Here is a 72,089-nt window from a genome sequence, read left to right on the forward strand (position 1 = left end):
CAGTCGGTCATGATGCAGATATTCACAACCTAGTCGGTGGCTGACGCCCTGAAGCAAGGCCACGAGTACCTGCCCGACCGGGCGGTGAGTGACACGGACGACCCCGACTTGGGGGCGGCCGTCCTGGAAGAAGACGACGCCACGGGTGGCGGTGGTGGAGCAGGGGGCTCTAGAGGTGGAGGTGGCCTTGACAACTGGCCTGTCGACGATGAGGAGGAGAACGAGCCACGCTGTCCATCGGGCGCCAAAAAGGCGGCCCCGAGCTCATCAGCCGCACCAACTACCCCAGGCGGCGCACCAAAGCGCCGAGCCGGCTTGTTGCTATACGGCAGCTGGCCGAACAAACCCAAGAGCTCGGCAGTAGAGACCAGAAGGGAGGAGGCCACCGTGAAGGTGTCCCGGTTTCAGAAGACCGTGAAGCAGCCCCTGATGGTGTCTGCGTAAGTGTTGGATTCCTCTCGCGTCCAGTCTCGCTTTTTCTTGGGACTTCTTTCTAAATTCCTTTTTATTTTGCTTAAGCAGGGCCCCGCTCTCTCTTGAACGGTCCAACGCCGCCTCCGTGATCGGGACGGCGGAGAGCTCCGCCAACACCCGCCGTGTGGACCCACGCGCCGAGCTCCAGGCGGTGATGGAGAAGAACGCGCAGGAGGCGCGCGAAGAGCGGGAGGAGGCGGAGCGGCAGAGGGCGGAGGCATCCAAGGCAACACAGGAGGAGGCGGATGCGACCGCTAAGGCCCAGGCCGACAACGCGACCAAGGCTCAAGCGGACGCCGTGGCCGAAATCCAGGTGGACGCGGCCGCCAAGGCGCAAGCGGAAGAGGCCGCACACGGCCGGACTCCGCGACTTGGCATACCCTTGCGCGCCGTGCCACCCGCACCCCAGATCCTGGCACCGACTGGAGGAGCCGGCAACGACTAGCCGGTCATGGAGAGGGGAGGGGGTGACGTAACCGTACTGTGGGGCAGAGATGCCCCCACCAACGCCGACTGCCGAGGCCCAGAGCAACCGGCCTAACGCACCACCGGTGCCGTCAGTTGGTGGCGAGCTGGTGGTGGGGGCGACCCCCGTGGTCTGCACTCCGGCACACCGGCGTGTGGCGAAGGCGGCTTTGGCGCCACGGCAGCTGGAGGTCGGGGCCGCAAGCTCATCGACCCCAGATGTGGAGGCCACCAGTGCTGCTCCGCCGGAGTGGACGCCTAGGGGCGGGACGGCTGTTCTGAATGCGGCCACGCAGGACGTTTGGGTCTAGCTCCAGGCTCAGGACGCCGCTCTCCAGCATTATACGCAGGAGTTCCTGGCATCGCGAGCGGCCATCCGGGTATGTTTCTTCTTTTTGATTCTTGTAATCTTCCGTGGGTGCGCGTCAGCGCACCCACAGGGTGTAGTCCCCAAGTTCCGGGACGACTGCTGAGCAGGCGGCCTGGAACTTTCAAGTAAGCTCGAGTGCTGACTTGTTTTTTATTCTGTTGTCTTTGTTGTAGGATTATCGCAACATCCGCGCATCCGCCTTCAACTCCTAGGTCCAGGAGCTGGCCCAGTGGACCACTGATTTGAGCGAGAGCCGGAGTAAGCACTCCACCTTCTCTTTCTCACGGGGGCGCGTCAGCACACCCGCTGGGCGTAGTCTCTGAGATTCGGGCCGACTGCTGAGCAGTCGGGCTGGATCTCCCCGGCATCTTCTTGCCTCCTTTGTTGATTGTTGACCATATTTTCTTTCTTGTCTTTCCAGGAGCCAACGCCACCTTGCAACAACAGCTGGGTGAAGCTCAAACCGCGCTGCACGCCAAGGAGGAGGAGTGCAGCAAGGTGGCCCAGGAGCGTGACCGTCTGGTCAAGGAGCTGGCTGACCAGGCGGACCGTCACAAGGTGGCCCTCCAGAAGGCGAAGGACAGCGAGGCCAGTCGCCAGGCTGAGTTCGAGACTCAGTCCTCGAACTAGGCCGATACGGAGATGGCGATGAACGACGGCTATGGGCGGATCGAGGACATGGTCGATGGTGAGTTGTCTTCTTCTTTCTTTCATCTGTCAATTTTTATATGATCCGACTTCATGCTTCTTTCTCCTTCTTGCGCAAAGTACTTCCCTGGTTACGCCGTTGCCACCAGCCAAGCCGTCGAAGCTCGCTACGAAGAGAGAAGGCAGCTTGGTACGGAGATCGCGCCCAACGCCCGTCGGTCGCTTGACGGGCAGCTTCTTGCCATCCAAGCTCGTCTCCAGCTGGCTCATCGGATGCCCCACCGGCTGCAACCAAGGAGCTGGCCGGCTGGTACTCCAAAGATAGATTTCTCGGGGTTGAGCTTGATTTGAAAATGGCACAGATTGTCAAATGTTTTCTTAAGATCTTCCAAAAGGGTACCGCGCTTCTCTGTCTTCACCACAATATCATCTATGTAGATGTGGGCATTTCTGCCGAGCTGTTTGAGGAGGCACTTCTGCATGCAACGCTGAAATGTGGCACTGGCATTTCTCAAGCCGAATGTCATGGTCACGTAGCAGAAGGCTCCGAATGGTGTGATGAAGGCGGCCTTCAGGCGGTCGGCCGGGTTCAACTTGATCTGGTGGTACCCTGAGTAGGCATCCAAGAAACTCAGCAACTCGCATCCGGATGTGGAGTCTATTACTTGATCAATCTGGGGCAAAGCAAACAGATCTTTGGGGCAAGCTTTGTTGAGGCTGGTATAATCGATGCACATGCGCCACTTGTTGTTCTTCTTCAGTACAAGGATTGGATTGGCTAACCATTCTGGAAAGAACACTTCCATAATGAAGCCGGGGGCTAGGAGCCAGGCTATCTCTTCACCAACAATTCTTCTCTTCTCTTCTGATAGTCGACGGAGGGGTTGCTTGACTGATTTTGCATCTCCTCTAACATGTAGCTTGTGCTCGGCAAAATCCATCGGAACACCCGGCATGTCCTTGGGGGACCATGCAAAGATATCTCGATTCTCATGGAGGAAATCGACGAGCTCGCTTTCCTATTTGCTGTCAAGGGTGGTCCATACAAGAGCGAACCTCTCCGGGTGGTTCGGGTCCAAGGGTATCTTCTTGGTTTCCTTGGCCGGCTGGAAGGAGCCTTGGGTCTCCGACTCCTTGGGGTCTGGTGATAGGTCCAGCTGCTTGCTGGCCATGGCCACAACCCGGTCAAGGAGCTTCTTCTCTACAACAATCACGAGACTACTAGCTGCAGCATAGTGGCCGACTTCTTGTAGTCTCCATCTATGGTGATGATGCCCTTGTTCCCGGCATCTTGATCTTGAGGTAGGCGTAGTGAGGTACTGCCATGAACTTGGCCAGAGCAGGTCGGCCAAGCAGTGCATGATAAGGGCTCTCCAGGTCCACCACCTCAAACCAAATTGCTTCGCAGCGGAAGTGATCTTTGTCTCCGTAGAGGACATCTATCTTGATCTTGCCAATTGGTGAGAAGGAAAGGCCGGGCACAATGCCATGGAAAACAGTCTGGCTGGGCTGGAGCTGCTTCGCTTTGATGCGCAACATTTCCATGGTATCATGGTAAAGGATGTTGATGCTGCTACCGCCGCCTATCAAAACTTGGGAGAAACGAGCAGCTCGCCTCTCTGTTGCAAAGGTGGCATCTAACACCAGGGCATAAGAACCCGACGAAGGCATCACTTCCGGGTGGTCGGCTCGGCTCCAACTGATGGGCTTCTCGGACCAATGCATGAACTCTGGGACCTCAGAGGCGACATCATTGACCGCTTGGTGCTGCTGGCGCCGGCTGCGCCTATCGTCAGCCTGGCTGGTGAAGACAATGTAGGCTCTGTGTTCTTCAGGGAATTCATCTTGGATGGCACCAACTGCTAGACGGGCCGCCGGTTGCTGAGGAGGCGGAGGCGGCTGTCCAGCAGGTGGAGGGGGCAGCATCCCTTCGCCCTTGGAGATTCGGGTGAGCCAGTGGCACTTTCGAGTGATGTGATTGGATGGCTTCGCGCCATTGTGGAACTGGCAGGGTGCACCAAGGGTCTGCTCATAAGAGAAGGCGGGCTACCAAGCCGGCTTGCCGCCTCTCTGACACTTGGGCAAGGGTTGCCCCTCTAGCTGCTGATCTTCCACTGTTGCCACCTGCCGGCTGGTGGAAAACAGCATCGCGGCCTTGCGCTTGTTGTCGTTTTGCTGCGGGCGTCGACTGGTGTCACTAACCGGTGTTCTTGGAGCCGGAGAGAGCACCTTCCCAGACGCGTCCATCTGAAGCTCCGACTTCATAGAGAAGTCGGTAGTGGCGTACTTGTCTGCTGTGATCAGCAGCTTGTCGAGTGTAGCCGGCTTGTCGTAGAGGATTCGGTGCCTGAGTAGGGTGCCTTCTCTGCACCCAGTGGTGAAGTACTCTATGGCTTGCATCTCGTGCACCCCTTCGCAGTAGTTCCGTAGTTTGGCCCACCGTTTCAGGTAGTCGTTAGTGGACTCAGTAGGGCCTTGGACGCACAGAGAGAGCTGGCGAGGCTTGGGCGGCCGCTTGTAAGTGCTGGTGAAGTTGTGGGTGAAGACTTTGGTGAAATCTACCCAGCTGTTGATGCTGTAGGGCTTGAGGCTGTTCAGCGAAGTGTGTGTCGTTCCCTGAAGCATGAGGGGGACGTAATTCATGGCAACACACTTGTTGCTGTTTGCTATGTTGACTGCGGTGGAGTAGTCGACCAGCCAATCATCCGGCTTCACGGAGCCGTTGTACTTGGGCATATCTATTGGGAGCGAGAACCCTTTGGGGAAAGGCTCGTCGCAAATGCGGGGGCTAAAACAAGGCGGGCCAATCACACCTTCTTCTTAGTGCCTAGGATCGAGCCAGGCGGTCGATCCGATGGTGGGCATCGTTTTCTCCAATTCCTTCGCGGCGGCCCAGCCGACCGCTGAGCGTCGGGTGCTCAACAGGCGGCAGGGAGGCATACCTCTCCCTGCGAGGAGGAGGAGGAGGCGGATGGTCATCCCGCTGCTCCACAGCTCGAGGGCGGCCATCTTGGTCGCGCTCAATGGTGAGGCGCGTTCGACTACGGCTAGCAGCCAACTATTTGTTTCTTCGGTCGCAGGCGTCGCTGGCTATCAGTGTCCGGGAGGTCGCGCCATGCTCTTGGCAGGGGGAAGGATTCTTGGCATGCGTGCTGACTTTTTTCTGCCCGGCAGCCGCATCGATGAGCTGCTAAACGCGCTCTGTCATGCAGCGTCGCTCGTCACCCCCCTGGTGGTCTAGCTCATCTGCTGCCGCCTGGGCAGCACGTATGTTCTCGATGGGCATGGTGTAGATCGGGCGGTCGGCCCCTAGCATGCTGGCGATGGCTGCACCACACTGTTGGACGGTGCCCATGCGGCTAGGCTCGCCAGAAGCCGGCGTGCCACAGACAGCACGATCGACCTCGCGTTGATAGGCCTCGGTGAGGCGTTTCATAACGGCCAGCTTCTTGCCGCTCTCGAGGAGTGCAATGCGGTAGGCTTCCAGCGTCTCGGTGTTAGCGTCGCTTACGATGGGTACAGAAAGGTCCCGCATTGCCGCTTGCAGCGGGTCTTGGGCGTCGCCACCGGAGGCTCCATTGTGGGTGATGAAGAACACCTCAGTGACGGTGCTGCCGCCGCTGTCTGCATGGGGGAGCAGATCGTCGATGACCACCATGTTGGTGGGGAAGGCGTCGAGGGATGCCATGTCGGAGTCGACAAGCATCGGGTCAGTGGAGCCAATCGACTCTAGGTCAGAGGCGGGCTCATTGGCGATGTCGAGCTTGCCGAGGAGGTCGATGAGGCAGCTCTTGGAGTTGGCTGCCCCCGTGCCTGGCACGGGCTCATCAGAGAGGCGAATCTCGCTGATGAGATCAGCGAGGTATCTCGCCGTGCAGGCCACTTCCGTGCCATGGAGCGCGTCGGTGCAAACGCCATCGGGTGTGCTGGGCTGGCTGCGCTCGCTAGGGAGGAATAAGGTTCCCGTCCAGAAAAGATCTCTGGACGATGGTGCACCTAGCCCCACGGTGGGCGCCAAATGTTGGAGGTTAGGTGCGACATATGCCAAGGGATTGCTTATCATGGTGGGAGCTAGTAAGACATTGCCGGTGCCTGGAAACGGGATAAGGCGTAAACATGTACGCCGACGCATCTTACCCAGGTTCGGGACTCTCCTAGGAGATAACACCCATAGTCCTGCTCTGCAGGGTCTCCGCATGATCACTAGATCAAAAAGAAGCTACAAACTTGCTCCTCGAGCTGTTTGGCTAGAGGAGGAAGAAGGGCTAGGCTAGCTCTACTCCTCTCTCTCTATGTGTGTGTTCTCTAAGAGGCTGAACCCTTTGCATGGGTGCCCTGGGGGGTTTATATAGGCCTACCCCCCAGGGGTACAATGGTAATCTTGCAGGGTGTAGGCCCGGGCCGTCAATGTCTCTGGTTGCCAGCTTCTCCGCCGGCTGCTAGGGCCCGCCGTCTGGTGGGTCCTGCCGGCTGTCGGGCTCTCGACCGATAGGTAGGGCCCGCCGCTTGTGGGTCATGTCGGCTGCTCATCATTGTAGCCCTGCCTCTGATGACAAGGGCTTGGTCGAGGAGAGTGTGGCTACAGTACCGCCGTCTGGTGGGCGCTCACTGTAGCCACACCCCGTCTTATCTGGTTAATGGCGCACAAACTTCCAGGGAAGGGGAGGGCTGGCTGGTGGGAGTCGGCCTTCCCCTACACCGACTGGTCAAGGCTCGCCGCCTTCTAGCATCTCACGGACAGGTAGGGCCCGCCACCTGCGGGCCGTACTGACAACCCGTCGTGGGGGCATGGCTTCCTCTACCATGGAGGATGTCATGGGCAGTGTGGCAACAGTGATGCGCCGGGCTAGGGATGGCCGCCCGGTACGCTACACTGTGGCCACGTTAGTTCCTGAATTCAGGGGTGACAGACTGCACTGTAGCCACGCCCCGTCTCGTCATTGTTATGTGGGTGCACACTAAGGGCGCGAGGGTGGGCTGCTTGCTAGGAGTTGGGCGCTCTGGAGGCCGCCTGCTAGGAGTTAGCCTGTGCCAGGGTCGCTCTTTGGGCCTCACCGCCTTCCAATAGCCGACCGTTCGGACCAGATGGCCACAAGAAGGTGGTCCCTTCTCTTCGATGCTTGAGGGGCACAGCCGGCCCTGATGTCTTGAAATACCACGGAGAGCTGATAGGGCTACCCGTGGTCATTTACTCCGACACTTGCTCATGAAGAACTAGGGCAATTTGAGGAAGCCTATCATTGGAATATACAAGCCAAGTTCTATAATGAAAAATTCCCACTAGTATATGAAAGTGACAACATAGGATACTCTCTATAATGAAAAATTCCCACTAGATTAATGAAGGGGACACTGCTCTCTTTTGGTCAGATAATTGGAACCTTGACAGTGAAGTTTCTTGTTTGCAGACAAGATTTCCAAGGTTATTTTCTTTTGCAAAGGATCTCTGGGCTTCAGTTAAGGAAATTTTTAATACTCAGGATATGCACCAACTTTTCCACCTTCCTTTATCTGCTCAAGCTTTTGATGAGTTCAACTTGATTAAGGATTTGATGGACTCCCACAGTAGTGTACCCAGTTCTAAGGACTTATGGTTCTGGCAGGGCTCGTCCAAGGTCTTCAAGCCTAAGATGTTCTACTCTCACACCTTTATGTCTAAGTCCTTCAACCCTCTGCTTTGTTGGATGTGGAAATCCTCCTGTACCCTAAAGATCAAGGTTTTTGCTTGGATGCTTATTATGGACAGGCTGAACACCAAGGATATGGTGGAAATAAGACATTGGCACATGGAGGATGGAGTTCATTGTAGGCTTTGTCCCTTGCTGACTAGAGAAACCAGGGATCATTTGTTCTTCAACTGCAATTTCAGTATTAGGATCTGGAATTATCTGCAGATTGATTGGACGGCTGGCACATCCATGCTTGATTTGGTTACTCAGGCAAGGAGAAGTTTTGATAAGCCTTTCTTCACTGAAGTGGTTTTCATTGCCTGCTGGAATATTTGGATCATCAGGAATGCCAAAGTGTTCAGAAGTGAGAGGGCAAGTTTCAATAAATGGAGATGTGCTTTCAAGCATGATATTAGCCTAATGCAGCACAGAGTTAAATCTGCTTACAAGGATGACTTACTAAAATGGATCTCTTTTCTCCCCCCTTAAGTTAGTTTTTGTAAGTTACTCCTTGTAATCAACCTGTTGTAATTGTTCTTTATCTTAATAAAGTTTTGATCTGCTGTGGGGGTTTTGCTCCACAGTTCCCAGTCAAGAAAAAAGATCATGATGCTACTTTGAAGCACAAGTGTCGAAAAAGGATAGTAACATTGCCCCTTCTCTCTTTTCTCTCCCTTTTTTGTGGGCTTCTTTGGCCTCTTTTTTTTCGTCCGGAGTCTCATCCCGACTTGTGGGGGAATCATAGTCTCCATCATCCTTTCCTCACATGGGACAATGCTCTAATAATGAAGATCATCATACTTTTATTTACTTACAACTCGATACTTATAACAAAATATGACTCTAATGAATGCCTCTAGCAGTGTACTGGGATTGTGCAATGACTCAAGATTGACATGTATGAAATAATTATGAAAGGTTGCTTTGCCACAAATACGATGTCAACTACATGATCATGCAAAGCAATATGACAATGATGGAACATGTCATAATAAAATGGAGCGGTGGAAAGTTACATGGCAATATATCTAGGAATGAATGCCATAATAAGTAGGTATGGTGGCTGTTTTGAGGAAGGTATATGGTGGGTGTATAGTACCGGCGAAAGTTGGGCGGTACTGGAGAGGCTAGCAATGGTGGAAGGATGAGAGTGGGTATAATCCATGGACTCAACATTAGTCATAAAGAACTCACATACTTATTGCAAAAATCTATTAGTCATCGAAACAAAGTACTACACACATACTCCTAGGGGGATAGATTGGTAGGAAAAGACTATCGCTCGTCCCCGACCGCCACTCATAAGGAAGACAATAAAAAAATATCGCATGCTCCAACTTTGTTACATAACGGTTCACCATACGTGCATGCTATGGGAATCACAAACCTTAACACAAGTATTTCTCCAATTCACAATTACTCACTACCATGACTCTAATATCACCATCTTTATATCTCAAAACAATCATAAGGAATCAAACTTCTCATAGTATTCAATGCACTTTATATGAAAGTTTTTATTATATCCCTCTTGGATACCTATCATATTAGGACAAAATTCATAACCAAAGCAAATTACCATGCTGTTTAAAAACACTCTCAAAATAATATAAATGAATCATGTGAGTTCAACAATTTCTATAAAATAAAACCACCATCGTGCTCTACAAAGATATAAGTGAAGCACTAGAGCAATATTTCATAGCTCAAAAGATATAAGTGAAGCACATAGAGTATTCTAATAAATCACGATTCATGTGTGTCCCTCTCAAAAGGTTTGTACAGCAAGGATGATTGTGACAAACTAAAAAGTAAAGACTCATATCATACAAGATGCTCCAAGCAAAACACATATCATGTGGTGAATAAAAATATAGCCTCAAGTGAAGTTATCGATAGACGAAGACGAAAGAGGGGATGCCTTCTGGGGCATCCCCAAGGTTAGGCTCTTGGTTGTCCTTGAATATTACCTTGGGGTGCCTTGGGCATCCCCAAGCTTAGGTTCTTGCCACTCCTTATTCCATAGTCCATCAAATTCTTACCCAAAACTTGAAAACTTCACAACACAAAACTCAATAGAAAATCTCATAAGCTCTGTTAGTATAAGAAAATAAATCACCACTTTTGGTACTATTGTGAACTCATTCTTTATTTTTATTGGTGTAATATATACTGTATTCCAAGTTTTCCATGGTTCATACCCCCCGATACTACCCATAGATTCATCAAAATAAGCAAACAACACATAGAAAACAGAATCTGTCAAAAATAGAACAGTTTGTAGCAACCTGAGAACTTCAAATACTTCTGTAACTCTAAAAATTCTGAAAAATTAGGACAACCTGGGAAATTTGTGTGCCAATCTTTTTCAAAAAGAATCAGATCAAAGTTACGCTTCTGTAAAAAATGAAAATTATTTTCCTGGGAGCAAACGTTTATGTTTTTCAGCAAGATCAAAACAACTATCACCGTAAGCCATCCCAAAGGTCTTACTTTGGCACATGCACTAATTTAAACACGAAAAAACATCTAACCAGATGCTAGATGAATTATTTATTGAAAAATAGAACCAAAGAGCAAAGAACAAAAATAAAATTGGTTTGCCTCCCAACAAGCGCTATTGTTTAACACCCTTAGCTAGGCATAAAAATACATAAATAGATTTATGTATTGTCATCTTTGGTATGCAATTCTTTTCTCATCAAATCCTTCAAAACTCGTCTTAAGAAATCTATCCTTTCATTTATTTCCTTTCTAGTAGATGAACTTAAATCATGAAAAGGACGTTGACTCATGATTTTGACATTCATAAACCCGTGATCAGGATCATCACCATATATATCATCATACAAAACATGTACCTCATTTCTAACAGGTTCTTTCATCATATTATTCAACCAATCCCTATTAAATCCTACATAAACTCCCCTTGTGATCCAATCAAATTCCTCGTAGGCCTCAAGATACAAAGTTTGAGAAATTTCAGAATAGGGAACTCTCCTCCTAAGATTCTCGCTATAAGATTGATAATCCCTATATTCCAAACTACGCATAGTTTCTTTATCATGGAGGATGTCTTCAATCGGAGGGTGTGCAACATCTTTATAACAGAAAGCAAAAATATCCCTAGCTTCTTGTATTATAAAATCAAATTCTCGCATAAGGATAACGGTAGCAATGTTTTTAGCTATAGGATGATTAATGTTGGGAAGTTCGTAAAACACCTTTTGCAAAGCAGGATGGATGTGCACAAATTTTCTTTCTAATTTCTCAACGAGCATAACAATGTCATCCGCATAACAATTTGTATCAAGAAGAATAGATTTTTTTAATCATAGGCATAAATCCCGTACAATCAAAGAATTCTTGAATAACACCTTTTCCAATAATATTACCACCCCCTACACAAAAAGTTTTTGCTTTGTAATTAGGAGGAGTTTCCGTTTCATGATCCAAAGAACAAGACCCAAGTTTTTCCTCAAGATTTTCAATGATAACCTCCCCAGGTTCAGACATGGTAGCAACAAACCAATCTAACAAACGGGCAAACAAAAAGCAAACGAAAAGATGAATGAAGAAGGGTGAAGAAAAGGGCGAAGAAAAGAGCGAATCTTTTCAAAAATCATTTTAGAAGTGGGGGAGAGGAAAATGAGAGGCAGATGGCGAATAATGTAATGCAAGAGATGAGAGTTTTATGGTGGGTACTTGGTATGTCTTGACGTGGCGTAGATCTCCCCGGCAACGGCGCCAGAAATTCTTCCTGCTACTTCTTGAGCTTGCATTAGTTTTTCCCTTGAATAGGAAAGGGTGATGCAACAAAGTAGAGTTAAGTATTTCCCTCAGTTAGAGAACCAAGGTATCAATCCAGTAGGAGACAACACACAAATCACCAATACTAGCACAAACAATCAAATAACTTACACCCAACGCGATAAAGGGGTTGTCAATTCCTTCATGGTTACTTGCAAAAGTGAGATCTGATAGATATAGATAAAACTAAACAAAAGATAAAGTAAATATTTTTGGGGTTTTTAGTTTATAGATCTGAAAGTAAGAGACTGCAAAATAGTAGATCGGAAACTTATATGATGGAAAATAGACCCGAGGGCCATAGGTTTCACTAGAGGCTTCTCTCATGAAGGAAAATAATACGGTGGATGAACAAATTACTGTTGAGAAATTGATACAAAAGCGCAAAGTTATGAAGATATCTAAGCTAATGATTATGAAATATAGGCATCACGTCCATGTCAAGTAGACCGACTCCTGCGTACATCTACTACTATTACTCCACACATCGACCGACTCCTGCCTGCATCTAGAGTATTAAGTTCATGAAGAACAGAGTAACGCATTAAGTAAGATGACATGATGTAGAGGAATAAACTCAAGCAATATGATGTAAACCCCATCTTTTTATCCTTGATGGCAACAATACAATACGTGCCTTGCTGCCCCTACTATCGCTAGGAAAGGACACCGCAAGATTGAACCCAAAGCTAAGCACTTCTCTCATTGCAAGAAAAACCAATCTAGTTGGCTAAACTAAACCGATAGTCCAAAGACATTTACAAAGATATCAAATCATGCATATAAAAATTTATGGACGATTCAAATAATATTCACAGATAAGGTGATCATAAATCCATAATTCAACGGATCTCGATAAACACACCGCAAAAGAAGATTACATCGGATAGATTACCAAGAACATCGAGGAGAACATGGTATTGAGAATCAAAGAGAGAGAGAACAAGCCATCTAGCTACTAGCTATGGACCCGTAGGTCTGTGGTAAACTACTCACGCTTCATGGAAGGGCAATAGAGTTGATGTAGAAGCACTCCATGATCGAATCCCCCTTCGATAGGATGCCGAAAAGGCCCCTAGATGGGATCTCACGGGAATAGAAGGTTGCGGCAGTGGAAAAGTTTTTTCGTGGATGCTTCTGGAGGTTTGGGAATATATGTGAATACATAGGATGAAGAATTAAGCCAGGGGGTGTTGGAGTAGGCCACAAGGTAGGGGGCGCGCCCACCCTCCAAGGGCGTGCCCCTGTGGCTCGTCATCTACTCCAAGATCTTATGACTTGGAGTGCAAGTCCAACATGTGTCTTATGGTCCAATAAAAATCATCGCGAAGGTTTTATTCCGTTTGGACTCCATTTGGTATTCCTTTCCTGTGAAGCTCAAAAACAAAGAAAAAGCAGAAACTGGCACGGGGCTCTAGGTTAATAAGTTAGTCCCAAAAATAATATAAAATAGCATATTAGTGCCTATAAAACATCCAAAATAGATAATATAATAGCATGGAACAATCAAAAATTACAGACAGGTTGGAGACGTATCAGTAGCCGCTCGCCAAGAAGAATTGGGGCCACATGCCCCAGAACCTGCCATAGGGGTTGCAGAATGTGTGCGACCAGATCCAGGTGATGATAGCGTGGGAGGGGCTCAAGGGGACGGGTCTTGTCACCGCATTCATCGCGCACCAGGTGCTGTCGCTGTAACACCGGGCGCACATCATCGGCAAAATGGGCGACGATCCCACCTGGATGTTGTCTGGGAAGGTGCCGCCGGAGTAGGTGGCCGGCCGGGTGAATGCCATCTCCATGGACGGATTGGCCCCTGATTGGCGCTTCGGCAACGCGCCCTACAACGCTGAGCACCCGGCACCCACGGTGAGTCCTTGGTCTTCATTTTTTGCAATGTCTCAACTTCTCCTTCGCCATGATACGACGTGGGAGGTGTTGCTGAAAACATTCCGGCAAACGCGTGACGGGACGAGGACGCATGTACTAACTTTTGAGCTAGCCCTCTTGGAGGGGGCGGAGTTCTTTGCCGAGAACCCGGATACGGCCGATGCCAAAGCCGGGGAGATGCGCCACACGGGTTGTGGCACCTCGGCTCAGAGAAACTGGAACGCCCCGTATTCCAGCCCAGACATCAAGGTGAAGTCTTATGGAATACAACACTACTTAGCATAGAACAAACCAGCCCTCTATTGCAACACAAATACGAATACAAGGTCTCTGGTATTACAATGAATAACACTGGCACGACAACACTATGCCAACCACAGTTGCTCTATGCAAGCAGCATAACAACTCGAGGCAGCGGAACCTCTACTAGCAGCGGAACAATGAACGATGATGATGGACTCCAATCCACATGGGACTCTGGCTAGAACGCTTATCCTAGCTCGCGAACACAGGAACCACAACAAACAAGCAAGCAATCCAAGCACGACCTGCAAACTAGCATGACATGCCATGTCAGTACATTGAGTGTACTTGCAGCTCACAATAACCAAAAGCAGTCAAGACAAACAACAACATGCCATTAGCAGGTTAAATCAATCATGAACATGATACTGACAGAACAACATGGCATGCACAACTAAATATGATACAACTTTAGCATGACATGAGCATATGAACATGATGATACTACATGCAACAAGTTAACATTCGCATGCACCAACTTACTCTTGCTCGGCGGTTACCTCCTAACCATGTCATGCATCAACTTACCAACATCGGTATCCATGATACCTCCATGATCATCCCGCGATCACATAAATATCAACCAACTTAGGTATTCATGATACCTCCGTGATCCTCTCTCAATCACAACCAATATCTTTCTCATCATCGAATCGGGGTTATTATTAATCAAGTTATTAATATTGTTGGCTCATAGTGTGACCGACAATGAACTGGGCACATATCCATGGGTGCGACTATCGATAGATTTAAACACACACTCTGCAGAGGTTAGTACACTATACCCACACCACGGAACCCATGGCCTCGCACTCCCATTCGGGTGGACCAACGGCATTCCGACAAAACCGATCTATTGACCATGACACTCTCCCGGCCACTCCGACCAACTCCCTGCTAGGCTAGGTCCTGGGTGGCCCCGTGTCTACGGAAGACAACAACGGCAACCGTCGTGGCAAAACATAAACGGTCCCAAACAGGGACAAACGCGCGCAAACAACTCGGGCACACAAGGCTTATGTCTGCCTACCTGATCAGGGTAGCGCGCGCCCATAACCTTCCCTTGTTGGAGGCACCGGTGAGAGGCATGACAATAGAACCAGTTAGGACCTTCACATAAAAGGCAAATGTGGTTGCACTGGTCAGCTTGACTTGGTGGCACCATGACTCACCCAATAGTTGTTCAAGTTCATTATTATCCAGTTAAACTTGAATGCAATAAGCTGAGTCATATGAAAATAACATGATACAACTACAATGCATGAGCATGATATCAACATAGGCATGAGGTGCAATGTAACTATTAACCAAATTAACAACCATGAATAATATCCCACTAAGCATGGCACCATGACAAGCATGAATATCGCAAGTATAACACCACTCATAGCATAACCTGACCACTAGCATCATGAATAGATACCATGCAAGAACATAGCAAGAAAAATACCAAGTAAGCAATTAACCAACTAACAGCAAAGTACCAATGCATATCAACGGTACTCGGTAACCGAAAATAGTCATGCACTGAAGAACATGTGTTGGGGATATTACCACCAGGTATAAACCGGCTTACTTGGGCCGGGTTAACTTCATTAGTTGGTGTAGACAGATGAAGGCCCAAGGCCTGTAGACGGTTAGAACATATAGCCGTAAACCGGCCGCATGTATGGCTTGTATTGTAAGTAAGGAATAGAAAGATAGCAACCGGAGTACGAGTATGATCCGGTTAGGATTCTATGAACCGACGGGCGCCACCCGTGTATATAAGGGGGCGACCCAGTGGTGGTTCAAGGAAGACAACGACAACTCGAGCCTAGGCAAAGCTTGTTTGCTCCCTAGCCATCGAGATCATATCAATTCCACCACAACTAGACGTAGGCTGTTACCTTCATCGAAGGGGCCGAACTAGTATAAAACCCTCGTGTCTTTGTGTCCGCTTTAATCCCTTCAAGTAAACGCGTAGCGATGGCTCCACGACTAAGTCCTTTTGCTAGGACACCTGCCGTGACAAATCCACGACAGTTGGCGCCCACCGTGGGGCGATCGCACGATAGTTTGACGATCTTGGAGGGCAAGCTCAAGGGACTCGAAGGCTATGTTGTGGGCCGGATGACCAAGAGTCGTCGGGGCAGGATCTACATCGATGATGCAGGATGGGGTCCCGAGGCCGATCCGATCGAGTATGGGTACCGGGTCCCCTTTGGCAGCATACACGTCTTCATCGGCAAGATCGGTGAGCCTGGGCCTGAGCCGGACATCTACACCGACCCCGTCGAGACGGCTCAGCGTGCGAAATCTACCCAGGTTAAACCGTCCATGAAGCATGCCTTCGTTGGAGTCATCTACGGAGGAGAGCGTGAGGACGAATCAGAGCACGGTAGCGAGACCGTCGTCTATTCCGGCGACGAGTCTTCGACCGGAGAGACCGAGTCGCTATACCGGATGCAAGACGATCAGGTGAGGGGTTGTTCCGATGGCGACAGTATTCCGGACCCCCCAGGCCAGATCAACCGGGTTGGAATATTCATGGCTGGCACCCAGGCGGCGAATTATTCTTCGACTGCCGCAGCAATGCTCTCCGGATCCGCAGCGGCAGCGGCAGCAGGGGCAGGTGGCCTTGTGCGCCCGCCGGTTCAAGTTCTGTCTGATCTGTTTGACGCACTAGCCGCGCTTATGGCAGAGGATGATCCGGCGGATCAAGAGGCTCATAATGCAGAAATTGCGAAGGTGAGAGAGCAGATCGTGCAAGCCAAAGCGGATCTGGCAGCGGAAAAAGACCGGATGGCTGCAGAGCGGGCCGCTTTGGACGCACAGGCCTATAAACTCATGCTTGACCAGAATGCATCACAGGAGGTTTTGAAGCGGAAGCACAGATCACGCCTGCCGTTAGGGTTTGACCCCCGAAATCTTTTCACACTCCAGGAGCTGGACCCAGTAATCCACCGCGGTACCAGGAGACAAACCGGATTGAGGCGCCAGGGCCAGGAGCGACGGTCCAACCTCGCCTGATGGAACCCCCTCACCAAAATATTGTGGTTCCTCCGCCGGTCCAGACACCCCCGGGTCATTATTCGAATCCTATGGATAACCTTGTTGCGGCCGCAGCACGGTTAGAGGCCATCCCAGTCGAAGGGGATTCTCCGCAAGCAGTAGAGACGCACCGGGTTAAGGAGCTTCTCCGGACCGCGCTGATTCAGCAGGAGGCATACTCATACAGCCGTGATCGGATTCATTCTACGCCCCGTCCGAGCCGGAGCTATAGCAGGCGCATAGATGAACCGGCCATATCAAGCAATGCGCAAGGCCGTGAAGCGGCCCGTGGTGATGACCCGGCAGGTGGTGTTGTCGATGCGGTGAACCGGGCCCGGGCACAGAGGGAGGCCGAGTTAGCAGCACAGGATAATGCGGGCCAACTTACACCGGTTCGTTCTGCCACCTTTGCTGGACCAGGAATCACATCCGCTCTGGGAGTGCCTTGCTTGGTCCCTGCTTTAAGTAATGTGCGCCTGCCCAAAGATTTCAAGGGTCCACGCAAGGTGCCGAATTATACCACTGATTTACCCCCTGAAGCGTGGATAGAGAGTTATGAGATGGCCATGGAAATGCTGGACGGGGATGAGGCCGCATGTGCAAAATATTTCACCATGATGCTTGAGGGCACGACTCGTACTTGGTTAAAGAGCCTACCGCCCAATTCTATCAGCTCATGGGCCCGGTTGCGGGCCCGGTTTATACAGAATTTCAAGGATACATGTAAGCAGCCCAAGTCCATAGTAGACCTGGTGGCTTGTGTCCAGGAAGAAGGAGAATCAACGACCCATTGGGTGCGCCGCGTTTCGGAAATTTTGCACTCATCTGATAGGATTAATGCTGACTCTGCGGTCTTAACTCTGGAAGGCAACTGCCGGTTTGAGCCTCTAAAATTGAAATTGGGACGCATGAAGCGGTTCTGTAATGACATGGGAACCCTCATGGCTGCTTTAGTGAAGTATGCCGATTCGGACAGTACCAAGGATCCCGAGCTTAATGATGATGAAGCAGGGAAGGGAAAGAAGAATAGCAACTCCAAACAGCAGCAGAACAAACTAGCGGGTCATGGAAACGGAGGCAAGCGCAAAGCGGACGGCAGCGTGGACTTTGTGGCCAACACTAACGCACAGGACAGGGGGCAGCGGCGCAGAGGTAAAGCGGCAAATCGTAACGGGGCTCCCAATCCTAACGCAGGCCGTTTGAACTATTTGTTGAATCAGCCTTGCCCGAAGCACGGGACGAAGGAGGCGCCGGCTAACCATCTTTGGAAAGATTGTTATATCATGCAGGAGTTCAAAAACTCTAATGCTTTCCGGTATGATCACGGATCAGGTGGCGGTTCAGGATCCGGTTTCCACGGGCCGGATCACGATGGAGCTTCCGGTTCAGGTCGCAATCAGGGCGGTCACAATCACCAGAATAATCAGAACAGCCAGCAGCAGCAGCAGCAGTCGGGTTATCAGAGCCAGCCAAAACAGTTGAACAATGGGCAATATCATGTTTTCACAACTAGTTTGGATAAGCGCGACCGAAAACTCCACAAGCGAGCGGTGAATTCTGTTGAACCGGCCTTACCACGTTACTTGCGCTGGTCGGAGCAGCCTATCGTGTGGAGCAGAGAGGATCACCCGCCCCGGGTTGATAACCCGGGCCAGCTAGCATTAGTGGTAGACCCTCAGGTGGGGGGTTATAAATTCACCAAGGTACTCATGGATGGAGGAAGCAGTATTAACATACTATACTATGAGACATTCCGGCGCATGGGACTAACAGACAAGGATCTCAGACCGTCGAATACGGTATTCCATGGTGTTGTGCCAGGCAAATCTGCATATCCTGTTGGTAAGATAGCCCTAGATGTGGTTTTGGGGACGAGCACGACTCCCGGTCGGAAAAACTAACATTTGAGGTGGTGAAGATCCGGAGCCCGTATCACGCCTTGTTTGGCCGGCCGGCTTACGCCAAGTTCATGGCGCGGCCTTGTTATATCTACTTGCAGCTCAAGATGCCGGGTTACAAGGGGACCATAACGGTTCATGGGAGCCGTAGGGTCGCTTTAGAATGTGAGGAAGGTGATGCGGCTTATGCAGAGTCAGTCTGTGCCACGGAGGAGTTGAAGTATTATAAGGACAATGTTGATCCGGCGGATATGACCCCTTTAAAGAAGCCAACTACAGAGCATGATTCAGATCTGAAGTTCAAATCGGCAGCTGAGACCAAGCTTGTTGACTTCGTGCCCGGCGATTCGTCCAAGCAGTTCACTATCAGTGCCAACCTAGATCCCAAATAGGAAAGCGCGCTCATCGAGTTCATCCGTGAGAATCGGGACATTTTTGCATGGAAGCCGTCTGACATGCCAGGTGTACCGAGGGAACTCGCTGAGCACACTCTTAATGTGGATCCTAAGTATAAACCGGTGAAACAGTTCCTCCGCCGGTTTAACGAAGAAAGACGCAAGGCCATTGGAGAGGAAGTGGCCAGGCTTTTAGCAGCTGGGTTTATTATTGAGGTGTTCCATCCAGAGTGGCTTGCTAATCCGGTGCTGGTTCTTAAGAAAAACGGCACTTGGCGTATGTGTGTGGATTACACAGATCTTAACAAAGCCTGTCCGGCAGACCCTTTTGCCCTCCCCCGTATTGATCAGATCATTGATGCCACGGCGGGTTGTGAGCGTTTGAGTTTTTTGGATGCATACTCTGGATATCATCAGATCAAGATGGCGGTTAAGGACCAGGAGAAAACAGCATTCATCACTCCCTTTGGAGCCTTCTGCTATGTATCTATGCCCTTCGGGCTCAAGAGTGCCCAAGCCACCTATCAACGGTGTGTACAGAATTGCCTGCATGAGCAGATCGGCCGCAATGTGCACGCATATGTGGATGATATTGTAGTAAAATCAAGGCAGAAGGAGACACTGGTGGATGATTTGAAGGAGACCTTTGACAACTTGCGAGCTTACAGGATGATGCTTAATCCGGCCAAGTGTGTTTTTGGTGTTCCAGCAGGCAAGTTACTGGGTTTCTTGGTGTCTAACAGAGGAATTGAGGCTAATCCGGAGAAGATTACGGCTATTACATCTCTAGCTAAACCGGAGTGTATCAACGATGTTCAGCGTTTGGCGGGCCGAATCGCTGCGCTGAGCCGGTTTATCAGCCGCCTCGGGGAGAAGGCTATCCCTTTGTACCAAATGCTGAGGAAGACAGACAATTTCGTCTGGAGTCCAGCTGCTGACGAGGCATTTGAGGACCTGAAGCGGCAGTTAGCCAATCCGCCTGTTCTTGCAGCTCCGGTCGACAAGGAGCCACTATTATTATACGTAGCGGCTAATGCTCGGGCAGTTAGCGTGGCTATTGTGGTGGAGCGCAAAGAGGCAGGCAAGGAATATCCGGTTCAGCGGCCGGTTTATTATATCAGTGAGGTGCTGATTGAATCCAAGCAAAGGTATCCGCATTGGCAGAAGCTGGTCTATGGTGTTTTTATGGCCAGTCGGAAGTTGAAGCAGTATTTTCAAGGGCACCCCATCACAGTGGTCAGTTCAGCTCCCTTGGGTGATATTATACAGAATCGGGAGGCGACTGGCCGGATTGCCAAGTGGGCTATAGAGCTGGGGCCGCACGGACTGAAGTACGTGCCTCGGACGGCAGTGAAGTCTCAAGCACTTGTTGATTTCATCAATGATTGGACGGAATTACAGGCACCAGAGGAGAAGCCGGATCACACATATTGGACTATTCATTTTGACGGATCCAGGCAATTGGAAGGCTCGGGGGCTGGAGTCGTATTAACTTCCCCGCGAGGTGATAAGTTTTGTTATGTTCTCCGCTTAATGTTCCCTTGTACTAATAATGCAGCTGAGTATGAAGCCTTGCTCCATGGTCTGCGGATGGCTAAAGAGATGAATTTAAGCCGGGTTAAGTGTTTTGGTGACTCGGACCTAGTGGCTCAACAGGTGTCCGGCACTTGGGACTCTAAAGACCCGCTCATGGCTGCATATCGTCGGGAAGTGGATAATATTGCAGGTTGTTTCAAGGGTTATCAAGTGGATCATGTGGACCGTCGGAAGAATGAAGCGGCGGATGCTTTAAGCCGGTTGGGCTCTCAGCGTAAACCGGTTCCGCCTAACGTCTTTTTGGATGTGTTGCACAATCCGTCAGTCAAGCTCCCAGGTGAAGCGGATTTGGCTATTCCTGATCCGGAGTCCCAATTGGTGGCAGCCCTGCGTGTTATTCCGGATTGGACAGTTCCTTATCTTGCGTACATGACAAGGGGGGAGTTGCCAGAGGATGAGATTCTGGCCAGGCAGATAGTCCGGCGATCCAAGTCTATGACGATTGTCAATGGTGAATTACATCATTGCAGTGTATCAGGGGCGTTTCAACGTTGTGTTTCTCCTGAGGAAGGCTGTGAAATCTTAAGAGAAATCCATGAAGGGGATTGTGGGCACCACGCCGGTTCAAAGTCTCTGGTTGCAAAGGCGTTTCGTCACGGGTTCTACTGGTTGACAGCACATGCTGACGCGGAGGACTTGGTTAAACGGTGTGATGGATGTCAGAAATTTTCAAGGCGTGCTCATGTGCCGGCTCAGGAATTGAGGATGATCCCAATAACATGGCCGTTTGCAACTTGGGGGCTAGACATGGTTGGACCTTTTAAAAGGTCCAAGGATAAGAAAACTCACCTTTTGGTGGCAGTTGATAAATTTACCAAGTGGGTTGAAGCGGAGCCTGTCAGCAAGTGTGATGCAGCAACAGCGGTACAGTTCATCAAGAAGGTGATTTTCCGGTTTGGTTTTCCACACAGTATCATTACTGATAATGGTACCAATTTATCCAAGGGCGCTATGAAGGAGTTCTGTGAACGAGAGCACATCCGACTTAATGTGTCGTCAGTGGCACACCCCCAGTCCAATGGACAGGCAGAACGAGCTAATCAGGAAATCTTGCGAGGCATCAAACCCCGGCTTTTGGTCCCATTGCAAAGAACACCAGGATGTTGGGTTGAAGAGCTACCATCTGTATTATGGAGTATCAATACTACGCCAAACCGGTCCACAGGATACACGCCATTTTTCATGGTCTATGGAGCAGAGGCAGTTCTCCCTAGTGACATCCGGCACGATTCGCCTCGTGTGGGAGCTTATGTTGAGACAGACAATGAGACAGCACGACAAGATGCTTTGGACCTATTGGACGAGGAGCGTGATATAGCGGCTGCCCGTTCGGCGATTTACCAGCAAGATCTTCGTCGCTATCACAGTCGCCGGGTTAGAACCAGAACTTTTCAAGAAGGAGATTTGGTGCTTCGATTCATCCAAGATCAAACGGATATGCACAAGTTATCCCCGCCTTGGGAGGGACCTTTTTCGTAGTCAGCAAGAATCTGCACAACGGGTCGTATTATCTGATTGATATTCGAGAGCATCAAGACTCACGTACATCAGAGGAGGAGACCGGCAGACCGTGGAATATAGCTCATCTTCGGCCTTACTATACTTGAGCCATTGGCTCTATCTATGTACATATCATGACAATGTATATATTATCTTTGATATATCAAACCGGAGCCTCAGCTGCAGCGGGGTTTCTGTCTGTCTCATCATGCGAGGTTACACGGACTGGTTCTGCTTAAAGCGGCCTCAGGTTTACCCCTTGACATTTGTTTTTATATATCACTGGGGGCCTTGGTCGTGTCCGAACCAACGAACACCCTTTGATAGGCGACAGCCACCAGATCATTTGGGGACTTGGTCAAGTCTGAACCAGTCACGCCTCTTGGTCGGCCTAAGGCCACAAAATCATTTGGGAGCATGGTCGGGCCCGAGCCATTGCTACGCCTCTTGATCTGGCATATATGCCACGAGTCATTTGGGGACCTGGCTGACCTGAATCATTGTCACTCCTATTGGGGGCCTTGATCCTGTCCGACCATGGTAATGCCATCTGAACAGCTCAGTATAGCATATTTTTGCAAATGGTTTTTATTATTACTTTTGCTTCCATGTTGTTTTCATGGTTTGATCGTTTTTTGTTTTTGTTGGATTTCTTTATGTCAACAAGTATATTTTTTCCGGGTCAGCCAATGATTTTTGATCCCCCTTCTAATCCGGAGGATTCTGCCCGGTTTACCTTTTCCCTGTTTACATCATGGAGTAACCAGGGGGCTCGTATTAAGTCAGTACGGTTTGTACGGGGGCTACTTTCTCCCTTTTTGACGGTAATGGTTTATAAAAACCACCGCTTCAGGCTTGGATAAAGCCAGCCTTATACCCAAACATGTTCAAATTTTTCTGATTGCAGGAAATATGAGTTAAAGTTTTTCAAGCAAAAGCCTCAGTACTTATGCACGAAGGCATATTCCAGGCAGAAGTTTTAATTATCCTATTACAAGGCAGCATGGTGCCCAGACAAAATTATTGTTTTTTTGGAAGGATGTTGCAAATAGCTCTTCAAACCGGCTTCCGGTTCAAGCCTGCTCCTCATCCTCCGCCGCTTCAGCTTCCTCGTCTCTACCCATTGGCTGGAAATCAACAGTGGTCCAGTCGATTCCCATTAAAGCTTGGAAAACAGCCTCTTCATGGATCAGGGAAGACGGTTCAATATCAGGGGCGTAAGTGTGCTTACGGATTGGAGGAATCAGATTCTCCGCTTCAACAGTTGGGGCAGGCACTCGCTTGTTTTGATTATTATATTGCGCTTGATAATGTGTCAAATCTACCTCTTCAGCTAGCTGGCAAGCCAGAGGGCGCACTGCATGGTTTATGGCCCTTAAATCTTCTTCGTTGAACTCAGAGCCATCTTCTTTCAGACTGGGATAGCCTTGAGCTGCTTCCACAGGATCAAAGTCGGGCACCCATGCCTTTGCCCAGATTAAGGCGTTGATGGCTTCGGTTCGGGCAGCGGATTTTTTCAGCTCCTCAATCCGGGCTGGAAGCATTGACAGCTTGCTAAGAGTGTCCTGGATTAAAGAGGGCACCGGATTGTTGTGAGATGCTGTGGTGATGATCCGTTGAGCTCCGGTATACAGTTGTTCTACCAAGGTGTAGGCAGCTTTCAATTTCTTCCGCACATCATTTCCTAAGTGCCCAATACGTGTGCCTACAACAAGATTGGAATGGTCTCAAACCGGACTTACGATACAGCAGATTCAAATTCATCACAGAAGTTACAAGGAGCTTACCAAAGATTGCAGCAGTCATGGAGTGTATTTGCTGCTGTACGGCCGTCAGTTCATCCACCACCGGTTTAAGGGCCGCTTCGGCATTTTCTGCTCTTTTGGTTAAACCGGCCTTCTCAGTGGCCCAGTCAGACCGCTCTTTCTTGAAATTTTCTTTCAGCCGTTCAGCAGTGCTCAAAGCACTGGTTAATTCTTGCTTGGCCTTATCTGTTTCAGCTTGTTGGGTCTTTAGGGCCTCCTGCAAATCGGCAATCTGGTCTTCCTTGATTTTAATCTCAGCCTGCGTACAGATGGCATTTTCAACCTTTACACAGGCGAGCCAAGAAATTGAAGTATCAACCACATAACAAAGTTATATGCCTGATACTTGGGGGCTAATGTACCTTCAATTTTTTGTACATTGTTCGATTACAAAGTCCCAAGCTCAATACAAGTATTCAACTTGGCACTTGGGGGCTAATGGCTATTTGATCAAGTCATGTTCTAAGGACAACTTTTTATTTTTTAGCCCCGGTTTGCTTATGCTAAACCGGCCTTCGAGGGTTATGCCGACGGATTTCACAAACTATATTCAGGATTAAGTCCCGGTTTGACCAAAGTCACAAACCGGCCCTTGGGGGCTACTGGGATGAATGCAATGGCAGAAAAGAAAGATGGAATTTACCTCAAATTTATCCCTCATCATTTTGACCAGACCAGCTTCATAGTCACGGCTAGTGTAAAGCCGGTTTAAATAGCCAGAGTGAAGATCTTGAGCATTCAGAGCGGCGTATGTTTCTAATTCAACATCCCATTTTCCTTTGTTCAAAGGGGAAGAATCCTCTTTGATGGTATGCCTGGTAAGGGTGGCAGGATTCCCGGGTTCAGAACGGCCTACCCCGGTAATCACAACATCATCATCTTTTGACTCGCCGGTTTGGTTTGGTGCGGCCGTTTTGTCAGCAGGAGTTTGGGATTTTTCAATTTGGACAGAGCTAGCAGGCGGATCAGCAGATGCTGGGGTATTAATAAGACCTTCTTCAGGGATAACGTTGTCTTGCAGAGGAGGATCATTGGGGATGTCTTCAGAAGTAAACATTTCATGATCCGGCGCTTGGTTATGTTCTGGGGCCACATTTTCTTCAGCTGCTCTATCCAGGCGGGCCTTCTTGCTTGGCTTCGGTTTAGCCCTGAAAGAAAAATAAAAATTAAGGAAAAGTGTAAATCATTGCGTAGTATACTGGAAGCATATGTTCGGTTTAACTTACCCAGCGACTATTTTCAAAGGTGGTAGCTGGGTGGCCGACGATTCACCAGATGATGAATGAGAAGTGACCTGATAATCGGAGTCGGATGGATTAAGAGGTTGACGGAAGAAACCCGCTTTACGATTTAAATCAATAAAAAGGTCAGAGACCTCGGAGCGGCATTTTCGAACCGGACTGTTTGGTAAACCGGCAGAGGTAACTACCTGGCAACTGTGCCGGGTTGTGCGGCGAGCTTCGTGTTGCTGGGTCTTCATAAGAAATTGGGAATCCAGATAAGCAAGAGGATGAGAAAATTTAATTTTCCGATTTGCCCGGCGAAATTTTGGCAAAGGCAGGATTTCTGAATCAGAAGAGAGAATGGTTACCTCAACAAAACCCGCGTTGCTGGCTTCAGCGTCATCCTGGCAAGCATTATCATCAATAAGGCGTGTAAAAAGCAAGCCAAGTGAATCAAGTTCTACCTCAAGATCCGGATTACCCACATCATCGTCAATGGCTAGGTCAGATGAAGCGGTGGTTTTTCTCTTATGAGCTGGTTTCTTGATAACCTTGGTCTTGGGCCAGGTTGGCCGTCCTGCCTTCTCCGTTTTGTCTTGAGGAAGTTTCTTACTCCAAAACGGATTATCACCCTGGATCAGCAGTAATTAAACGTTGAACGTATAAAATAGTAAACCGGTTCAACAATAAAGCAATTAAAATATTACCGCTGGCGGTTTGTTGATGGTGCAGTAAGGAAGCAGACCGGTTTGAGCACAGAGGTGCTCCGGTTCATTCAACATCTTTTTCACAGATTCTGTGACTTCGTCCTCAGGAAGTTGGATTTTAGTGTGTCGGAGTGGGTCATCGACACTATCAGTATACTCACACATCAAATTTGGGCGCCGGCTTAGAGGCAAAATGCTCCATGATATCCAGCAGCGTGCAAGGTCTATTCCTGTTAAACCATTGGCCATGAAGGCCCGGAGCTTGGACAGTTGAGGAGCATATTTAATTCTCTCCTTGGCGCTTAGCCTTTGTGGAAAAGGGTGAGTGTTGCTGAGCCGTTCCGGACGGAAGCCAGGCAAGGGATTTTCATTGGCAGGAGATGTAACCTTGCAATAAAACCAGGTTACGTTCCATTCTTTGGGGTGCGTATGGAGTTTGACGTGAGGGTAGGTGATTTCTTTCCTCTTCTGAATGGCCATACCACCCAGTTCGGTATTAGGGCCGTCAGTGAATTCAGTACGACGGTTCAGATGAAAGAGATCCCTAAATAACTCGACTGAAGGCTCCTCTTGAAGATATGCCTCAGAAAGTACTTGAAAATGACAAAGATTGGTGACGGAGTTGGGGCCGATATCCTGTGGACGGAGTTGAAAGTTGGCTAACACATCCCGATAAAATTTGGAGCCGGGCGGTTTGAAGCCCCGGGCCATATGATCTGTGAAGACCACGACCTCTCCTTCCTGGGGCGTAGGAGGACATTCATCTCCAGGAACCCTCCAATGAATTGTGTTTTTGCTATCCAAAGCGCCAATCAGGACTAGATCGTTCAGCTGTGATTCTGTGACACGGGAGGGAACCCAGTTGCACTCGTACACTTGTTTGGCCATGACGAGATCTACAAGAAATAAGTGATCCGGTTCAAGAATATGCCAGATGAAATGGTGTTGATTTAATTACGGTAAACTGGAGGCAGTACCCATAAACTGGTCTTCTACAACGCAGCATCAGATGGATTCTGGCGGTTCAACCAGGGGACTAATGACATATATACCGGTCTAGCAATTTTTTCTCTATGGTGAAGTTAAACCGCCTGGCCTAAGCATCGGAAGCAATTGAAACTATGGATAACTGGTTATGCAGGAACAAGTTTCACAAAATTATGTTACAGCCGCGGATCTACAGCAAGCTCATAAAAACAGAAAATATTTCAAAGACTAAGGCGGAAATAGAAGTGAACCATCGAGCAGATATGTGCAGGAGATTTATGAGCTTTGATGAGAAAAAGCAAGCGGATACTAAAGGGATCGCTATTAAGCACAGCAACAGTTCACAGATGCATTCAAGGACAGAGAACAGCCATGAACGCGCAATGAACATAGCAAGAACATGGAACCCTAAGAATAGATCTAGGTTAAGAAGGAGAGAGGACTTGCCGGGAACGGAGAAGATGCGGGAAGACACCGCAACACTCTGGTACGTTCAGGTTGATGCAGCGGCCCGAGACGAGGCAGAGGTCGATGATGGTGGCGTAGCTGCAAAGCCGGCGATGTGAGGAAGAAGAAGAAGAAGGGAGGAAGGGTAAGAGAAAGGAAATGACCCTTCGGTTTTTTTTATAAGGCAGCCGAGCTAGGTCAAACGCGCGAATCCAGGAGCTGTCATTAAGAGGGCGTTATGAATTTCATGATGACGTCATGCCGGTTTACAGTAACCAAAACTGATGACGTCATGCCAGTTTATAGCAACTAAAAATAATGACGACATGGAGATTTGCCAATTAACAGAAGATATCCAAGACGCAAGATGGTGTGAAGGATTGACATGAACCAGTTCAAATCAATCTGGGGCCTAATGTTGGGGATATTACCACCAGGTATAAACCGGCTTACTTGGGCCGGGTTAACTTCATTAGTTGGTGTAAACAGATGAAGGCCCAAGCCCTGTAGACGGTTAGAACATATAGCCTTAAACCGGCCGCATGTATGGCTTGTATTGTAAGTAAGGAATAGAAAGATAGCAACCGGAGTACGAGTATGATCCGGTTAGGATTCTATGAACCGACGGGCGCCACCCGTGTATATAAGGGGGCGACCCGGTGGCGGTTCAAGGCAGACAACGACAACTCGAGCCTAGGCAAAGCTTGTTTGCTCCCTAGCCATTGAGATCATATCAATTCCACCACAACTAGACGTAGGTTGTTACCTTCATCGAAGGGGCCAAACTAGTATAAAACCCTCGTGTCTTTGTGTCCGCTTTAACCCCTTCAAGTAAACGCGTAGCGATGGCTCCACGACTAAGTCCTTTCGCTAGGACACCTGCCGTGACAAATCCACGACAACATGACTAACCCAACTGTACTACTACCAAGCATATCATACGAAATTAATACTAGGAAGTGGCTCATGATAACGAAATGCAAGAAACCATAGCATGCGGGTGAACACCGATCCATAGGCATAACCGAAATAACAGTGGCAGAAGCAAAACAAGCAAACATTTATTAAATATTCAAGTTGAAAACCAATGCTACTGCATGGCTATGATGCGAATGTTGGTTGTGGCTTGCTTGGGGGTGACGCAGACTCCGGGAAAAAGTGCGATAAAACCGTGGAACGAAACGCCGAACATTTCTTGCTCGGAGGGGGATGATTAGGAGCAAGGAAAAAATGGTCATTTTCACTATGGGACCATCTAGTGAAAATGTTACCAGCAGAAACAAATCAACGAGACGAATAAGTGAGCATTGGTTTCACCTCAATCGGAGCTACGATCATGAAGTTATGAGGTGATGAAGTTTAGGGACTAATCTGCAAATATTTTATTCATAGCTAGGTCCCTGAGTGGATAAGACAGAAACGCAAAAGAAAGAATACGCTTTCTGAATAAGAAAATGCACTTTGGTCAAAAGAGGAAAGAAATGCGCTTTTGGGCAAATGAAAGCGCACTTAGGAACATACGCTTTCGGGCAAATGCAAACGAACTCACCCGAGGCGTTTCCACTTGCCACGTCAGAGGGGTGCCTAGGCCACTAACGGGCCGCACCCAACGACAGGGAAGGGGGCCAAGCACAGGCATCTTCTTCCTCTCGCTGCTCCCCCGTGCGGGACAGAAGAGGCAGGGGAGAGGTCGCGCTGTCGGCGACGTGGCGGCCGACTCAGGCCACCTCAGGCCGAGCGGCGACCACCAGCAAGATCGGGGAACCACGCCGCATCCATGCCCAGGCATAGGGAGCACCCTGGAGGAGCGGAACGACCGCGGTGATGGAGGAACATAGGCGGGCTCTGGCGGCCTTTTTCTTGGAGGAGGAGTACTCCGGTGAAGGGGAGGCTAGGGCGAGAGCGCGGGGCGACTCGCCAGAGTGTGGGGGAGAGCTAGGCGGCATCAGGAGAGAGGGAGGAGCTTCGAATGGTGGAGATAACGAGGTGGACGAGAGGAACGTGCGGCGGTTAAACAAGGAGCACGCGGCCAGAGGGACTCCGGGGCAAAACGAAGAGGTGGGGGAGGTGCACCGGAGCAAGGAGAACACGATGGTGGTGGTGGAACAGAGAGAAGAGGGCTAGGCTTGCTGGAACCGAGGAGGAACCAAGTTAGCCATGGCGATCTCTGGTGAAAAGAAGAGGGGGCCGAGGACTCCATTGAGCACACGAGGCGAGAGAGGGAGTGATGAGGAGCGGGAGGACCTGGGGGTGCTATATATAGCTGAGGAGAGGCCACGGGAGTGCTCTAGAGAGCTCCATCTCGCTGCCAATGGAGGGCAGGGGCTGCTTGTGGCATATGCACGGTGATGGCGACCACACCACAACAATTCAGGGTGGGGCAGCGATGCAGGATGAAGTAGTCGATCACGGGGGAGCTCTAGGACATGATTTGGACGCGAGAGGCAGGATGGAGCGGACGAACACAGCGACATGGTCGGCCAGAGCGCCCTGTTTGGCTTGTCGGCCCCCGGGTCACCACGTGAACGCGGCGGTGACACACGCTTTGGGCTGCCAGACCTTGTCTAGTAGATGGACCATCTTACCCCGAGTGACAAAGAGGAAAGAAAAAAGAGCAAGGGCAAAGAAGAGATTTGCATGTTAATCCAAAACATTTTAGCAGCAACTTGTTTGATGTGAATTGTGAGAGATAGAACAGGAGACTAACTTGGGGCTTCCTAGCTTGATCACGAGCTAAGGTGACTGTGCTGGCCAAAAATCAGACGAAATGGAGGAGTCTAGATGGGGGTTACTGTGGAAAGGGTCCCACTGGTCAGATTTGAGAATTATGAAGTTGCACTCACATAAGCGCATGAAATGAGCTGAAAATGGTTATGGCCCAATGATTTGAGTATATGAAGATGCCCAAAAAGTTGCATGCCATTTGGACAAGCCAAAGTGGCACTTGCTTCACAAAGCATTTCTCTAGACAGAAAATTTGGAAAAATTGCACAAGGCAAATGGAGTAATGGATTGAGCCAAAACTTGGTGGAGGGAGTTGATGTGGATAGGAGAATGTCCTGGTAAATTTTTAGCTTAAATGAAGTAAGATAAAATATGGTTGCCTCACAAACTGAAAATCTGACCATAAACTAAGATTTGGAGTTGAGCTCACATAGATGAATTACATGAGCTCAAATCTAGTGGAGAGTCATTATTTAATCATATGAAGTACCTTGCAAAATTTCAACTCATTTGGATATGCCTAGCTTGTACTTCCTTCACAATGACTTCCCTGGAACTTTGTAAATTTGCTCAGGAATATTTACTAGGCAAGTTGAGTTGAATTTTGGCATGGTACAATTATATGGACATGAAAAGGTGTCCAAAAAGTTTGGAGTCAATCAAGCAAAGATAAATAGCACTTGCTTTGCAAAGTGCCATTTAGGGCAGAATAGGAAAAGAATTATTGGAGGATGATTTTTGAACATGACAATGAAAAGTTTTGTCGTATTTGAGCAAGATAGGACCCAAACAATTTATGATAATTATTTGGGAATTTTGGGAGTGACAGAAATATAGGTTGCTTCACAACCTAGGGTTTAAAGGGTTATTCCTTTAACAGAAAAGGAATATTCCCTAGAAAAAGAATATTGGATGAGGTCAAGGATGAAAATGACATGATCTTGGGATGATAATGAGGATGACAAGCCACTATAAAACATAGGAGGACATGATCTTCCCAAGTTTTGGAACCACATAGCCACAGAAAAGCAAATCAAATCAAGAAATCCAAGAAAATTATCAGAAAAAGAAAAGGGCAAAATCTAGGGTGTTACAAAGCTTCCCCCCTTAAAGAAATCTCTTCCTCTAGATTTGGTTGCTCAGGTAACAATTGAATATTCTGACTTGAAGAAACCGTTTCCAACTTGGGTTTCTCCTTTTTCCTTATATTATGTTCCCACCAAATTGCATCTGACTGACTGCATTGATCTGGGGTGGTTTGCTTCACCAAATCTGACATAGTGACAGGACTTACCTCATATGTTCCTGTTCATACAGACTCCATTTTTCTTTCATCTCTGTTGGCTTGGCTGAGGTCTGAGAGATTATCATTACTGACACAGGTGTCCTTCTCGATATCGATCCTTGCTGGAGATGTCATTCCAATATCGAGTACCGAGAATATTCCATGGAGTTGGGAACACATCTTCTCGTCGAACTAGGAATCTCCTCTATCCAGATATCAGACTGCTTGAATATATGCATACCTTTTGGGTTCAAAGTAGTGATAGGAATCATACTGGGCTTTCTGATGGATTCTGAGTTTCTGACTTCTTGCAGGAGTTTTCTGACTTATCCTGCCTGACCTCACTATCTTTCATATCCAATCCGTACCAAAATTTTGACTGTCGCTTGACGTGACTGATAGAAAAGTGCACCATCTCCTGATGATAACATTTGTAGACTTGACTGGCAGTGATCTTGCAAAGAATCCCATTCATGGCAGGCTATTTTGTAATTGCTTCCCATATGCGAGAGATAACAATCATCCAAGTATGTGCTCTCACACTGATTCTTCATTTTGCCGCTTATCCATGGGGATAACAGTCCATGTGATGCTCCAGCGCGGTTGCGGAGGTCAATATGTTGAGTTGTCCTGGGTTCGAACTTGATAGAATCGGGCATTCAATGTTGACAGTTCTGAGCATACTATGGACTGAGCTGATTACCTTGCTATGAGGTCCGCACCGCAATGGAGTAGACCTCTTAGGCGTATCGTCATGGGGTTCAATATGAAATAAGACTGGCTTGCACATTCATACCACATTGTTTGCACAATACTCTAGCATACCTGTATTGTTGGTCTTGCTCCTACATTATTATTTTCTTCATCTGGATCTTTTAACTGAAAGTGTTGGGCCTTATATATCCTTGATTATTTTTGTGACCCTGAATGCTGTCATATGCAATCTTTTGCAATCATACTTTAGACTCGAGTCTTGGGGTATTTATATGGTTCACATGTGATTCTATGGATCTCAATCCTATTGTTGATTTTGCCAGACAGTGGCCGGATTAATAGCATCACCTTGTCGGGGGTGCGGGGCTGATCTTGATACTCACTGCCAAGATTGTGGCCTCAATGTTGTCTTTCTTCAAGGCTTATCGGTTCTTGCATCACCCACTGGTTTTCTGCCACTTGCATATCCAGTGAGGTTGTCGGATGCGTATCATGAATTCTTCCTTGTGCGAAGGACTTGCATGAACTTGGTAGTATACTCATTGTATGAACAAATATCCGATTCTCGAGGTATGCCTCTATTATGACTGATCCTTATTTCTGACCCAACTGTTGCAGATCTCCCACTTGGAAAATACTGCTATATGCTGACAATTCATTCTTTAATATCTTGTACCAGTGTCATACTGAAGAAGACTGGGCAGCTAATGTTGGAAGCCATCGGGATATCGTGCTGAGGAAGACTAGATGGCTTCTTCTCGAAGCTTGTGGCGGATAGCTTGCTGAGGAAGGCTGGGTAGTGTACCTCAGAAGCCCCCCCTAAAGACTTGCTAGGGAGAACTCGGTACCTTATGCCAGAAGCTTGTGCGCTGTCTTACTGAAGAAGACTGGATACCTTGCATGGGAAACCATGTATACCTTGCTGATGCATACCAAGGAATCTTGCCTTGTACGCTTTGGTGATAAATTGTGGAGAAGGACTAGACTGAGGTAGGAAAGCACCAAGCAATCTCCTGGCTCGAATGGCATCACGGACTAACTCGGAAATAAGAAGACACTCGGTCGTCATGTAATAGGACAGGGCAAGGATAGCCGGGTCATCTTGAGGGTTGACAAAAGGGAACTTGATCCGCTTAGGATCTCGGCGATGGTGGGATAGAATTGATAAGCACGGTTCTCTTGCACCATGCTCTCTTGATGACGAAGACCGGTGATTCCCAGCCATTGCGGCAAGATGAACAACACGCTTGGGAGTAGCACCATAACAACCATGAAAACTGCAGGTGTGCTTACCAACAGGAATCGAGGCTGACAGATGGACATGGGAAACATACTCCAGGATTCTTCCTCCGGCAGAAAACTGGAGTACTTGATAATGGGGTGGATCTCCATGGGGATAAATACAACGCCACATGTCACCAAGGAGGATTGCAAAGCTGAGAGGTGCAGGAGTGGGGCTGAAAGCAATAGGAACAACACCAGGAGCTCTGGGAAGGGCACTGAAATCATGGAAGCTGACCGCCATCTACGCACAAAACAGGGGTTAGGGTAACCGAATAAGACTATATGCAGCAAATAAATGCAACAACCAAATGCAACAAGCAAGGGCAACAACCAAACCCTATACTACCGTTTTCTAACGTTAGCGGACTAGAATGCTCTATAGCCAAACCTGCTCTGATACCAAGTATTGTGGCACCTCGGCTCAGAGAAACCGGAACGCCCCATATTGCAGCCCAGAGATCGAGGTGAAGTCTTCTGGAATACGACACTGCTTAGCATAGAACAAACCAGCCCTCTATTACAACACGAATACGAATACAAGGTCTCCGATATTACAATGAATAACATCGCCACGACGACACTACGCCAACCACAGTTGCTCTATGCAAGCAGCATAACAACTCGAGGCAGCAGAACCTCTACTGGTAGCGGAACAACGAACGATGACGATGGACTCCAATCCGCAGGGACTCTGGGTGGACCGTTTATCCTAGCTCGCCAACACAGGAACCACACCAAACAAGCAAGAAATCTAGGCACGACCTGAAAGCTAGCATGACACGCTAGGTGTAGCGACCCGACCTGAATGGATCAAGCTTCTGTGCATCAGTGTCATCCCTGGATCGGTAATGCTGACACACAGCAGTCGAGGATTTATAACATAGTTTCAATCACACACTCATTACATCGAATGTCTCAAAAGAGAACTTATTACAATAATATGGCTTAAGGCCATCTAAAACGATAACAGCGGAAGGCTTGGAAGATAAAGTGAGTGCATCAACTCCAACGGCATAGCTGAGTGAATGACAACGACCTATGGCACCTTACTCGTCGTCTGAAAAGTCTGCAACATGATACGTTGCAGCCTGAAACGGGTCGGCACATGGAATATGCTGGCAATGTAACACATAGAGTAATGAACAGATAAAGGCTATCACTACATGGATATCTGGCTGGTGGAAAGCTCTATGGTTACAGTTTTTGCATAAAAGCCAATTTTTTCCTACAACAAAGGAATAAATTTTATTTAACTATTATGGTGGTTGTTAAACATTGAGAAGGTTCCTCCAACTCAATCCCAATTAAGCATCATCAATTACCCAACAAATTTAAATTTAGAGTGATGAGATCAACATGATAATCCAAGAACTAGAGACTCAAGATGTCCATAACCGGGGACATGGCTAACCATGACTAGTTCGTACACTCTGCAGAGGTTTGCGCACTTTTCACCACAAGACTTGATCTCCTTTGTTAGATTTCTCGCACTACATGGTGTTTGAGAAACGGATGACCGAGACACAGTCTTTCAGAAGCATTAACTCTTTACTCTGTGTAGACAGTATCAACCTACAACCCCTACATCTGCTAGTCTACCACTCGAAGAGGTCACACAACATACTCAACTATGCTAGAGCCCATAATAGCTTGTTGCTGCACATGGAAGTTTCTAGCATGAATATCTTATGATCCCTTTGATCCTGGGTGGTGGACCGTAGGATGATCACACGGAACCCTGGGATATCCTAGGACAACACTGGGTTCTCCAGGTGCCCGCAAGCAATCCACCCAGATGTGATTTTAAGTAGCCACCTTAAGTTAACCATTAATTAACAGTACTCACATCTGTCATGGATACACTCACCCAATCCACGTCTACGAGCATAGCATAGCAATCCTAAGCATAACGTAGAAGTAACTCCCAAAGGTTTGATAATAAATAGGACAATAGGTTCTACCTCATCATCTACTTCCCAAACCCACATGTTATTCAGATCCTAACCATGCACTATTTGAGGGTTGTAACTAATGCATAAAAACTGGGTAATAAAGGGATATGATCAAAGTGTTACTTGCCTTGCTGATGATCCGCAAAACCTAGAGACTCACAGTAGCACGCTTCACACTCCGGGAATTCTATCGCAAACAAACAATAGCATACATAAGAAATCAACTAGAAGCACGGGTAAAACTCAAATAAGAAGATCTAACCAGAAAGTTCAACTGAAGAACTCCGGTTTGCAAAAAGAAACAAAACAAACGGAGAAAAGAAACTCAAACTACGAAAGAAACAAGATCTGATTACTAATCTGGACTAAAGTCAAATTTTACAGTACCAAAATCTTGTTCAAGTAGGCTAAACAGAAAGAGGGCTTCGAAACGAAGATCTAGGCGCTTGAATCACCTGATTCCGATAAACGAGCAAAAAGAAAAACTAAAACTAATATCAGGGCTGAAATCGCTTTCAAAAATAATCATGAATAAACCCTGGAAAAACAAAACAGACGAACAGGCTACCGAACGAACGTTCGCCGTCTGCGCAAAATGGACGAACAACATTCGTTAAAATGAACGAACGAGCGGACGCTCGCTAAGTAACTAAACCGAAAAACCCAAACTATTCTAAAGAAACAAAACTAGTTTTTTCAAAAAAAAAAAACGTACGGGTTTTCTCAAAAAAAAACGAGGAACGGCGGCGGCGGCGTCGGGTACCTCCAGCGGTGTGACACCCCAAAGTTTTAAACCTTGTTTTATTAATTAAAATTTTGCCAGGAAACTTAAACTTTTGTTTCTGGATTTTCTTTTGATTTCAGAACCTCTCTATCCTTTATTATTATGGAGTTTTTACCCCAAGTGAAAACTTTTCAATTATTGTTGGACTTATTTTTCCTCTCAAGTAAAACAATTCTTTTATCAGTGGGAATATTTGCATAATTATTCTTTTTCCCTGATGCCTTATTCCTTTAAAAATGATTTTTTAAAGCTTCAGGGCCTCTTTTGCACTACAACCATTTGATAAATTTATTTAAAAATTCCACCAAAAATTGGAGATATCATGTGATGTTTTCAAAACACTCTTATGCAAAAATATATTTCATTCCTTGGATATTTTGAGTTCTACACCAAGTTTTCAAATCTGGTCTAGTGGACAGTTTTGCACTACAACCTATTTAAATATTTCTTTAAAACTTCTACCAAAATTTTGGGATGTCAACAGGAGTATATTAATTAACTTTATGCATAAACCTAGTGTTGTCCTTTGGAAAAATTGAGTGAAACAACCTCTTTTTCATTCTGGTCCAGCCTTGTGTTTTCTACTGCAACCCTATTTATTTTTGCTCTAGTGACCTTGTGCTTCCTCCTGCTTCTAGTCAACCCTGCAAAACCCTTAAGTCCAAGAGGATGGAATCATTGGAGCAATTCTAGCTCTTGCAATCATGCCCTGTTCATTTTGTCCACATCTGAAGATTTGCAAAACTTGCACTAGCAAGTTTCTTCTTTTGGCAAAGTAACCTCACCACCTTCTCATTCATCTAAAGAGACCACACTCTGGAAGATTTGACCACTCCAAGAAATGGCTAGGTGCATGTGACATTCTGTCAAACACTTTATGGGCATGACCAGTTTTGACATGAGTTTTAGATTGCATTATGAACTTGCTTCCCTTGCCTAACCACCTTGTCCAATAAATTCCTAGCTACTGCTAACCTAGGTCTGCTAATTTCTAGCCTCACCCGAGACCTCTAGCACGCCCTGGCATCTTGTCGAGCACGTCCGGTGCGTGCTCTGGGCGCGAGCAGAGCACGTGCTTTGCACGTGCCGCACCCGAGCCACCACGTCACGCCCCTGGTTTTTCCCACACTGCAGAGCCACGCCACGCACTCTCCCTCTCACCGCATCACGCCAAGCAGCCTTGGTGCCCTGGAGCACCGCCGTCAGAGCCCCTTGGTGGCACACCGGTGTCCGCAGCACGTCTCTGCCAGGTCGGCGCCGCCCAAGCCTCTCCCGCTCGCCACCTGCCCTTGGAACAGCTCAGCCTCATCCTCTCGCGTGTCCTCTAGCTCTCGTCGCCGCCACGACGCCCTGCCGCTATAGGGAGGCGGTTCGTCGGCGAACTTATCCACAACCGCCGCAAACCGACCTCGTTGCACTATAAGAAGAGGCCCCGAGCACGTCCCGTTCCCACAGGCAGCCCCAAAATGCTCCCCTAGTTCTCCCGTGGCAGCCAATCGACCCGGGGAGGTCTTCTTCCCCACCTCCGGCAACCGCAGCCGCCGCCACTGTCCTGGCCATTCCGGCGCCACCAGAGCTTCCCCCTCTCCACTCTCTTCACCAGGAGCTTCCTCTTCCCCTAGTGAATCCATCCCCCTGCTCGATTTTGATCGGGACTCACCGCGGGAGAAAAACCACTTTGCCCGACGGCCACCGTCCGCTGCGAAGCTCGCCGCCGGCAGCTCCGTCCACCCCAGAGACCAAAACGACTACTGGAGTGACCGCCTCGATCCCTTGAGCCCGCGGGTGACCTCGGCTTCCCGAACGGTGCTGCCGTTCGCCGGCGAGCATCGCCGGAGTCCCGCCTCCGCTCGGGGCAGAGGAAGAGGAGGGAGAAGACCAGTCAAACCTGACCAGTGGGTCCCCCGGGCCCACTGTCAGTGACACACCGCCCGATCCACGTGGGCTAAGTGAAGGCGTAAAGGGCAAGTACGTATTCGACGTATACCTGTTTGAAGCGTTTTCTTTTTATTCTGTTTTATTTGTTTTTAAGCAGATTTTGACCACAACTTTGACTGCCTATAACTTTTTAATGATAACTCCAAATGAATTGATTCTTTTTCCTACCTCTCTCAAATTTAATCTAGTTTATTTTAAGATTTATTTGAGAATTTTTCAAAACGACTTTTGTGCTATTTTGAGATTGTGTGTTAATTCAAATTTATTTAAAATAGGACTTTGGAGAGAGAGAAGCGAACTTTCAAAAGTTTTGGAGTGCACCCTGCCTTTCCACACCTTGAAGGCAAGCATTCTGAACCCTGGCATAATATTTTGCATGCATCATTTGACACGATTATGACACCACCTCAATACGTGGAACTCGTTATTTTATGTGGTGATGTGATCGTTTGCATGAATGCTTATTTGAAATTTCCTTGCTGTTGGAAATGGACATGCTTGTGATAGTGATCATCCTCGTATGCCTTTCGTGCCTATCGGAAGGAAAACAGGAAAGTCTATGTCTTGGGTAGACCCGAGCTTGTCCCTAGTTTCTCGTCGAGACGAGTGTGTCCGGCATGGCATGAGGGGTATGATGAGTGGTGATTCTGTCTGTTGGATGAAATATACTCGTTATGCTAATCTTGCAGGGAATACTTAAACCTCCTGAGTCGATCATAGATCGAGTCTTGTTCCAGTAACCCCCATACTTGTTTCGTACTACCACTTGTCTCTACAACAAGTAGGGTACGGTTTAGTAAGTCGTTAACTCCTTTCTAGCACACACCGTACAGAGAGGCCATGGTGGAAGATACCGGTTGTAGCTGGTAGGCAGGCCACCTGGTCCGGGGGCATGGGTGTTTCCGGTTGAGACCGAGAGGGGAGGCCACCCCTTAGAGCATGCGATATAAATTTGATCCCATGCTACGCAAGGTTGTAGCCTCCCCACTTATAGTTTTGCTTGACAGGCGTCGTGGGTGATTCCAGACACCGGTAAGTTAAGCTGGTGTGTGCAAGTTAGGTGTGTTTTCAACTAAAAGGCCGTAGACGGAATTAGTCCCGATGGACTAAGGGAATCCGTTACTCATGGGTAAAGAGTACACCCTCTGCAGAGATAAAACCTATTCGAATAGCCGTGTCCATGGTTAAGGATTATAGTCTGGGATGGGTCAAGTGTCGGTCTTAGTGTCGGTCTTCGGAGGAGAAACTGCTAAACCAGAACATGGATCGTGACTTGTGACTTATGATGATTATGATTATTATTATTATGGACTAACCCCTTTATATTATTTGAAGTATTGAGTATCCCTGGGATGGTTTTACCTCCTAGATATTCACTATGATTGTTTACTTTATAAGCCCTTTATGTGGTGTCGCTCAGACGCCCGACTGTCGCATGCTGTTATTTATTTACTTTATAAGCCCTTTATGTGGTGTCGCTGAGACGCCCGACTGTGGCATGCTTGTTATTTATTTACTTTATAAGCCCTTTATGTGGTGTCGCTGAGACGCCCGACTGTGGCATGCTTGTTATTTACTTATTTTATAAGCCCTTTATGTGGTGTCGCTGGGACGCCCGACTGTGGCATGCTCGTTATTTACTTATTTTATAAGCCCTTTATGTGGTGTCGCTCAGACGCCCGACTGAGGCATTTCTCTTTGTTTACTAACCTTTCGAGGCGTCGCTTCAGACACCCGATCGGTGCATTTTATTATTAATATGTTATTGCATATTCATAAATAACCTGCTTGCATGCATCAGAGTTTTTATTATCTTTTGTGACTGACGTCATGAACATAAAATTTTTCAGAACATCGTTGTTATATTATACCCGTGTTCATATTTTTTGCGAGTACATTCAAAGTACTCACTGGCTTGTCCCTGGCTATTGTCTTGGCCAGATTTCTTGCGCGGAGAGGAGCGACCGTGATGACAGCCCCAGAACCTAAGCAAATGTGATAGCAGCCTCGCGAAGATAGGAGTTAACCTGGTCAGTTGTTCCTGTGGGAAATGGAGTCCCATAGACACTGATGATCCACAAACCGCTTCCGCCATCAACCACTAGAAACCATTTGTTGTACTCACAGGCCATAATGGTCTTGAACTACATATTTTGTATTTTTGCTTGGAGTTCTGTAACAAGTTGGTGCCTCATCAGGTAACAGTAATCCTGGGGCTGGTGAGCACAAAGGCCATTTTCTGGGAAATTAATACCCGGAAAACCGGTCGCCACAGGTGGGGCGAAGGTTCGCTGTCTGCACTAAACAGACGAACAACGTTCCTTAAAACGAACGAACGAGCAGACGCTCACTAAGTAAAAAAATCGAAAAAACCGATCTATTCTAAAAAAACGCAAGACTAGGTTTTTCAATAAAAAAACGAACGGTTTTCTCAACAACAAAAAAATGATGAACGGCGGCGGCGGCGTCGGGTACCTCCGGTGAGGTCCGGCGGGGCTTCGGCGGGGTGGGGGCGGCGGCGGCGCGGGCGGCGGGGAGGCTGCGCGGTGCGGGCGACGGGGCTTGGCGGTGCATCAGGTGCGGCGACGGTGCTTGGCGGCTCGGAACAGGGGGGATTGGCGGCGGGGCGGGGTACTTATAGGGGCAGAGCGCGGCGGCGCGACTTGGGGAAGGAGGCGGCTCGGGGTCGGACTCCCCGAGTCCGGCAGGCGCACGACGAGGCGAGGCGGCGGCGCCAGGTAGGCCGGCCTGCTCGGCTGGGCCTTCGGCCCAGTCGGCGGGAACCTTTTTTTTCCATATTCCGCTAAACAGAAAAAAATCCTAGTAAACAAAATAAAATTCTAAAAATGCCCAAACAAATTTACGCCGTCTAAATGGAATATTTAGAATGAAGTGAACATTTTCTTGGCCTAAAGTGGAATTTTTGAAAATATGCATACTTTTTCTAATGCAAATAAAATAGCAATAGAACTTCATAAAGAAATAAAATTTGATTTTAATATCCCCCCCCCAATATTTCTTTTTATTTTGGAGAAGTCATATTATCTCTTCTCATTTATTTTGATATTGGAAATATTTTAGGAGAGAAAAATAATTAAAACCACAATAATCCTCTTTTCAAAATTTGAGAAAACTCAAATATGAAAATAACAAAATCCCCAACTCTCTCCGTGGGTCCTTGAGTTGCTTAGAATTTCTAGGATCAACCAAAATGCATGAAAATATGATATTCAATGATGATCTAATATATAACATTCCAAATTGAAAATTTGGGATTTTACAAACCTACCCCCCTTAAAATGAATCTCGCCCTCGAGATTCAGCTTAGCTAGAGAATAGGTGTGGGTGGTTCTTCCGTAGGCCTTCCTCTTGTTCCCAGGTGGCTTCCTCCTCGGTAAGGTGTCTCTATTGAACTTTGCAAAACTTGATAACCTTACTGGGGGTGACTCGCCTTGCAAACTCGAGAATCTTCACTGGTTTCTCCTCATAAGTCAAATCGCTATCCAGCTGAATCGCTTCTAGTGGCACGGTGTCTCTCAGGGGAATATCGGCCATCTCTGTGTGGCACTTCTTCAACTGGGAAACGTGAAACACATCGTGAACTCCTGACAATCCTTCAGGCAATTCAAGCTTGTAAGAAACTTCTCCCACACGTTCCAAAAATTTGTATGGTCCCACAAAACGTGGTGCTAACTTTCCCCTAACTCCAAAACGCTTAACCCCTCGAAGTGGGGACACACGAAGATATACTCTGTCTCTGACTTTGTAAACTGTCTCCTTGGTGGGGTCTACTGCTATTCCTCTCCGGATATAACATGTCCGAGGAATCCAACTTCCTTCAACCAAAACTCAGACTTGCTGAACTTAGCATCTCCTACCCCAATGGATCAAGCCTCTATGCATCAGTGTCATCCATGGATCGATAATGCTGACACGCACAGTACTCGAGGATTTATAACAGAGTTTCAATCACACACTCATTACACCGAATGTCTCAAAAGAGAACTTATTACAATAATATGGCTTAAGGCCATCTAACAACGATACCAGCGCAAGGCTTGGAAGATAAAGTGAGTCCATCAACTCCAACGGCATAGCTGAGTGAATGACAACGACCTATGGCACCTTACCCATCATCTGGAAAGTCTGAAACATGATACGTTGCTGCCCGAAATGGGTCAGCACATGGAATATGCTGGCAATATAACACATAGAGTAATGAACAGATAAAGGCTATCACTACATGCATATCTGGCTGGTGGACATGTCTATGGTTACAGTTTTTTGCATAAAGCCAATTTTTCCCTAAAACAAAGGAATAAATTTTATTTAACTATCATGGTGGTTGTTAAACATTGAGAAGGTTCCTCCAACTCAATCCCAATTAAGCATCATCAATTACTCAACAAAATTAAATTTAGAGTGATGAGATCAACATGATAATCCAAGAACTAGATACTCAAGATGTCCATAACCGGGGACACGACTAACCATGATTAGTTTGTACACTCTACAGAGGTTTGCGCACTTTTCCCCACAAGACTCGATCTCCTCCGTTAGATTTCTCGCACTACATGGTGTTTGAGAAACAGATGACCGAGACACAGTGTTTCAGAAGCATTAACTCTTTACTCTGGGTAGACAATACCAACCTACATCCCCTACATCTGCTAGCCTACCATTGAAAGAGGTCACACAACATACTCAACTATGCTAGAGCCCATAATAGCTTGTGGCTGCACACAGAAGTTTCTAGCATGAACAGTCTTATGATCCCTTTGAGCCTGGGTGGCGGACCGTAGGATGATCACACGAAACCCCGGGATATCGAAGGACAACACTAGATTCTCCAGGTGCCCGCAAGCAATCCACCCAGATGTGATTTTAAGTATCCACCTTAAGTTAACCATTAATTAACAGTACTCACATCTTTCATGGATACACTCACCCAATCCACGTCTACGATGATAGCATAGCAATCCTAAGCATAACGTAGAAGTAAATCCCAAAGGTTTGATAATAAACAAGACAATAGGTTCAACCTCATCATCTACTTCCCAAACCCACATGTTATTCAGATCCTAACCATGCAATTTTTTAGGGTTGAAACTAATGCATAAAAACTAGGTAATAAAGGGATATGATCGAAGTGTTACTTGCCTTGCTGATGATCCGCAAAACCTTTAGACTCGTAGTAGCACGCTTCGCACTCTGGGAATTCTATCACAAACAAACAATAGCATACATAAGCACTCAACCAAAAGCACGGGTAAAACTCAAATTAGAAGATCTAACCAGAAAATTCAACTGAATAACTCTGGTTTGCAAAAAGAAACGAAACAAACGGAGAAACAAAACTCAAACTACGAAAGAAACAAGATCCGATTACTAATTTGGACTAAAGTCAAATTTTACAGTACCAAAATCTGGTTGACGTTGGTTAAACAGAAAGAGGGCTTCAAAACAAAGATCTAGGCGCTTGAATCACCTGATTCCGGTAAATGAGCGAAAAGAAAAACTAAAACTAAGATCAGGGCTGAAATTGTGATCGAAAATAATCATGAATAAACCCTGGAAAAACAGAACAGACGAACAGGCTATCGAATGAATGTTCGCTGTCTGAGTTAAACGGACAAACAACGTTCGTTAAAATGAATGAGCGGACGCTCGCTAAGTAACTAAGCCAAAAAAAAACCGATCTATTCTAAAAAACAAAACTAAGTTTTACAAAAAAAATGAACGGTTTTTCTCAAAAAAAAACGACGAACGGCGGCGGCGGCGGCGGGTACCTCCGGCGTGGTCCGGCGGGGCGGCGACGGGGTGGGGGCGGCGGCGGCACGGCGGCAGCGGGGGCGGCGGCGAGGGTGCGCGGTGCGGGCGGCGGGGCTTGGCGGCGGCGTCGGGTGCGGCAGCGGTGCTTGGTGGCTCAGGACGGGGTGGGAAGTGGCGGCGGGGCGGGGTATTTATAGGAGCGGCACGGGGCGGCGTGGCTTGGGGAAGTGGGCGGCGGCAAGGCGGCTCAGGGTCGGACTGCCCGAGTCTGGCGGGTGCACGGCGAGGCGAGGCGGCGGCGCCAGGCGGGCCGGCCTGCTCGGCTGCTCTGATACCATCTTGTAGCGACCCAACCCGAATGGATCAAGCCTCTGTGCATCAGTGTCATCCCTGGATCAGTAATGCTGACACGGATAGTACTCGAGGATTTATAACAGAGTTTCAATCACACTCATTACATCGAATGTCTCAAAAGAGAACTTATTACAATAGTATGGCTTAAGGCCATCTAACAACGGTAACATCGGAAGGCTTGTCAGATAAAGTGAGTCCATCAACTCCAACGGCATAGCTGAGTGAACGACAATGACCTATGGTACCTTACTCATCGTCTGAAAAGTCTACAACGTGATACGTGCAGCCCGAAACGGGTTAGCACATGGAATATGCTGGCAATGTGACACATAGAGTAATGAACAGATAAAGGCTATCACTACATGCATATGTGGCTGGTGGAAAGCTCTATGGTTACAGTTTTTACATAAAGCCAATTTTTCCCTACAACAAAGGAATAAATTTTATTTAACTGTCATGGTGGTTGTTAAACATTGAGAAGGTTCCTCCAACTCAATCCCAATTAAGCATCATCAATTACCCCACAAAATTAAATTTAGAGTGACGAGATCAACATGATAATCCAAGAACTAGATACTTAAGATGTCCATAACTGGGGACACAGCTAACCATGATTAGTTTGTACACTCTGCAGAGGTTTGCACACTTTTCCCCACAAGACTAGATCTCCTCCGTTAGATTTCTCGCACTACATGGTGTTTGAGAAACAGATGACCGATACACGGTCTTTCAGAAGCATTAACTCTTTACTCTGGGTAGACAGTACCAACCTACATCCCCTACATCTTCTAGTCTACCACTGAAAGAGGTCACACAAAATACTCAACTATGCTAGAGCCCATAATAGCTTGTGGCTGCACACAGAAGTTTCTAGCATGAATAATCTTATGATCCCTTTGAGCCTGGGTGGCGGACCATAGGATGATCACACGGAACCCCGGGATATCCTAGGACAACACTGGATTCTCCAGGTGCCCACAAGCAATCCACCCAGATGTGATTTTAAGTAGCCACCTTAAGTTAACCATTAAATAATAGTACTCACATCTGTCATTGATACAATCACTCAATCCACGTCTACAAGCATAGCATAGCAATCCTAAGCATAACGTAGAAGTAACTCCCAAAGGTTTGATAATAAATAGGACAATAGGTCGTACCTCATCATCTACTTCCCAAACCCACATTTATTCAAATCCTAACCATGCAATGTTTGAGGGTTGAAACTAATGCATAAAAACTGGGTAATAAAGGGATATGATCTAAGTGTTACTTGCCTTGCTGATGATCCGCAAAACCTAGAGACTCGTAGTAGCATGTTTCGCACTCCGGGAATTATATCGCACACAATCAATAGCATACATAAGCCCTCAACTAGAAGCACGGGTAAAACTCAAATAAGAAGATCTAATCAGAAAGTTCAACTGAAGAACTCCGGTTTGCAAAAAAGAAACAAAACAAACAGAGAAACGAAACTCAAACTATGAAAGAAACAAGATCCGATTACTAATCTGGACTAAAGTCAAATTTTATAGTACCAAAATCTTGTTCAAGTTGGTTAAACAGAAAGAGGGCTTCAAAATGAAGATCTAGGAGCTTGAATCACCTGATTCCGATAAATGAGCAAAAAAGAAAAACTAAAACTAAGATCAGGGCTGAAATCGCAATCAAAAATAATCACGAATAAACCCTGGAAAAACAAAACAGGCTAACGAACGAACGTTCGCTGTCTACGCTAAACATATAAACATCGTTTTGTTAAAATGAACGAATGAGCGGACGCTCGCTAAGTAACTAAACCAAAAAAAGGATCTATTCTAAAAAACAAAACTAGGTTTTTCAAAAGAAAAATGAACGGTTTTTCTCAAAAAAATGACGAATGGCGGCTGGGGCGGCGGGTACCTCCGGCGTGGTCCGGTGGGGCGGCGGGGCTCCAACAGGGCGTCGGCGGGGTGGGGCGGCGGCGGTGCGGCAGCGGGAGGCGGCGGCGCGGGCGGTGGTGAGGCTGCACGGCGGGGCTTGGCGGCGGCATCGGGTGCATCGGCGGTGCTTGGTAGTTGCGTCGGGTGCGGGGCGGTGCTAGGCCCAGTCGGGCGGGAACCTTTAAAAAAAATATTCCACCAAACAGAAAAAAAATCCTAGTAAACAAAATAAAATTCTAAAAATGCCAAATCCAATTTTCACTGTCTAAATGGAATATTGAGCATGAAGTGAACATTTTCTTGGCCAAACGTGCAATTTTTTAAAATATGCATATTTTTCTAATGCAAATAAAATAGCAATAAAACTTCAAAAGGAAATAAAATTCCATTTTAATATTTTTCCTCCAATATTTATTTTATTTTGGAGAAGTCACATTATCTCCTCTCATTTATTTTGATATTGGAAATATTTTAGGAGAGAAAAATAATTAAAACCACAATGATCCTCCTTTCAAAATTTGAGAAAACTCAAATATGAAAATAACGAAATCCCCAACTCTCTCCGTGGGTCCTTGAGTTGCTTAGAATTTCTAGGATCAACCAGAATGCATGAAAATATGATATGCAATGATGATCTAATATATAACATTCCAATTTGAAAATTTGGGATGTTACAAACCTACCCCCCCCCTTAAAATGAATCTCGCCCTCGAGATTCGGGTTGGCTAGAGAATAGGTGTGGGTGGTCCTTCCGTAGGTCTTCCTCTCGTTCCCCAGTGGCTTCCTCCTCGGTATGGTGGCTCCATTGAACTTTGCAAAATTTGATAACCTTACTTCGGGTGACTCGGCTGGCAAACTCGAGAATCTTCACTAGTTTCTCCTCATAAGTGAAATTGCTATCCAGCTGAATCACTTCCAGTGGTACCGTGTCTCTCAGGGGAATATCGGCCATCTCTGCGTGTCACTTCTTCAACTGGGAAACGTGAAACACATCGTGAACTCCTGACAATCCTTCAGGCAATTCCAGCTTGTAAGCAACGTCTCCCATACGTTCCAAAACTTTGCATGGTCCCACAAAACGTGGTGCTAACTTTCCCTTAACTCCAAAACGCTTAACTCTTCGAAGTGGGGACAAACAAACATATACTCTGTCTCCGACTTTGTAAACTGTCTCATTGCGTTTAGAATCCGCATAGCTCTTCTGCCTGGACTGGGCTACTTTGAGTCCATCGCGAATCAACTTAACTTTCTCTTCAGACTCCTTAATCAAATCTGGTCCAAACAATTGATGTTCTCCAACTTCATCCCACAACAAATGTGTGCTGCACCTCCTTCCTTACAAGGCTTCGAAAGGGGCCATCTTCAAACTAGCTTGATAACTGTTGTTATAGGAGAATTCTGCATACGACAAATTGTCGTCCCGACTAGATCCATAATCTAGCGCACAGGCTCTCAACATGTCCTCTAGAATCTGATTGACTCTCTCAGTCTGTCCATCCGTCTGTGGATGAAAGGGTGTATTGAACTCTAGCCTAGTATCCAATGTTTCATGCAACTGATTCCAGAACTTTGAGGTAAACTGGGTTCCTCTATCTGATACAATGGTCCTCGGAACTCCATGCAGACATGCGATCCTGGTCATATATATCTTTGACAACTTTCCACTTGTATAGGTGGTCTTCACTGGGATGAAATGAGCTACCTTTGTCAATCGATCGACTACAACCCATATCGAGTCACAGTCTGAATGAGTCCTGGGAAATCCCATTATAAAGTCCATGCCTAGCTTATCCCATTTCCATTCGGGTATCAGCAATGGTTGTAACAATCCTACTGGCCTCTGATGCTCTGCCTTCACTCTCTGACATACATCGCATACGGCTAGATACTCTGCAATATCCTTCTTCATTCCGGTCCACCAAAATCTTTCCTTCAAATCCAAATACATCTTGGTGTTTCCTGGGTGAATCGAATACAGTGAATCATGGGCCTCCTGCAGAATCAACCTCCTGATCTCGGGGTCATTAGGCACGTATACGCGATCTTAAACACATAAAGTATCATGCTCATCCTCACGAAATCCTTTGGCCTTTCCTTTGCTCATTCTTTACTTGATCTCGGCAATCTCTTTGTCTGTCTTTTGAGCTTATCTGATCTTATCCATCAAAGTGGAATGAATTTCCAATGCTGCTACATAACCTCTCGGAACTATTTCCAAACATAGCTCGCGAAGATCCTCTGCTAACTCCTTGGGTAATTCTCCAGTTATGAGTGTGTTGACATAACTCTTGCGACTCAACACATCTGCTACTACGTTAGCCTTTCCAGGATGATAATGCAACTTCATATCATAATCCTTAATGAGCTCCAACCATCTCCTCTACCTGAGATTCAACTCCTTCTGCGTGAAGATATACTTCAAACTCTTGTGATCCGTGTACACCTCACAATGGTTTCCAATGCGAAAATGTCTCCACGTCTTTAACACATGCACTACGGATGCTAACTCCAAATCATGGGTGGCATAATTTAGCTCATGAGGTTTAAGCTGTCGTGAGGCATAAGAAACAACTCTTCCCTCCTTCATAAGCACTACTCCAAGTCCTCGACGTGAAGCGTCGCAATACACTTGATAATCCTTACGTTGGTCTGGAAGAATCAGCACTAGGGCTGTAACCAAACGCTTCTTCAACTCCTGAAAACTAGCCTCACATTCCTCAGTCCAATTGAACTTGGTGTCCTTCTTTAAAAATTCTGTCATGGGCTTTGCAATCTTGGAGAAATTCTCTATGAACCTTCGGTAATATCCTGCGAGTCCTAGAAAACTCATGATCTCTCCAACTGATGTGGGTGCTACCCATTTGGTCAGAGATTCAACCTTGGTGGGGTCTACTGCTATTCCTTCTCTTGATATAACACGTCCGAGGAATCCATCTTCCTTCAACCAAAACACACACTTGCTGAACTTAGCTAGAATAGGAACTCAAGTCTACATGCGGCCGATGTGAGGAGGAAATGACGATACTAGTGGAGAAGAATGACGACCTGACAAGGAAGCTAGGAGTGTTCATGGGAGACCTCGCGCCAGGAGGAGAGGACGACGAATCCAAGGACCACATCATCATCAATGACACCGACTCAAACCCCGACGATAGCGATGATGACTATGTTGATGAAGTTGGAGTAGATATCATGGAGTCTTCGACCAATCAAACTTTCTAGTCGACCACCATTTCAGTAGTAGTATTCCCCCATGTATATAGTATAGTCCTAGCACTTTTGTAACGATAGTTAGACCAATTATATGCCCTTGTTTGAATTGATTGAAGTGATATTGATTGTGTTTGTCTCATGTGCATATGGGTAGTGTTTTCCCTCTAGACCTCATTCTATTATGTTTTCTCATCTTTTCTAAACCTATCAGATGCCTCCGAGACGTGACAATGGATTTTCCCTCCCACCGGAGCTCACTCAGTTGATCCAGCAGCAGAATACCCTGATGTAGCTGAGGGAGTCCTAGATTAAGGGGTCCTCGGACAGATGGACTATATACTTTGGCCAGACTATTGGACTATGAAGATACAAGATAGAAGACTTCGTCCCATGTCTGGATGGGACTCTCCTTTGCGTGGAAGGCAAGCTTGGCGATTCGGATATGTAGATTTCCTTCTCTGTAACCGATTCTGTGTAACCCTAGCCCCTCTAGTGTCTATATAAACCAGAGGGTTTAGTCCGTAGGACAACAACAATCATAATCATAGGCTAGCTTCTAGGGTTAGCCTCTATGATCCCGTGGTAGATCAACTCTTGTAATATTCATATCATCAAGATCAATCAAGCAGGAAGTAGGGTATTACCTCCATAGAGAGGGCCCGAACCTGGGTAAATATTGTGTCCCCCGCCTCCTGTTACCATTAGCCTTGGATGCACAGTTTGGGACCCCCTACCCGAGATCCGCCGGTTTTGACACCGACGTTGGTGCTTTCATTGAGAGTTCCATTGTGTCATCATCATAAGGCTTTATGGCTCCTTCAATCATCTACAACAATGCAGTCCAGGGCGAGACTTTTCTCCCGAGCAGATCTTCGTATTCAGCGGCTTCACATTGTGGGCCAACTCGCTTGGCCATCTGGAGCAGATCGATAGCTACGCCCCTGGCCATCGGGTCAGGTTTGGAAGTTTGAATTACATCACCGACATCCGCAGGGACTTGATCTTCGACGGATTCGAACCCATGATAGCCGCGCCCTATAGCCACGATGAACATGACTTAAATCTGTCATTGGACTATGCTCAGGAGACAACGGCTGTGACTGTCCTGTCCCAAGATCTGGAACAGATCGTGTCGTCCGGGGACGGGGGGTTGGACCCCACCACGGAAGCTGCATACTCTACGACCCTGGAGCCGAACACAGATCTAACCTCTATTGAGGTATGTGCCATTGCATCCTCGGACTCATCTCCGGATACAGGTTCCGAACCACGTGTGTTCGCACCCGTCGAATCTAATTGGGCGCCGACCTTGGAGTTTACCTCCGTGGATATCTTGCAACACTCGCCCTTGGGTGATGTGCTAAACTCATTAAAGTCTCTCTCCTTGTCACGAGACTCTGGGCCAAACTATGTCTGGCTTGAGTGGGAAGCGGACGACGAAGAACTTTGTCACTGACCCACCACCCACTTGATAGCCACTGTCGATGACCTAACCGACATGCTGGCGTCCCCTTTTCCCCATTGGCGGCGTCCTGGTTTCCGGTCACCGTCAATGGTGGTCAAGGGTGGCGCAAGGCGGGGCCCTCATTTGGTGATATGAAGCAAGGCCGGTACTTGTGAAGAAGGCCCAATGCCTGTGAAGCTCGCCGCCCGTGACACTCTCACGTAATAATGAGTTGGGGCTGTACACGCCCTGGAGTCTCCGGAGAGCCGCCCTCGGGCCTCGGGGGCTCCCTCTCACGCCCAGTGGCAGCACTTAGCTCCGCGCTGGTGAGAAGACGTCGAAGACTAGACTAGGTGCCGGACGCGGACTTTTGCTTTCGCTTCCTTTCGTGTGGTCAAGCTTTCTCGTTTTGGATCTAAGTTGAAGTTGAATTTGTGTTTGCGTATGAGGGGAGGGGTGTCTTGTCTTGTTCATGTGCTTTCTCCTGTTCCGATTTCTGATCAAGTTGGAGCTCGCACTAGATGTCTCTTTCTCGCGAGCCCCTCGCGAGCAGGGTCGGGCCCAGCACACGCGCCTGCCTTCCCGCGGCCGGTGCTCGCCCTTGCCAGGCTCTCGCTACATGGTCAATGGGTCTCCCGAGGACCCTCGGAGAGTCACCGCAAGCCTACTCGAAACTCGCCAAGATAAAGGTAAAATCGCGGCGACCAACTCATCGTAGAATTCATGATATCATACGAGCGCCCATTTCGTGCCGTCCTTAATAACGCATGGACGACAATCCTATTTACATGAGTGGCTTCCCCTCCCAAAATGCTCTTACAACTTTCAGGGTCACGCCCGAGCTTTTTCTGCGCAGGGTGAACAGCGGAGGGGGCGTAGGATCAATCGGACATGTTGCTCACCGCATCTTCTTGGGCGCCTCCAGAGGCGTCGCTGGCGCCACTATCATTGTCGCTGGCCTCACCCTCGCCGTCGTTGGCACCGTCTTCACCACCGTTTACCACATCGCCTTCATCAGCAGCAACAACCACCCTGTCATCATCAGAGGTGAAGGCTCGAACAAGTGCATCCACATTGTCCTCCACCCATCACGCCAGGTCGCCTCGGATGGCCTCAGGCACCGGGGCGATGGCGGCGTTGAAGTCAAAGAGGGGGTCGATGTTCTGAAGATGGCTGAAGACACGAGAGAACGCCCGTGCGAGCAGGCCGCGACTCCTCTCCTCGACAAGCTGGCGAGCCCTCTCAGAGTGGCTCTCCAGATGTGTCACCACGCCAGTGAAGAACTGGAGATTGCTGGCGTAGTTGGTCACATGAGGCTCCTCAGCAACCGCCTCACAGATGTTGCCCAGGGCCGCGTTGGCCTTTTCCCTGAGTGTCCGGAGCATAGGACCATGCATATGCTCCAAAGTCTGCCGCTGGCGGATCTCATCCTCGTTCCACCGTGCAACGGCCTCGGCATCATCAACCCTCCGTTGGAGAAGAAGCAGCTTGGCGCGGGAGGAGGCCAGCTCAGCCTGCGCCGTGCCTAAGGCGGCTGCGGTGGCCTCAGCACGCTATGTTGCTTCAGTCAACTTGGCCCTAAGAGCAGTAGTCCTGCCCGCAGCCTCGACCTTGACCAGCTCCAGCCTCTCTTAATACTCGTGCTCAAGACCCAAGCGGGCTTCCGCCATGTGGCGGTCGATCTCTTCTTGGACCCGGACCTCCCGCGCACCGACATCGCCCTCCGCGTGGGTAATCTGGCGCTCGCTCGTCTCCAACCGCTCAAGATCAAGGTTGTGCTCGGCAGCCTCCAGTGTCAGCGCTTCCTCATGCCTCTGGAGTTCCTCCCCTTCGGCGGGTGCCCCTTTTAGCGATGCAAGGGAAGCTCAGCGCACCTCCACTTGCTGCTCCAGGGAATTGCACCAGTCTTGGAGCTCCCACGCGCGCTCCTCCACGGCTTCGCGTCGCTAGTCTGCCTCCTGAGCCTCCTCGATGGCTCGGGAGCAGGCCTCCCGTGAGGCCACCAGAGATGCTTCGGCCTTGGCGTTGTCGAGATCACGCTGGTGGCGCGCGAGACCGACAGCTGCCTTCAGCTTGCAGCGTTCTTCGATCAGCTGCAGGCCTTCAGCCTCAAGACGTGCGTCCTCGCCCGCGAGCTCCGCACCAAGCTGGCTCGCCGCATCTGTCGCCTTCTGGAGAAACTCTCCGCAGGCGGCGCTGTGCTCCCACGCACGCCTGAGCACGTCGACAACTTCGTCCCCCGCCATCGACACCAGCGGAGGACCCAGAAATGGCTTGCCCCCTCTCGACAGGGGGCTGGGGGCTGGCGCCCCCGCGACCGCCGGACGGGCCCCACAAGGGACCCAGCCTGGCACCGATCCATCCCGTGAGGAGGAACCAAAGATCAACTTTAACCACTCACCGACCATGATCAGTGGAGGAGTCCGGGGCAAGCCGGTGGTGCCCAGGGGGAGCTCACGAAGGAAGAGCGGCGTGCGCACGGGCTCAAGGCACATCACGGGCCGGCCAACCTCTCCAGCCGAACTCACGTCAGGGGTGGCGCACAGGCTCGGGACGACCTCCGGGCTACCCTGTCAGTTGTAAAAAGTAGTTGAGTCGTGTCTTCCAGGAGCAAAAAGAGTGAAATGTCCACTACACATTGAGTGGCAGGGTATGTGTCTAGGCCTTTTCAAGGACATTCAAAACAACATGTCGATAAATTGCGAGTCCGCTCTCCCCCAAGGTAGTTAAAAGGCGTAGGTATGCATTCCCCTGCACCAATGAGATCAAGGCCGGCGATGAAGATGAAGCCTGAGGAGATGGCTCCTTGGACGGCTCCGTGGGCTCGACGGGAGGGGTCCTGAAAGGCCAAAATCAGCGGAAGGAACGGCGAAACAAGGAATTATAAGAGGGAGGGACTTACTCATCCATGGTGAAGTACTTCCTGTACTTCAATGGGCGGCAAGGGCGATCATTGCCACCCGAAGCCTCCTTCCTCTTGCGGAGGGCCTCGAAGTCTATGCGGAACCGTCCCAAGCTCTCGACGTGAGGGTCGGCGCGCGGCATGGGAGAAGCATCAAGGTGACTTGCGCCAAGGGCGCCAGGCTGGGAGGAGCGATCAGGTACCACCTCTTGGAGGCCAGCCGATGCCTCGGGAGTTTCGGCATCGGGAGCCGCAGGTCGCGTCTCCTCATCAGCCACCGCTCCAGGATGAACTTCGGAGGATGACGCCTCGGGAGCCCTGCGCGGCATCAGCATATCGATGTCAGACCCCCCCAGCTCCCGGTGATTCTTGCCTCCCTGCGCCACCACCTGAGGCAGGATCGGCGTGGGCGATCGGGGGAGGAGCCACGGCAACCCGATTGTCGCGGGGCCCGAGGAGGTCAGCCGGGCACAACCCCCATTTGTCGAGGCGGAGCATCTACCTCACGAACTCGGCCCTGCTAGAGCAAAGATATAGGAGGGCGCCCCCGTGCTGGACACTGTCTGGAGAGGGGTCGCCAGTCATGACCCTCAGCACCTTCCTCAGCATTTCGGGCGCCAGATCCCCTTCCTGGAGCCTCATGTGGTCTTGATGCCCAGTAAAAGTCCACATCGGCCGGGAGTGGCGCTGGAGAGGAGCAATGCGGCACTGAAGGAACTCCTTCACCAACCGGGGCGCCATCACACCAAGCGTCCTCAACCTCTCGAAGCGACGCCAGACAAAAGCAAGTTGAAGGTTTGTGAGCCTCTCATGACCCCAGACTGAATTGGGGATAGCAGGCAATGACGGGTGTGCGAGCAGGGCGCTGGGCACCCCAACGTCCACATACATCCACCGCTCCCGGAACCAGCTCACAAAAGATGGAGGCAAAAATCGATCCCCGAGGCGGCCGTCTCCGGCACGGCCTGGAAGCTCACGCACCCCGAGCATTGAGATGGGTCAGTCAGGCGCAGGGAGAAGAAGTGGCACAGGAGGGCAACAGAGGGAGGAATGCACACCATGGCCTCGCAGACAAAGGCAAAGACAGCAAGAAGAGTAATGGACTGGGGACCGAGATGCATCATATGGATCTGGTAATGGGAAAGCACTGCATTGAAGAAAGCAGAGAAGGGGGGAACCAGGCCCGCCCAAAGGGTGTCGGCGAAGAATCGGACCTTCGTGGCGATCCTATCGAAGGAAGCATGGGACACAGGCCAGGCCGTCATCCTCCCGCTCTCGTTGAAGCTGGAGGTGAGGGCAGAGCGGACCTTGTCCAAGGCTTCCAGATTGAGTATGAGCGACTGGCCAACGGCGGGCACAGCTGCCGGACGCGAGCGGGACGAACGCGCGGGCTTCTTCTACTTTTCCTTTTTCGTTGGAGCCATGGCAATGGAAAGGGGGGAGAACTCGAGATGGATTGGAGGCCGAGGCAGAAGCTCAAGGAAGAAAGAGGAACAGGGAGCACACGGGCAGCAAGGAGAGAATAACTGTGTACAACATCGTGTCCACTTAGCCAGACGCATAGTGGGGAGCATGGGGAAGTGGAGACGCCCACGTCCAATCAACCGCCATGCGGAACCCAAGGCCGCAGGCTATTGGGGCCCGCGGCGCTCCACACATGCCCCTTCGCTTCCCTGCTAAGCCGAGTTCAAGCGCGCCTTGGCCCCAGGGGCTACTGTCAGCATTCTGGGAACGGGGGTCCCCAGACTTTCCTGCCTGCGGCCTGCGGCGTTGCTCAAGTGCTGGCCCAGTACGGCCCGTCTTCATCTACTCAAGCTCAAGACCCTCGCGAGGGGCCAAGCCTCGCGGGGTGGACGACGAAAGGCTTCCTCAGGAGCGGCCTCACCAGGCAGGCTCGCGAGGAGGCGGAGAGATCAAGGAAGGGGTACCTCGCGAGGTGCTCGTAATGCAAGCCATGATGATCAAGACCAGGCGGGCGCCAGGCGAGCGCCGGCGTGTGCACTGTCCTTGTTTCCTCTTTGGTGCAAAGGGGGCAAGCATAGGCGCGGAGTACCGAGGCATCAAGAAAAGGTTACCATCTCGGTGCAACGATACCAAGACCAGCAGAGCGGCAGGACGAAGGTCACCATGGAGCCCAAGACGGTGTCATCGCCAGTGCCTTTGGCAGCCGAAGACCTACTTTAGTCAGGATAACTTGTACTAGATGTTCCCCTTCAAAATGGCCATTGTTGGCGCCCTTCCCGCTCAATATTTGGGAAGAGGACCAGGGCCTCTATATATAGGGATAGCCACCATAGTAGAAAAGAAGGAAGATCGGGATCTGACCGAGAGCCACAGAGATGGAGCAATTCCTCTCCAAGCACACCACCACAAGAACACCCCTCGCGAGGCTGTTCTTCCTTTGTACTGTTCATCATCAGCCCCTCAGGCAATCCACCACACCACAAACTAGAGTAGGGTATTACACCACAACGGTGGCCCGAACTAGTATAAACCTTGCGTCCCTTGTGTTGTTCATCGTGTAGCTTAGATTCTCAGCGAGGCGTTGGGACATGGATCGGTAGGGGGAAGATCTTCGTGCGCACCTAGAGTTCGAACCTTAAGGGTTTTGTCGGAACCCGATATCCGACAGTTGATGACTTAAGTCACATAACCCAACAGCCCGGAGAGTCAGCTAGGAAATTCTGGAAACGGTTCTTAACTAAAAAGAACCAAATCGTCTACTGTCCGGATGCCGAAGCCCTAGCGTCCTTTAAACATAACATTTGTGATGACTGGCTAGCCCGACACCTCAGCCAAGAGAATCCGAAATCCATGGCAGACCTTATGACACTTATGACCCGCTTTTGCGCAGGTGACGACAGCTGGTTGGCCCATAGCAGCACCAGCGACCCAGGCACATCCGAAATAAGGGATGGCAATGGAAAACCGCGGCGCAATAAAAACAAACGTTGCAACAATGAAGATAGCCCAGAAAATACAGTGGTAAACGCCGGATTTAGGGGTTCTAAACCCGGTCAACGGAAAAGGCCATTTAAAGGCAGCGGAGAATGTCCATCCAACCTAGATAAATTTCTCGACAGGTCCTGCCAAATTCATGGCACCCCCGATAAGCCAGCTAACCACACCAATAGAGAATGTTGGGTCTTTAGGCAGGCCGGCAAGCTCAATGCTGAAAAAAGGGGAAGAGGCCGCTAAGTGAAGACGATGACGAATCTCGCCAGCCGAACACAGGGGGACATAAAAAATTTCCACCAGAGGTTAAAACATTGAACATGATTTACGTCACTCACCTCCCAAAGAGGGAGCACAAACACGCACTCCGGGACATATATGTTGTAGAGCCCGTCGCCCCCAAGTTCAACCCATGGTCGGCCTATCCGATCACCTTTGATTACAGGGATCATCCGACTAGTATCCGTCACGGGGGCTCGGCCACCTTAGTGCTCGACCCAATAATTGACGGATACCACCTCACCCGAGTCCTCATGGACGGCGGCAGTAGTCTCAATCTGATATACCAGGACACTGTCTGCAAGATGGGGATAGACCCGTCAAGAATTAAGCAAAGTAACACTACCTTTAAAGGAGTGATACCAAGCGCAGAGGCCCAATGCATTGGCTCTCTGATGTTGGAAGTTGTATTCCATTATCCCGATAACTTTCGAAGCAAAGAAATAATCTTCAACATCGCTCTGTTCCAAAGCGGTTACCATGCACTACTTGGAAGAACGGCATTCACCTGCTTCAATGCAGTCCCACATTACGCTTATCTTAAACTTAAGATGCCCGGTCCATGCAGCATTATCACAATCAGCGGAAACACGGAGCGTTCTCTTCATACAGAAGAATACGTGTCGGCTCTAGCAGCTGAATCATTGAGTGATCTTTTCACACCGAGCAACTCATCCGTCTTCGAGACCACGGACACAGTTAGACGTGTTCGGCGCACACCTAGGTGTAGCAGCTCAGATAAACCTGGACTTGATTAGCGGATATGCCCCCACAAGAATAGACCATAAGGAGAATGTACATGTCTCCCTGTATATGTAGAATAGGACTTCAAAACTCCTTGTGTGGTGTGTGGGGCCGCCCGCATATAAAAGGTCCATAGTTCGACTTGACCCTATCCGGACTCAAGAAGTTATATCTTCATGGTTCATTAAAACAAACCAATTTTACTCACGGTCACACCAGATTCTTTCTTTCATTTTTCAGGTGGCAACAACTCTTTACCCCTCAAGGATACAGGCACAACAGAGATAAAGGCGCAGACATGCAACAGGTCCCTGTTTCAAGGTTTCTTTTTAGATTAAGCCCCTGCATAAACCTTTTTATTATCTTTTGTTGTTTTCATATCCTCCTGGCCCTAAAAATGACCTAGAAGGATATCAACATTATCGGTGAGCTTATGACTCTCCGCACTTAAAAGTTACAAAAGCAGCAACCGGTGTGTTTTTTGAGATCTATGCTCTCACCACAGGCGCCCTTTTGTCACGCCGAATAGACCCGTACCTTGAAATCCAAGGTTTTATTACCAGGGTCTGTAATTCAGCCTGGTATATATTGTAAAGTCCGAATACCTTCGGGAGTGTTCGGCGTCGCGAGTTTGGCTTATATGCATCAGCTCCGAATCATGTCTTTGGTCAAATGTTGGGATTGCCTGGCTCCCGTGTTTTGCTACCTTACGTTCCGCACTATCGGCTAAGGTGGCATAGGGAGAACTACTGTGATTGTACCCTGGTTCATCCGGATGAGCACCTTCGTAGAGTAAGCCGAAAACTGACTGTCATGATACATCGAGAGACTGGTCAACACCTCGATGACTCAACGGAATCCTCGCGATTCCTCCAAATTAACGAAGGACCGGTTTCCCAGTCACGTATGTAAGCGCACTGTATTTGGATAAAATACAGACATACCAGGGGCTATATAGTAGCCCCACCGTCAAACTCCTATGGCTAAGTGAAAGTGTTAAAGCTTTATAGTCTGATTGCGTTGTTCGCCGCACTATCACCTCGTTAAATGGACCAAGACATTGGATCAAGTGTGACTACATGTTTTTGCCGAACACCCCCATGTTATACACGAGGGGGTTGAAGCCGACGACTGCAATCTTTCAGGTTATATACATACATACATAAACGGCCGCACAGGAGGCACTAAAATACTTTACGGGCAAAAGTATAAATGTAGCCTTTATTATCAAAAGCATTGTCTTTACAATTTGAATACATATCATTCGAACATGGTATTTTTTGAGCACTAAGCCTCTATAAAACGGGTACCCTCTAAGAATTCTTCGAAATAGTGCTTCGGCAGGTCCTGGCCCCCGGGTGGACCCCGTGTTGCAATATCGGTGGCCTCCATCCTCGCCCAGTACATCTTAACACGGGCGAGGGCCAACCGCGCACCCTCTATGCACGCCGACCACTTGATAGCATCGATATACGACACAACATGAATAAATCGTTGCACCAAACCAAAATAACTATTTGTACTTGGTTACCCCGGCCACAAGCGGTCCACGACAGCCTTCATGGCAAGTACGGATAACCTATGGAGCTCCGCGCATTCAGTCATCTACTCGTTTAACAACAGCAGACACTTTGGCATGCTGAACTGTGACCAGAACAGTCTTTCCGTTCATGATCTTCTTAGCTTGGAAGAACTGTGTCGCATCGGCAACACTCTTTGACAAGTCCAAGTACGCGTCTTGAGAACTCCACATATTATCAAGAGGAGCAAACTTTGGATCACCGAATTTAGTTCGCAGTAAAAAGGGATACCCAACCGCAATCTCGCCGGCTTGCCGGATGTAACACCCCAAAAATTTAACCAGGTTTTAATTATTAAAATTTTGCCAGGAGTTTAAATTTTTTGCTTTCTGGATTTTTTGTTAATTTCAGAACCTTCCTTTTTAATATTGAAGAATTTTACCCAAGTGGAAACTTTCCGAAAATGTATTGGGTTTCTATGCTCTCTCAATATAACAACTTTTAATCAGTAGAACTTTATTTATTGAATTATATCTTCCTGAGCATTATTCCTTAAAATGACTTTCATCAGTTTTGGAGCTCTTTTTGAACTACAACCATTTGATAAATTTAACAAAAATTCCAACCAAAATTTGGAGATGTCATGTGATGTTTCTAAATCACTTTTATGCAAAAATATATTTCATTCATTGCATATTTTGAGTTCTACACCTGTTTTTCAAATCTGGTCCAGTGGGCATTTTTGCACTACAGCCTATTTAAATATTTCTTTAAAACCTCCACCAAAATTATGGGATGTCAGTGGTAGCATGCCATCCAACTTTATGCAAAAACCTAGTGATGTTCTTTGGAAAAATTGAGTGAATCAACCTCTTTTTCATTCTGGTCCAGCCTTGTGTTTTCTACTGCAACCCTATTCATTCTTGCTCTAGTGACCTTGTGCTTTCACCTGCCTGTAGTCAACCCTGCAAAACCCCTAAGTCCAGGAGCATGCACCCTTTGGGACATTTTTGGTTCATGTAATGATGCCATTTACTCCCTGTCCAGAATTGAAGTTTTGCAAAACTTGCACTAGCAAGTTTCTTCATTTGTCAAACTAACCTCACCACCCTCTCTTTCTTCTAAAGAGACCCCACTCTGGGAGATTTAGCCACTCCAAGAACTGCCTAGGTGCCTTTGGCATTTTGTCAAACACCCTGAGAGCATGGACAGATTTGGCATGAGTTTTTGTTTACATTATGAACTTGATCCCCTGACCTGACCAGCATGTCCCATGGATTTTCCCTAGCCTATAACCCCACCCTGCTAACCCTCTTGTGGTTTAGAGCCCCCTAACATGCCTTAGCATTCTGTCGAGCACGTCCCGTGCGTGCTCTAGGCGCGCCCAGAGCGCGCGTTTTGCACGTGCCGCAACCGAGCCGCCGCGTCTCGCCCCGCACTCACTATGGCCCTTGGCCGACCGCAGCCAGCACGCCACGTTCCCTTCTGCTCCCCACGAGCAGCGCAGCCCTCGCCACGTCTCCGGCAAGCCAACAGCTAGCCGCCACTGCCGCCCGACAGCCCCTGCACTGGTCGGCGCCGACCGAGCCACGCCCGCTCGCCAGCTCGCCCTTGGAGCAGTACTCGCTCGTCCGCTAGCTCCTGCCGCCATCCCCAGCCCCGCCATGATGCCCTGCAGCTACAAAACGTCGGTCGCCGACGAGCTCATCCACTGCCGCCGTGAACCGACGTGGGAGCGCTATAAAAGGAAGCCCCTCGAGCCCCTCCGAGCACACAAGCAGCCTCACACCGTACTCCTAGTGCCCCCGTTGCCGTCAATTGGAGAGTAAGAGGCCGTCTTCCCCCACCCCGGCCAGTTCAGCCACCGCCACCTCCCAGCTCCGTTCGGCGCAACTAGGGCCTCCCCCTCTCCACTATCTTCACCAGGAACCCCCTCTCCCTCTCGTGAGTCCATCCCCTTGCTCGATTTTGGTCAGGGACCGCCGGAGCCAAAAACTCACTTTGCCCGACGACCATCGTCCGCTGCGGAGCTCGCCGCCGGCAGCTCCGTCCACCCCAGAGACCAAAGCAACCACCGGTAGGATCGCCTCGATCCCCTGAGACCGTGGATGGCCTCGGTTTCCCGAACGGTGCCACCGTTCGCCGGCGAGCCTCGTCGGAGTTCCGCCCCGCTCGGACATTGAAAGAAGAGGGGAGGGAAGACCAGTCAAACCTGACCAGTGGGCCAGGCGGGCCCACTGTCAGTGACTCAGGCGCGGTCCACGCTGGATAAGTGGAAACGTGTTTCTACAATACGCTTTCAACGTGTACGTATATATTCGAATCGTTTTTCTTTTTTGTTTTATTTTTAATTAACAGATTTTGGCCAAAACTTTGACTGAGCTTAACTTTTTAAATACAACTCCAAATGAGTTGATTCTTTTTCCTACCTCTCTCAAATTTTGTCTAGTTTATTTTAAGATTTATTTGAAAAAATTTCAAAACAACTTTTTGTGCTGTTTTGAATTTGTGTGTTGATTCAAATTTTATTTAAAATAGGATTTTGGAGAGAGAGAGAAACTTTCAAGAGTTTTGGAATGCACCCTTGCCTTCCACGACCTTGAAGGCAAGCATTCTGAACCCTGGCATAATATTGTGTGCATTGTTTGAGCACGGTGACAACACCACCCTACACAGGCATACGTCATTTTATGTGATGATGTGTTCCTCCTCATGAGTGCATATTAATGATTTTCATGCTAATGGAGTTGATATGGTTGTGATGGAAATCACCGTCATATGCCTTTCATGCATACCGAAAGGAAAGCCGGGAAGGCCTCTGTCTTGGGTAGACACGGTCTTGTTCCTAGTCCTCTGTCGAGACGGTCGTGTCCGGTATGGCATGAGGGGATGTCGCGTGGTGTTTCTATCTGTTGGTTGAAGTATATATTGTTATGCTAATCATGCAGGGAATATTTAAACCTCCTGAGTCGACCATAGATCGAGTCTTGTTCCGGTAACCCCCATACTTGTTTCGTACTGCCACTTGTCCCTGCCATAGGTAGGGTACGGTTCAGTAAATTGTCAACCCCTTTCCTAGCACACACCGTACAGAGAGGCCATGGTGGAAGATACCGGAGGCATCCGGTAGGCATGCCACCTGGTCCGGGAGCATGGGTGTTTCGGTTGTAGCTGAAGGGGTAGCTCCCCCAGTTTGCGCGCGGTATAAATTTTGTGATCCCATGTTACGTCGAGGTTGTAGCCTCCCCACTTAGAGTTTCGCTTAACGGGTGTCGTGGGTGATTCCAGACACCGGTAAGTTGGGCTGGTGTGTGCGGATAGGTGAGTTTCCAATTAAAAGGCCGTAGACGGAATTAGTCCCGATGGACTGAAGGAATCTGTTACTCGTGGGTAAAGAGTACACTCTCTGCAGAGATTAAAACCTATTCGAATAGCCGTGTCCATGGTTAAGGATTACAGTCTGGGATGGGTCAAGTGTCGGTCTTAGTGTCGGTCTTCGGAGGAGAAAAACTGCTAAAACCAGAACATGGATCGTGACTGGTGACTTATGACAATTATGATTGTTATGGACTAACCCCTTTATAATATTTGAAGTATTGAGTATCCCTGGAACGGTTTTACCTCCTGGATATTCACTGTGATTATTTTGTAAAGCCCTTTATGTGGTGTCGCTGAGACGCCCGACTGTGGCATTTATTTTATAAGCCCTTTACATGGTGTCGCTGAGACGCCCGACTGTGGCATTTATTTTATAAGCCCTTTATGTGGTGTCGCTGAGACGCCCGACTGTGGCATTTATTTTATAAGCCCTTTATGTGGTGTCGCTGAGACGCCCGACTGTGGCATTTATTTTATAAGCCCTTTATGTGGTGTCGCTGAGACGCCCGACTGTGGCATTTATTTTATAAGCCCTTTATGTGGTGTCGCTGAGACGCCCGACTGTGGCATGCTTGTTATTTATTTTATAATTTTATCACTACTATGTTATTGCATATCCATAAATAACTTGCTTGCATGCATCAGAGATTTTACTATTTTTGTGACTGACGTCATGATCATAAAATATTTCAGTACAGAATTATCATTGTTATATTATACCCGTGTTCATAATGTTTGCGAGTACATTCAAAAGTACTCACTGGCTTGTCCCTGGCTATTGTCTTGGCCAGATTTCTTGCGCGGAGAGAAGCGACCGTGATGACAGCCCCGGAACCTAAGCAATGGTGATAGCAGCCTCGCGAAGATAGGAGTTAGCCTGGTCAGCTGTTCCTGTGGGAAATGGAGTCCCATAGACGCTGATGATCCACAACCGCTTCCGCCATCAACCACTAGAAACCAAATTGTTGTACTCACAGGCCAGAATGGTCTTGTACTACATATTTTGCTTTTTTCTTGGAATTTCTGTATCAAGTTGGTGCCTCATCAGCTAACAGTAATCCTGGGGCTGGTGAGCACAAGGGCCATTTTCTGGAAATTAATACCCGGAAAACCGGTCGCCACAAACTTGGTACCAGAGCCAGGCTGACCATTGGTTAATCCTATCTTAGCCAGGTCGAAAAACCTAGGTAAACCAACCCATCAGACCTTAACCAAACCCCGGCCAAGCTTCTCGTGCAAGATAGCCACACAGTGACCCCGACACTATTTGGCAGTCGGTGCCCAACCTATCATCTTAGCCTGTCGATCATGCGCCAGTGACCGACGCCCAATATGTCCCATCGCGTGCGAAGGAAGACTCCGTTCCCTTTTTATAAAAAGGGCACGCTAGCCTCAACCCAGCACAGCACAGCCTCTTCCCCGAACCGAGCCATAATGCCTGGCCCCGTAGTGCACAATGAGACCACAGCAACCAACCTTGGAGGTTTTGTGACCATACTCGCAAACCTCACCCGTCGTGCCTATGCGTTAGAAGAGCCCCCAGAATATGTTGTGTACCAAGGACCCATGAGCGGTGAGGACCGTCAATTCTGGGCCACTGTGCACATCTACGGTAGGAGTCTGTCGCCAGAACGCCCCTACAGGTTCACCGGAAGGACAACTTCCTTCGAGCCACAAGCCATCCAGCTAGCTGCTCGAGAGGCTATAGTTCAACTCCGGCAGTTGTCGCCCAGAGTTAACTGTCGCTCGTTCTACTACTACCCCAGGCGTGAAGGGTATGGTAGACCACCCCAAGTTGCAAACGGAGACCACGAGACGGATCCTGCATTGTTGCACCTAGTGCGTTATGTAGATGCACTAGAGGCACTGTTCGATCAGATCACCATTGATCTGATCGCAGCTCGTGGAGAGCTGGTTCGCCGAGCCCCGGCAAGCAGGGAAGACGAGCCCGACACCGACAACCCAGTCGTGCTGTTCGGACACCCGATCGAGACCCTGAGGTCAGCCCCAGCCATCAACCAAGGTGCTTTGATGACCCCAGAAGTGCTTCGTCGCCTTTTGGGAGCACACTCCAACGGGATTGTGGCCAACAATCCCCGCGATGGTCATCATCGCCACCCCGACCCTGCAGCCCCTCTACCACCTCCAGCCAATCCCGACAGTGAGACCCGTGGAGAAGCCTCGACATCCACAAGGCACGCCCGTTTGGATGTAAACGAGGTAGACTAAGTCACCCGAGTAGTGCCGAGTCTCGGTGTATCCTCGCTTTGTAATCGTGTGACCTTGTAAATAAACGCAGTCTGTTGTTGTGCCTCTGTTTTAATAGTAGCCCTTGCATAATTGTGTCAGCCTGCAGTTGCATTTTTATTACAGGCACAACTACCAAAACCAACCCCGACGATACCCACAGTAACACGTCCCTTTTGTAAGATATGTGTATCTGTGGTTTTGACCCCAACCCTTGGAGCGGATCTAGCAAATTTATTACCTTTCACCACGGTAAATAACCAGCCCGGATGCTATATAAGAAGGCCACCTCGTGACCTTACCCAGCACCCCTCACCTCGTGCACCACCCTCACAATCATTTCTTGCCATGCCGAGCCCTAGTATTTATCTGAGAACCCCAGATGCAACCCCGGGTAGCTTTGTCAAAATATTGTGGGACTTTACCTGCAGTACCATGGGTTCTACCCAGCCACCCCAGTACGAGCTGTTCAAATCGAGAATCACCCCTTCCACCTCGAAATATTGGGCAGCAGTACACATTCCCCCCGTAGACTCCAACCAAGACCCAACGGAGGTCTCCTTCGTGGGGAGATCTATGCCAACCCCACACATGGCCATAGAAGCTACTGCGTATGAAGCGATTGCTCGTCTTCGATTCGCGGTACCCTATGCCAGCGAACGAGGGTATTATTACTATCCGAGCCATGCAGCACCCGGAGGAGTAACATCTTTTCCTGGTGGATGATTTGAGAGAGGCCCAGTACTGGCCAACCTTGTCCAGTACATCATCGCTCAAGAACGTTTGAACCAGCGAGTAATGGATTATCTCCAGAGTCTCGCTGATTTGAATCCTCAGATTGCCATCGGCAGACCACTAAGACCCAACCAGGAGAGACACATACATCGACTGGTCAATCCACTTCCTTCGATAGAAGAGGAGTGTGTCCCAGTACTAGAGACGTTTTCTCGGGACCCCGTCCAGCTATCGTTTTCATTCTAGACGTCACCGCTGCGTTTATTATTGCAACATTTATTATTGCGTTGTAACTTATGCATGGTACCCCGAGTTTGTGCGACGAGTCGTTTATTTGGTTTCTACTAATATGAGTAGTTTTCATTGTGATTTTTTTAACCATTGTCCCCGCGAAAAAATCCTGGAGTGAAATTTCTTTTCCCTGAGTTGCTGCATCACCTATCTTCTCACGTCATGGATTATTTTTATTCACGCAGCACCACGGCAGCAGACCCACAACCACTCGGACTCTTACACTGCTTGCGAAGACACGTAACCGTGTTGCAACCTCACCGATTCCCTCCTGAAGCACACCCCAGCCTTCAAATGAGAGATTAGCGGAAAATTATCCGGATACTAATCACCTCCGGCACACCGTCAACAGTTAACACCCGGCATCACACCTAGTCCTCATGATCACCGCCACCGCGGAGAGCCAGCACCCGAGCGGCAGCATCATGGCGATCATCAAGGATCATCGCGCACGGGAGCACGGAGAGCCCCAGCACTGCCGCCAGCCCTCCACACACCAGGATCACGTACCAGTCCGGCGCCGCCTCCGCCATTGGAGCCTCGTCTCGAGCTCCTGTAAGCAGTAATGGAGGAGGAGGAGGAGAAACGAAGCCAGGTGCGAAGAAGAAGAAGGAGCACCGCGATCATTTTATAGCTCGAGATCGGTGTACGGTGGGCGAAGTCCACCAGCGCCACTCGTCACCCGATCACCGGTGTTCGGAGGCGAATCCGCGAGCAGTTCTGATAGAGCACTAGCCCGCGAAGTGAGTGCACACTGCACCGACAGCAAGCATGCCGCGCACTATCGCCGTACGGCCTAGATGCCCTACGCGGTAGACGTCGCCGGTGGAGAAAGCGCGGGAAAGCGCGCGGGAGAGAGGAAGAAGAGAGAGCCAGAGGAAGAAGGAGAGACTGACAATGGGCCCTGGGTCCACCTGTCAGCCAGAGGAAGCACTGTGCTCTCGGGTACGACCAGCGTATTTTAGAATTTAGAATTTATTCTAAATTTACTACGTCCAACGTAGGAATCGCTCGTTTTTCCTAAACGTGGATTTCTCCACACAACGCCAGTGTCCCACACTGTAGTTCCTCACCACTTATTGCCCTCTCACTGTAGCCGCATTTTACCGCTTAAGTAAAGTAATCGTTTTGACCTGGTAAAAGTATTATTTTCAAAAAATCCTTAGCAAATCTCGAGGACGAGATTTTTCTTAAGGGGGGTAGTATTTGTAACACCCCAAAAATTTAACCAGGTTTTAATTATTAAAATTTTGCCAGGAGTTTAAAAATTTTGCTTTCTGGATTTTCTGTTGATTTCAGAACCTTTTTAATATTGAGGAGTTTTACCCAAGTGGAAACTTTCCAAAAATGTATTGGATTTCTATGCTCTCTCAATATAACAATTTTTAATCAGTAGAATTTATTTATTGAATTATATCTTCCTGAGCATTATTCCTTAAAATGACTTTCATCAGTTTTGGAGCTCTTTTTGAACTACCACCATTTGATAAATTTAACTAAAATTCCAACCAAAATTTGGAGATGTCATGTGATGTTTCTAAATCACTTTTATGCAAAAATATATTTCATTCATTGCATATTTTGAGTTCTACACCTGTTTTTCAAATCTGGTCCAGTGGGCATTTTTGCACTACAGCCTATTTAAATATTTCTTTAAACCTCCACCAAAATTATGGGATGTCAGTGGTAGCATGCCATCCAACTTTATGCAAAAACCTAGTGATGTTCTTTGGAAAAATTGAGTGAATCAACCTCTTTTTCATTCTGGTCCAGCCTTGTGTTTTCTACTGCAACCCTATTTATTTTTGCTCTAGTGACCTTGTGCTTTCACCTGCCTTCTAGTCAACCCTACAAAACCCCTAAGTCCAGGAGCATGCACCCTTTGGGACATTTTTGGTTCATGTAATGATGCCATTTACTCCCTGTCCAGAATTGAAGTTTTGCAAAACTTGCACTAGCAAGTTTCTTCATTTGTCAAACTAACCTCACCACCCTCTCTTTCTTCTAAAGAGACCCCACTCTGGGAGATTTGGCCACTCCAAGAACTGCCTAGGTGCCTTTGGGATTTTGTCAAACACCTTGAGAGCATGGACAGATTTGGCATGAGTTTTTGTTTTCATTATGAACTTGATCCCCTGACCTGACCAGCATGTCCCATGGATTTTCCCTAGCCTATAACCCCACCCTGCTAACCCTCTTGTGGTTTAGAGCCCCCTAACATGCCTTAGCATTCTGTCGAGCACGTCCCGTGCATGCTCTGGGCGCGCCCAGAGCGCGCGTTTTGCACGTGCCGCAACCGAGCCGCCGCGTCTCGCCCCACACTCACTCTGGCCCTTGGCCGACCGCAGCCAGCATGCCACGTCCCCTTCTGCTCCCCACAAGCATCGTAGCCCTTGCCACGTCTCCGGCAAGCCAACAGCTAGCCGCCACTACCGCCCGACAGCCCCTGCACTGGTCGGTGCCGCCCGAGCCATGCCCGCTCGCCAGCTCTCCCTTGGAGCAGTACCCGCTCGTCCGCTAGCTCCTGCCGCCATCCCCAGCCCCACCATGATGCCCTGTAGCTATAGAACGTCGGTCGCCGATGAGCTCATCCACTGCCGCCGCGAACCGACGTGGGAGCGCTATAAAAGGAAGCCCCTCGACCCCCTCCGAGCACACAAGCAGCCTCACACTATACTCCTAGTGCCCCCGTTGCCGTCAATTGGAGAGTAAGAGGCCGTCTTCCCCCACTCCGGCCAGTTCGGCCACCGCCGCCTCCCGGCTCCATTCGGCGCAACCAGGGCCTCCCCTTCTCCACTCTCTTCACCAGGAACCCCATCTCTCTCTCGTGAGTCCATCCCCTTGCTCGATTTTCGTCAGGGACCGCCGGAGCCAAAAACTCACTTTGCCCGACGACCACCGTCCGCTGGAGAGCTCGCCGCCGGCAACTCCGTCCACCCCAGAGACCAAAGCGACCACCGGTAGGATCGCCTCTATCCCTTGAGACCGCGGGTGGCCTCGGTTTCGCGAATGGTTCCACCATTCGCCGGCGAGCCTCGCCGGAGTTCCGCCCCGCTCGGACAGAGAAAGAAGAGGGGAGGGAAGCCCAGTCAAACCTGACCAGTGGGCCAGGCGGGCCCACTGTTAGTGACTCAGGCGCGGTCCACGCTGGATAAGTGGAAACGTGTTTCCACAATACGCTTTCCACGTGTACGTATATATTTGAATCGTTTTTCTTTTCTGTTTTATTTTTAATTAACAGATTTTGACCAAAACTTTGACTTAGCTTAACTTTTTAAATACAACTCCAAATGAGTTGATTCTTTTTCCTACCTCTCTCAAATTTTTTCTAGTTTATTTTAAGATTTATTTGAAAAAATTTCAAAACAACTTTTTGTGCTGTTTTGAATTTGTGTGTTGATTCAAATTTTATTTAAAATAGGACTTTTGGAGAGAGAGAAGAAACTTTCAAAAGTTTTGGAGTGCACCCTGCCTTTCCCACACCTTGAAGGCAAGCATTCTGAACCCTGGCATAATATTGTGTGCATTTTTTGAGCACGGTGACAACACCACCCTACACAGGCATACGTCATTTTATGTAGTGATGTGTCCCTCCACATGAGTGCATATTAATGTTTTTCATGCTAATGGAGTTGATATGGTTGTGATGGAAATCACCGTCATATGCCTTTCATGCATACCGGAAGGGAAAGCCGGGAAGGCCTCTGTCTTGGGTAGACACGGTCTTGTTCCTAGTCCTCTGTCGAGACGGTCGTGTCCGGTATGGCATGAGGGGATGTCGCGTGGTGTTTCTATCTGTTGGTTGAAGTATATATTGTTATACTAATCATGCAGGGAATATTTAAACCTCCTGAGTCGACCATAGATCGAGTCTTGTTCCGGTAACCCCCATACTTGTTTCGTACTGCCACTTGTCCCTGCCATAGGTAGGGTACGGTTCAGTAAATTGTCAACCCCTTTCCTAGCACACACCGTACAGAGAGGCCATGGTGGAAGATACCGGAGGCATCCGGTAGGCATGCCACCTGGTCCGGGAGCATGGGTGTTTCGGTTGTAGCCGAAGGGGTAGCTCCCCCAGTTTGCGCGCGGTATAAATTTTGTGATCCCATATTACGTCGAGGTTGTAGCCTCCCCACTTAGAGTTTCGCTTAACGGGTGTCGTGGGTGATTCCAGACACCGGTAAGTTGGGCTGGTGTGTGCGGATAGGTGTGTTTCCAATTAAAAGACCGTAGACGGAATTAGTCCCGATGGACTAATGGAATCCGTTACTCGTGGGTAAAGAGTACACTCTCTGCAGAGATTAAAACCTATTCGAATAGCCGTGTCCTCGGTTAAGGATTACAGTCTGGGATGGGTCAAGTGTCGGTCTTAGTGTCGGTCTTCGGAGGAGAAAAACTGCTAAACCAGAACATGCATCGTGACTGGTGACTTATGATAATGATGATTATTATGGACTAACCCCTTTATAATATTTGAAGTATTGAGTATCACTGGAACGGTTTTACCTACTGGATATTCACTGTGGTTATTTCTAAAGCCCTTTATGTGGTGTCGCTGAGACGCCCGACTGTGGCATTTATTTTATAAGCCCTTTATGTGGTGTCGCTGAGACGCCCGACTGTGGCATTTATTTTATAAGCCCTTTATGTGGTGTCGCTGAGATGCCTGACTGTGGCATTTATTTTATAAGCCCTTTATGTGGTGTCGCTGAGACGACCGACTGTGGCATTTATTTTATAAGCCCTTTATGTGGTGTCGCTGAGATGCCCGACTGTGGCATTTATTTTATAAGCCCTTTATGTGGTGTCGCTGAGACGCCCGACTGTGGCATGCTTGTTATTTATTTCATAATTTTATCACTTCTATGTTATTGCATATCCATAAATAAATTGCTTGCATGCATCAGAGATTTTACTATTTTTGTGACTGACGTCATGATCATAAAATATTTCAGTACAGAATTATCATTGTTATATTATACCCGTGTTCATAATGTTTGCGAGTACATTCAAAAGTACTCACTGGCTTGTCCCTGGCTATTGTCTTGGCCAGATTTCTTGCGCGGAGAGGAGCGACCGTGATGACAGCCCCGGAACCTAAGCAATGGTGATAGCAGCCTCGCGAAGATAGGAGTTAACCTGGTCAGCTGTTCCTGTGGGAAATGGAGTCCCATAGACGCTGATGATCCACAACCGCTTCCGCCATCAACCACTAGAAACCAAATTGTTGTACTCACAGGCCAGAATGGTCTTGTACTACATATTTTGCTTTTGCTTGGAATTTCTGTATCAAGTTGGTGCCTCATCAGCTAACAGTTATCCTGGGGCTGGTGAGCACAAGGGCCATTTTCTGGAAATTAATACCCGGAAAATCGGTCGCCACACCGGAGCTCCTCCCGAGCCGCTCTAATCTCAGATAGAGTCTCCTTTGCCGTTTGTAAGGCCTTTTTAGGTCCACCATTTTTTCTTGGCTCTCTTTTTCGAGCAGCTCATATCAGCTAGTGGCATCCTTCAGCTCAAGAGCCATATTGGCTATTTTTCCTCACTTCGGTGATGAGTAGCCTGTTCGGCTTTCAATTCACTCGTTGCCTTTTTGGCAGCCGCGTCGCTTATCTTGGCTTGCTCCTTAGCACACGCAAGCTCAGCCCCAAGAGTCTCCACGACGGCTGCACCATCTGCAGTTAAAGCATATTGTAAATCCTAGCATCATGCTGTCATATATACTTGCTGACCGCCTAGAAGACAGACCTTGCGCCTCGTCAAGACGCTTATTCACGAGCATGATGTCCTCATCCGCCACATCAAGTTGATGCTTCAGTTCGGCAAATTCGGCAGCCCGGGCAGTTGTCGGGGCTGCAGCTGCCTGTGTACAAAATTGGCAGAATCCTTTCCTGAGATTATTGATATTTTTTATCCTCTGATCGCCCCGTTCGGATGGCAACCAGAGTCTCAGGGGCTACTATCTAAACACAGTGCACCTTGCGTTTTGCAGTACAAAATAAAAACAAAAATGCCACATTACATACCTCGAATCCTCTTAACAGGCTCATAAAGGCTTCATCCAGTATGCTTTTCGCGGACGAAATTCTTTTAATCAGCGTACCCATTAAGGTACAATGTTCTTCTGAAACAAGTGCTTGCCGCAGAAGACCTATCAACGTATCCGGATGTGCGTTGAATAGTCCGGGGCTTTTGTTTACAGTCTCTTTAGGATCCGAACACCCCGGACCTCAGGCGGCTGAAGATTGACCTTCTAGCCTCATCCTCCTTTGTGAGTCGGGAGAGATCCTCCGATATAAAACTTTGGGGTCGCCCTCCTTATGGGGCGGAGAAGTATGAGGAGGCATCTCGCTCTCCATCATCTCCGGAAGAAGATCCCCCGAGGACGAAGATTGCTGCGGAAGGCTATAGGCCGGACTACCAAACATACGT

The sequence above is a fragment of the Triticum aestivum genome, chromosome 7B, assembly GCF_018294505.1.
Source record: "Triticum aestivum cultivar Chinese Spring chromosome 7B, IWGSC CS RefSeq v2.1, whole genome shotgun sequence".
NCBI classification, from domain to species: Eukaryota; Viridiplantae; Streptophyta; class Magnoliopsida; order Poales; family Poaceae; genus Triticum; species Triticum aestivum.